This window comes from Physcomitrium patens, chromosome 15 (genome assembly GCF_059467195.1).
Source record: "Physcomitrium patens ecotype Gransden chromosome 15, ASM5946719v1, whole genome shotgun sequence".
Taxonomy (NCBI): domain Eukaryota; kingdom Viridiplantae; phylum Streptophyta; class Bryopsida; order Funariales; family Funariaceae; genus Physcomitrium; species Physcomitrium patens.
The window spans coordinates 10,360,531-10,431,042 of NC_143424.1; the positions used below are offsets into that span (position 1 = coordinate 10,360,531).

General features: G+C 34.9%; 7 protein-coding genes across 25 annotated transcripts; 3 read left to right on the forward strand and 4 right to left on the reverse strand.

Moving 5' to 3' along the window:
- Positions 1-5,830: 5,830 nt before the first annotated feature.
- On the reverse strand, positions 5,831-11,564 carry LOC112292753 (SMR domain-containing protein At5g58720). 9 transcript variants are annotated; one of them, XR_016506715.1, is made up of 13 exons: positions 11,224-11,564; positions 9,926-10,590; positions 9,655-9,680; positions 9,301-9,492; positions 8,828-8,953; positions 8,494-8,582; positions 8,058-8,356; positions 7,647-7,732; positions 7,406-7,462; positions 7,098-7,165; positions 6,622-6,728; positions 6,359-6,450; positions 5,831-6,257 (listed from the first exon to the last, which is right to left on the reverse strand). XR_016506715.1 is itself a non-coding variant. In XM_090256408.1 (13 exons), the coding sequence occupies exons 1-13, from the start codon at positions 11,547-11,549 to the stop codon at positions 6,132-6,134; spliced, it is 2,238 nt and encodes a 745-aa protein (XP_090112534.1). In that variant the 5' UTR covers positions 11,550-11,564; the 3' UTR covers positions 5,831-6,131. The 9 variants fall into 9 exon arrangements, 4 of the variants coding, with proteins under 4 accessions (XP_090112534.1, XP_090112533.1, XP_024397321.1 ...); XR_016506714.1 differs by having other exon boundaries at positions 6,359-6,432; positions 6,617-6,728; XR_016506713.1 differs by having other exon boundaries at positions 6,617-6,728.
- Positions 11,565-16,281: 4,717 nt separating this feature from the next.
- Positions 16,282-20,389, forward strand: LOC112292303 (polygalacturonase). The gene is made up of 9 exons (XM_024540637.3): positions 16,282-16,584; positions 16,790-16,918; positions 17,214-17,378; positions 17,551-17,583; positions 17,852-18,059; positions 18,706-18,787; positions 19,057-19,165; positions 19,369-19,485; positions 19,707-20,389. Exons 1-9 carry the CDS (start codon positions 16,417-16,419, stop codon positions 20,004-20,006), a joined length of 1,311 nt encoding a protein of 436 aa, XP_024396405.1. The 5' UTR covers positions 16,282-16,416; the 3' UTR covers positions 20,007-20,389.
- A 2,276-nt stretch (positions 20,390-22,665) lies between these two features.
- Positions 22,666-23,812, reverse strand: LOC112292161 (uncharacterized). The gene has a single exon (XM_024540356.3). The coding sequence runs from the start codon at positions 23,584-23,586 to the stop codon at positions 23,026-23,028; it is 561 nt and encodes a 186-aa protein (XP_024396124.1). The 5' UTR covers positions 23,587-23,812; the 3' UTR covers positions 22,666-23,025.
- A 1,523-nt stretch (positions 23,813-25,335) lies between these two features.
- LOC112292143 (vacuolar protein sorting-associated protein 24 homolog 1) lies at positions 25,336-28,413 on the forward strand. The gene is made up of 6 exons (XM_024540307.3): positions 25,336-26,055; positions 26,467-26,543; positions 26,838-26,940; positions 27,188-27,309; positions 27,494-27,694; positions 28,051-28,413. Exons 1-6 carry the CDS (start codon positions 25,944-25,946, stop codon positions 28,108-28,110), a joined length of 675 nt encoding a protein of 224 aa, XP_024396075.1. The 5' UTR covers positions 25,336-25,943; the 3' UTR covers positions 28,111-28,413.
- Positions 27,870-35,643, reverse strand: LOC112292142 (protein PUTATIVE RECOMBINATION INITIATION DEFECT 1). Its single transcript, XM_090256409.1, has 9 exons — positions 34,005-35,643; positions 33,422-33,540; positions 33,104-33,261; positions 32,564-32,872; positions 31,274-32,270; positions 30,335-31,004; positions 29,861-30,147; positions 29,072-29,762; positions 27,870-28,944 (listed from the first exon to the last, which is right to left on the reverse strand). Exons 1-9 carry the CDS (start codon positions 34,452-34,454, stop codon positions 28,675-28,677), a joined length of 3,951 nt encoding a protein of 1,316 aa, XP_090112535.1. The 5' UTR covers positions 34,455-35,643; the 3' UTR covers positions 27,870-28,674.
- Positions 35,644-36,536: 893 nt separating this feature from the next.
- On the reverse strand, positions 36,537-41,432 carry LOC112292168 (glycosyltransferase BC10). 7 transcript variants are annotated; one of them, XM_090256414.1, is made up of 12 exons: positions 41,292-41,432; positions 41,023-41,115; positions 39,687-40,054; positions 39,426-39,584; positions 39,173-39,273; positions 39,005-39,076; positions 38,599-38,689; positions 38,399-38,479; positions 38,054-38,113; positions 37,694-37,816; positions 37,449-37,487; positions 36,537-37,287 (listed from the first exon to the last, which is right to left on the reverse strand). In XM_090256414.1, the coding sequence occupies exons 2-12, from the start codon at positions 41,036-41,038 to the stop codon at positions 37,114-37,116; spliced, it is 1,284 nt and encodes a 427-aa protein (XP_090112540.1). In that variant the 5' UTR covers positions 41,039-41,115; positions 41,292-41,432; the 3' UTR covers positions 36,537-37,113. The 7 variants fall into 7 exon arrangements, with proteins under 7 accessions (XP_090112540.1, XP_090112537.1, XP_090112536.1 ...); XM_090256411.1 differs by having other exon boundaries at positions 39,687-40,164; positions 41,292-41,339; XM_090256410.1 differs by lacking the exon at positions 41,292-41,432 and having other exon boundaries at positions 39,687-40,164; positions 41,023-41,183.
- Positions 41,433-44,801: 3,369 nt separating this feature from the next.
- LOC112292299 (uncharacterized) lies at positions 44,802-49,126 on the forward strand. 5 transcript variants are annotated; one of them, XM_073539092.2, is made up of 4 exons: positions 44,802-45,214; positions 47,031-47,117; positions 47,351-47,436; positions 48,219-49,126. In XM_073539092.2, the coding sequence occupies exons 1-3, from the start codon at positions 44,940-44,942 to the stop codon at positions 47,433-47,435; spliced, it is 447 nt and encodes a 148-aa protein (XP_073395193.1). In that variant the 5' UTR covers positions 44,802-44,939; the 3' UTR covers position 47,436; positions 48,219-49,126. The 5 variants fall into 5 exon arrangements, 4 of the variants coding, with proteins under 4 accessions (XP_073395193.1, XP_073395192.1, XP_073395191.1 ...); XM_073539091.2 differs by lacking the exon at positions 48,219-49,126 and adding an exon at positions 47,739-47,918; XM_073539090.2 differs by lacking the exon at positions 48,219-49,126 and adding an exon at positions 47,575-47,918 and having other exon boundaries at positions 44,803-45,214.
- Positions 49,127-70,512: the final 21,386 nt, after the last annotated feature.

The following is a 70,512-nucleotide window of genomic DNA, read 5'->3' on the forward strand; positions in this document are numbered from 1 at the left end:
ACTGGTAATTCCAGACGGTACGCCACTGGATTGATTTGCTTTTGGATGATAAATGGTCCCAATCTTCGATAGTCCAACTTATCACATGGTCGCTTGGTCTTGATATTCCGTCGAAGAAGCCATGCTTTATCTCCAATTTTGAAAGTAGGTGCTTGATTCCGAAATCTATTTGCAGACGCCTTGTAGGATTCTTGAGCGGATTGTAATTGAAGCTTCAACGTATTTTGAAGCTCTGATAGTTGTTTCGCAAATCCTTCAGTTGCTGGATTGTTATTTGTTGATGGACTCAATAAATCAAGCTTTGGATGATACCCATAGTTGGAAAAGAATGGTGTGTATTGAGTCGACGCATGGAGGGTGTTGTTATATGCAAACTCGGCTAGCGGCAGATATGTGGTCCAATCGTCTTGCTGATAGTTGATGCTGCATCGTAAGTATTGTTCCAAGACTTGGTTCATTTGTTCCGTTTGAGAATGAAAAGCCGAAGAAAGCTTGATATCTACCTTCAGTATCTCAAAAAGAGATCTCCAAAACTTTGATACGAACTGGATTCCTCGATCTGATACGATATCATCTGATAGTCCATGATATCGATACACATTATCGAGAAAGAGCCTTGCTGTGACTTCATTGGACAATGTCTTCTTGCAAGGGACAAAGTGTGCCATTTTTGTAAGCCGATCTACCACGACAAAGATACTGTCAAATGAGTTCGATGATGGCAGGTCCGTGATGAAGTCCATGGAAATTAAAGACCATGGTCGACGTGGAATCGGCAATGGCTGTAGGAGTCCATAAGGGCGATGTCGAGGATTCTTGGATCTTGAACAGATGTCGCAGGAGAGGACAAAATCTTTCACATCCTTCCACATTTGGGGCCACCAAAAATCTCGAGAAATAAGCTCCAAGGTCTTGTTGAATCCAAAATGTCCCGCAGCTAAAAAATCGTGGCGAGATTGAAGAACTCGGAGTCGTGCTGGTCCTTTTGGGATATATAACCGCTCTTCAAAGTGTAAAAGATCTCCCTCCACCTGGAACTTGTCGTCATTGGCACGCTGCTTAATATCAATGGCTACTGAATCTTCAATGGTTACGGCACGTACCTGATTCAGGAAGTCAGCATCAATTGGCATAATAGTAGCGCAAAGCTGAAATTGCTTTGGCTTCAACAATGTCGTACATTGTTGATCAAACGCTGCTTCTCCAGCCTTTGGTACAAGATACGATTTCCTCGATAAGGCATCAGATAGTCCTTGCTGCTTTTCAGGTCAATAAGTGATAATAAAATCGAACCTAGATAGCAACATACTCCATCGAGCTTGACGTCGATTTAGAACTCGAGCCGACATGAAATACTCCAAATTCTCGTGATCTGTGTATACGGACACTGGATGTACAGCTCCTTCAAGAAAGTGACGCCATTCTTGGAAAGAATCCACTATAGCAAGAAGTTCCTTATCGTGGATCTCATAATTGATTTCAGCAACAGAGAACTTTCGAGAATAGAATGCAACTGGATGGAGCTTCTTGTCTTCTCCCATTTGTGAAAGTACAGCTCCCAAAGCAAAATCCGAAGCATCAATTTCTAAATAGAAGGCCTTTGTAAAGTCTGGATGTACCAAGATTAGAGCCGTAGTAAATGCGGTCTTCAGGTTTTGAAATGCCTTCTCTGCTAGAGGTCCCCATTCTAGCTTATCCTTACATGTCAACTGAGTGAGAGGAGCAGCAACTTGAGAGTAATTCTTGATAAAGATCCAATAGAAGTTGGCAAAACCAAGAAATCATTGTACGTCTCTAACCGTCTTCGGAATCTCCCAGGACACGATTGCTTCCACCTTCTTGGGGTCCATCTTCAAGCCTTCCGTAGTCGTAACGAACCCCAAAAACTCCATCTCTATTTGGTGAAATAAACACTTCTCCAACTTGGCATATAGTCCTCGCTCGCGAAGTTTCTCCAATACCAAACGAACATGTTTTTCATGCTCTTCCTCATTTTTGGAGAATATCAAAATATCATCCAAATAGATGACAACAAAATTATCAAGGTACTCTCGGAAAATGTCATTCATCATATGTTGAAAGACCGCTGGAGCGTTGGTAAGACCAAAGGGCATGACATTATATTCAAAATGGCCATACCTTGTACGGAACGCTATCTTCCACTCATCTCCTTCCTTGATTCGTACGAGGTTGTAAGCTCCCCTTAGATCAATTTTTGTAAAGATCCTTGCACGTCCAAGTTGTTCTAAGAGACCAAAAATCAAGGGTAACGGGTAACGATTCTTCTTTGTTACCTTGTTGAGGCCTCGATAGTCCACGCACATCCGCAACGAGCCATCTTTCTTCTTCACAAATAAGATGGGTGCTCCAGCTGACGATTTTGAATGACGGATGAAGTTCTTGGCTAGATTCTCGTCGATGTACTTCCGCAACTCCGCCAACTCCATCTACGATAGATTGTAGATTGGGCCAAAATGCGATTGTGCTCCTTCTTGTAAGTCTATGGCGTAATCATATGGTCTGTGTTTCGGTAGCATGTCGGCATTTTTCTTTTGAAACACGTCTTTAAAATCCTTATATTGCTCCGGTATACTTGCTGTCGAGATCTTCTCCCCGGTAGTTGGAGCCGCATAAATGACAAACGGTGTGCCTCCCTTGGACAATCTTATAAATGCTCTTGCTCCAATAAATAAGGATTTCTCTATTCGGGGTTTTCTACTAGGCTTGCTCTTGGGTGGTTTTGTGGGAAGGGTCATCTTCCGCAACTTCCAATCTATGGATGGGTTATGCTTTTCCAACTAGGAAAGACCAAGAATAACAAGATTTGATGGGGTTCTAATAATATTGAAAATAATATGACTACTATGGTCCTTAAACATCACTTCTATAGGTTCTGATTCATGGGTGACACTACGAGACAATAAAGGTCGTCCATCTATGACCTCAACGTGGACAGGTTTGGATTTTTGTACTTAAGGGATCTTATGACGCTTTACAAATTCTTCGTCTAAGAAACAAGAAGATGCTCCTGAATCTAATAATGCTAAGGTTCTCAGTTTCTGAGGGCCAATAAGCAAAGGGATTGTAAAACAAAGGGCAGGTTGAGCTGAAAGAAAGGAACCTGGATGTTGTTGCGATATTTCACTTTCTAGCCGCACGGTTCCTATTGTGGCCGGGCATCCTCGTTTTCCTAAATAAACGCGCCCCTAGTCTTGATAATATGTCGATTTTGCTTCTTGGGGCAGTTTCCAACTTTGTGGCCTTCTTCACCGCAATACAAGCATAGACCTTCTTCCATACGCCGCTCTTTTTCTTCTAGAGTAAGAGATTTGACACGTACCGCATCAATTTGCATGTCTTCTACCTCTGAATGTGAATTCACGCTGCTTGCCGACATAGTTGGGATGTGGCGAACCGTATGTTGTCTTGAACGTTGGTCTTGGCGACGTTGGAATAGGCGATTATCACACTTCACAGCTTGGCTAATAGCTTCGCTGAGCGTTTGCGGATCAGGAAGAGTTAACAGCAAATCCTTCACATCGTCCCTTAAAACCCCAATAGAATTGACTCATCAACGCTTCTTCGTCCCAATTGATGTCGCATGCTAATTGCCTGAAATCCGATGCATAGACTGATGTAGAACGCATCCCTTGTCGTAGTGACCGGATCTTTGTTGTAGCCCATCGAACCTTGTCGTGTTCACCAAATGCTTCCGCAAATGCCTCCAAAAAGGTTTCAAAGTTGTTTAGTATGGAAGATCGTTTCTCGAATAAAGGAGCAAACCATGATAGAGCTTGTCCTGTAAGTAAGGTTCCAACAAGCCCAACATGTGACTCCTCCGTTGGATAGCGTTCGGGCTGTAAAACTGCTATCAACTTGATTTGGTTGACGAATCCTCAAAACTTGGAACGTGTACCATCGAACTTGTCCGGAAGGCTAACTCGGGGTTCGTTATGTTGTAGAACCAGCGGTGCTTGTCGAACCTGAGGTAAAGCTGTTTCTCCAAGTGTAGAAGTTTGAGGCTGGTGCAACCTAGATTGTGCCATCCCAGATGTTCCATCATTATGAAGCCTTGCCATGACTCCTTCAATCTTTGCAATTCTTTGCGATAACGTAGCGAGGGCATTCATGATAGCATCTAACTTGGACTCTGAACTTTCCGTCATATTAATGTCTTGGCCCCCGACCATTCTAAGAGAAGGATAGAAATGACTCTACAAGAAGACAATATTGGTTTAAAGGAGGGTACTCCGCAACCTCTAAAATGCTTTAAGAGCTTCAAGAAAAGGGATAATCTACTCTCTCCAAGAAGAATAAGACTCCAATATTGTAACAAAAGAAGTATCAGTTTAGAGGAGGATAATCCACAACCTCTAAAGTGCTAGTACACTTCCAAGCAGAGAGGTAATCCACACTTTAACAAAGAAGAAACTAGCTCTGATATCTGAGGTGAGTGAAGTCTCGACAAACAGTCACTGACACAGAATACAGACTTGATATCTACCAAGAAGTTCAAGAAGAATTGGCAAGAACTAGATTAATCAGATGAATACAAGAACAACACCAGAGAGGTGAGCTAGAGCTCCAAGAGATATGTTGTCGAGACTGAAGAACTCTTCAGCCTTGATTCCAATATATATTCCTATTTAAGAAGCTTCTCAAGCAACTTCTACCAACTAGGAAGCTTCTAGAAGGTTTCAGAGACTTGCTTCTAGAAGGTTCTAAGAACTATGTCCCTAACATCTTCTACCAACTAAAAAGCTTCTAGAAGATTCCAGAGACTTGCTTCTAGAAGGTTCTAGAAGCTTGTCTCTAAAAGGTTCTAGAAACTTGTCTCTAGAAGGTTCTAAGGACTATGTCTCTAACAGGAGCTTCTAAGAAGCTGCCATAGAAGATATTATAAAATTAATTTACTTTTACTTCTATATACTTCTACCTATTTATATAGATAATTATTGATTTACATGCACATGTCTTTGACACTTTCATGTGAACATTATTTAGAAATGAAAACATTGGTTGCTTCATTTGTACAATCATAAATTCCATGCTCTAAACCTCCAACATGAACTTCACTCAAGGCACTATCAAGAACGATTATATATATTTGATGATATACAAAAAAAGTTAGACTTGCAAAAATTTGTTCATAGAACGTCTTAAGCTGAATTATATTGCCTTTCAAATTCAAAAACTAAAGCATTTTCACAGATTAAGCTAAGAATTTCATTACTATTTTGAGCCATAAGGTAAAGGTAGTGAATGTTTAGAGTATTAGTTGAAAAGGCAGCTTTACAATTTGATTACATGCATATCCGTGATGGTTCCTTCAAACGGTGCTCTACAACTAGCTCCATTATCTGATAGAGGCTCATGGGAAATAGTTGTGGATTTATTTCAGGTTTGATAGAGAGATCGTTTAGGTCGCAGTGGTAATTAACATGGTAGCAAGGAAGAAATGCTTTGCGGGTTAGCGAGAAACAAAACACAAATAATCCACGTAAAAATGATAGCAGAGAAGATGAAAGGCATGATAGTGAGACATTACTTCAGAGAAAACAAAATGACTCTTACCTCACAGTATCCACAAGGGCATTTTCTGAAGCCTTATATCATGGAGATAACAGTATTTCGGCAAGTAGAACCCCAATACCTGACTAAAGAATGCTAATATTCGGGTCCACAAACCCATGAAGTGACTCTAAGATTAGTAAGGATACCTTCTAAAATATTCTCATCAACTTGAAACTCATCATAGTGATGGGTGTAGCCTTGAGTAGAATCATTCTCAAAATAAACAGCGGCAAATAGAATATGTTCCAAGGAAGCATAAAAGAAGAAGGTCACGGCCTATAACTATAGTGTGAAACAGAACAATAATGATCACACAATTTTACATCTGAACAGGCGGATAAGTCCGTTTCAAGTCTATCTCGATTTCCAAAAACTAGATAAAGAGAATCAGGCACTAACCTGGTTAAGAAGATTATGCTGATTATCCTGACCCATTCAGTTTTACTAATATCGATGTCTATCAAAATGATATAAATTTAATAATCCAAAACATTCACTCCAAAGCGCTTTTAAGACAAATATATCTAGTACAGCATTACAAGCAATTGAGGAACCCGTCAATAACACTCACTTGAGCTTTCATCATCTTTAAAAATCTTGCGAGCATGCTTCAACATGATGATAATACAACCAGGATTTGATTCTTTCCAATCTATCCCTTTCCTTGTCAGGAAGCTTACCACCTGGGAATAGAACATAATTGGTCAGAATATGCATTAGTTTAGGGATCAAGAAATCCAAAAAGTGAGAGTGAAGGCCACTAGAATGGCTGAGAAAAACTTACAGCTGATTTGATTCTACCGCGCCCATCGCTACTGTGGAATCCGTATCCAGTGATGACGGTTAGTGTATGCACAGCTGAGACAGCCAAAACCTCTATCCCATCAAAAATAATTCTTTTCAGAGGTTGCTGCACACTGCACATCAGACTTGCAAAAAGAGAAAAGACCACAACAACAGGCAATAAGGAATGAATAGTTGTGATAACCACTAACCATCTAATCAACTAATCGTAAAATAGCTGAAGCATTGTCACCTAAACCTTACACAAGATGGGAGACAGCGATCGAAGGTGAAGCTTCAACACTTGTATGGCCTCAAGCACGTGCTGATTATGGAGATCTATGGTAATGTTGTTTTCAATGTTCCTATTCCTGCAATATAAAATCGAGAAATTCAGGAGTGGAGGAATTCCTCCCATGCACATAAATAATCACGACTGAAATTTTTCTCATACAAGATATAGCCTATTGGAAACCTATGCATAAAAAGTCAGAAGAGGTGATCGTGACTGTTGATGGTAGATTCCATCAGCGACAATGAAGAGAGCATAAGAATCGTTATTTTCATCCAAGGCAGGTGTTAAAAAGGAGAATAGCAGAACTGTCTTCTTGAAAGAATGTGACTTTAGAAGAACTGATATTTGACGAGGATATGCGGAGTTTAAAACATAATCTCATATAAATAATGCCTTCAAATTTCTCATTATTGCATATTCTTTTACATCAAGACTATCAACCCACCTATCGGCAAATATACGCAAGCTGGCACGTTCATCTGCTTCTTGAGCCAGCTTTTTGTGGTACTTCCCCTGGAAACATAGCAAAATAAAGAAACGAATTAGCATACAAGAATGCATAACAAACAAAAATTCTGGTCCGATTTGAAGAACACATTAATTGCAAAGGAAAATCCGTGAAGCACAGTATACCAAGTTCACGGCACACACAAGTAGTTGCTTTTCCCACTTCCTGGGATGAAATACCTAATTGACGACTACCTAACATCAAGGCCAATTTTCGTAGACCATAATGAAGGAATAAGTAAATACCTTTTCAGATAGAACAGAAGCATAACTTCGTTGTCCTCGAGAATATGCAGAAGCAGCCTGTAACCCATAATACACAAGTGAGACGTATCGAAACTGTATTTCCGCCCTTGCAACTACAGTTAGAGCCAGTATGACAGAAGTACACCACGGTAACCTTGATCGGACATGCGACCATAATCAAGTAGAATTACTGTAGGATCTCCAATGAAGAACATATCCTAAGACGGATTAAAAAGCATACCTCTCTGAAATAATTTTGCATTGTGGACCAATTTTCCTTGGCACAATGGCGATGACTATTATAATCATCGGCACCTACGTTGCCTTCTATCAAGTCCAAGCCAATGTCATAAATTAGAAAAGACAGAGAAATATACGAAAGAAATATCCTCTTTTCTGCACAGTAATACTAACCCGCTGAAATTCAAATGCCTAAAACTTATTCACATAGCGTTTACCTGCAACGGATCACCAGAATCCACGATCCTAATTGATTCTGAAGTTAGTAGACAAGACTATGAACAGCTTGAAAAAACGAGAATATGATAATGAGTGAAGATTTTCTTAGTTCCAAAAATCAACAAAATCAGACATATCGATCGCCAGTCCAGAGGAGTGGTCCAATAAGAACGAAGGCCGACACTGTGCTTACCGAAGTTATGAGAATGAATCGCTATGTTCTTCCTGACAGAATCTACTGTGCTTAATGCACCGCCTTCAACTCCAGTAGCTATCAATTTTTTTCTCCCTGGTGTATCAAGTGGTTTTATTTTCACCCACGCACCTTGTAATACACGCGGCTCAGTAGAAATAGTTTGGTTATCACTATCTTTGTGCAAAGTTTTCACAACAGGAGGTAAGACTTTGCGCTGGACCGCTTGAGGGACACTACATTCTGAACGCTCAGATGTCGGAGCAAAACCGGCACTGAAGAGAACTTGATGTGCATCTCTGTCATGAAATTAAACACAGGTGTCAATAAGTCTTGGATATAACACTCATGCGGTTATTCATCCCGTATCAATAAAACGCAGGCAGTTAAGACATCAATCAACGAGTTTATCAAGTAAACGGGAAAAAGTAATTACCTTAAAATAAAATTAGTTGTTTTCAGAACCTCCCACAAGAAGTTACTGTCGACCACTGGGAACAATCGATTCAATTGAGCAAGAATAACCTGTGTAGCACAATACCAACCGGTTGTGGACTCAAAATTAAGCCCAGTTAATGGAAAAACCGGATGAAAGATATTTAATGCTCATAACGATGGTAATTGTCACTTGCAAAGGGGCAAGCTAATAGTAACTAACATTGGTTAGAGGAAGTGTTTCATTGCTGCTCAAGTCCATCAAAGAGGTAACTGTGAATCTAGCAACTACAACAGAATCTCTATTTCAGATTTAACTTACTGTTGGTTCTTACCCTTTTCTCAGAGTGGTCAGAGTCTCCTACTTTGGCAAGTCCTTTCTGGTGGCCAGAATGCTCTGGCACCGCTTGCCCGTCCAAAAGTAAAGCATTGGAGATTTTCTCCAAATCTCCATTATGTTTCTGTTCGTAAAAGGTTGACAGCTGTAAGAATACTTCTTAACATCCACAATCCAATGACCTTGAACGGGTGGTGCCCCACAAAGCGAACAAACAGGACTTTCCAATGCGAATTACAGTCACATTTCATTCAGTATAAAGTGCTGGTGTGATTAGGTTATCGTATCCATGACAGGATGATGGTAAGAAAAATAACTGCGGCAATATCATAAGCGGTTAAGAGGGTGTCAATGACCATGATCCAGGAAAAACGACTGTCGCGACTTCTCTTATAAAATACGAAAAAAAATATCACGATCAAAGAAGAAATAGTTAATGCTTGACTTATAGAGAAAAATATGATCAATCACCTGAAAGGCCATGACCACTAGCGCAGGATCTACATCAGGAAATACTTCCATTAGGGAAAGTAATGAGTTGTCCATGGCGTCCGCCTCGGCATCAGCACTAATTGAAGATTCCTCGACGCTTGACCCTTGCTGGTCGTTACTTGAAACATGTCCTGATGTAGTTGACGCCATATTCAGCAACGTATCCAGGCTCTGCAATCCAACCGGCGCAGTTCAGAAACATGTCATGGAGGAAGAAAATATCGAGGCTATACAACACTCAACAAAAACCCAGAAAGTAAGAATCTAAGACTTTGTCTATGTGGCTCAAGTCACACACCAGAGATAATCGAGAATGTAATCGAGAAAACATACCTTTTGAGTATCACCCTGGAAAAAATCTGGGAAAGAACAAACGTAGAACGTTTAAAAATTGTTCCTTGAGATTATGTAGGACAACAGCATTCATCTTCAACCCAAAAGTTGTTCAAATAACTAGCAATGTCAACGTAACCTCATGCTTGAACTAACTAGTGTGTCGTGAAGGTTTGCTCATGAGCCTGAATGGAAGGTATTCGTCGAAGACATTACTTATCAAGAAGATAGTATGAACAATAGTCAAACATCAGTCCTTACATAGACATACCTAGAACATCCCTCACCACAGCTTGGCCAATGTTGAACTCTTCACCAAGCATGGAGAGCAAAAACTTCTCAACAGCTCGTCGAGCGGCAGCATCTTTTGGTTCTAATTCTTCAAGTTTTGCTCCACCTCTTCGCTTCTTCTGCATCTTCGTCTTCTTTGCCACCATCGTTTCGTCGCCATGATTCTCTCTCACTACCACACTACCAGTCCAGCAGCTTGGGCGATCACTGGTCCCACTAATGAGGTTATCAGGTTCCGTGAGAGCATCTGGACGAGGCATTCTTCTACAGCCATTTCCCTCGACGTTGGCAACCGGACCTTTACGACCTTGAAGACCAGTAGAGTTTACTGCTTCCGATTCCGGCTGGCGCGTGGCTAAAAGCTCTGCCGCAGCATTAACGTCAGCATCTGCCTCTTCAAGCGCTGCAGCTATAGACTGTGGAGAGAAGCCGGGAAATGCAGCTTGAAGCTTTAGCAACATTTCTTGCTTTTCAGCATCCTGAGGCTCTATGAAGGACTTCACCTGGACCTTTGGACTGTAATCGTGCTCATAGGAATGCTCCACGGTCCTCACCCCAGAAGATGTCTTCATTGAAGTCGAGAAAGTCTCTGGTCTCTTGTCCAGCATTCTCAAAGACCAAACGTCAAATTCCGGCAACACCCTACTGCAAATAAACCCAGCGATTAAAATTATAAAAAAAAAAAAAAAAAAAAAAAAAAAAAAAACGTCCCGCTCCTCCTTTCTACAAACCCTAGATAAAGAAAACCACATTCCAAACACTTTGCTCAGCTCCAAAGTGATCAGAGACTCTAGCTCCAACTGCAACTCCAAGTATCATAAAACCCACTCCAACCACAGCAAAAATACACGACTACAGGCTCCCATTCCAAAATAATAAAAATGTTAAGCAATGTGCAACAAACTACAGCCACACCCAGAATTCAAAGCAAAGTACTCCCTCGCTCTTACAAAAACAAAAATACAAAATACAAAATAAATAAATAAATAAATAAAAACACTACGAACGACATCACAAACTAGAACGACATCGACTACCTGTGAAAGAATGCCAAAAACCCCCGCAAGAGTCGCTACACCGTTTCAACTCCCACACACCACGCGGAAATCATAAAAAAAAAACGCAATTCTGCGCCAATTCCGACGCCGAAAGAAAAATAAATAAAACACAAGAGAACAGGAAAAAAACGAAAAAAACTTCAGTGTCCGTAGTAAGGAGACTAGTAAACAGTAGTAGCGAATAGCCCGAGACTAGTCCGGCCGTGGCGTAGTAGTACACCTCCAACAGCGAACAGATTTCCCTGCAATGACACGAGCCACAACACTCCTCCCCTCCTCTCCCCTCCTCAAGCCGTGTTGCGTGGCTTCACTCGAGCAACTGAGACGTGCCAGCAAGACGAAGACGACGACGACGGCGACGACGATTGCTGAAACTCTACAAAACTCCACTCCCACAACTACGCCACTCCTACATACATTCTGCCGAAATCTACAACTCGCGAGGCGGGTTTCGTGGCTGCTCGTGCTTTCGACCACCAGGCAAAAACAATTGGGTGCCTTTCGCAGGAATGTGACATTCGAGATTCGGGAATTTTTCAGCAACATTCGTTTCTAAAATCCATTTCCCATTACCAGCAATGCGTAGATGTTCGCGTTGTTTCGCAGGAATGTGACATTCGAGATTCGGGAATTTTTCAGCAACATTCGTTTCTAAAATCCATTTCCCATTACCAGCAATGCGTAGATGTCCGCGTTGTTTCGCAGGAATGTGACATTCGAGATTCGGGAATTTTTCAGCAACATTCGTTTCTAAAATCCGTTTCCCATTACCAGCAATGCGTAGATGTCCGCGTTGCTGCGGAGTCGGGGCGGGGCGGGGCGGGGGTGCGGGTGTGAGGTGAGCCGAATTTTGTTGGGTCTCCGTGAGTCGCACTCGCCGTGTTAATTGTCACATGGGTATTGTTCAAGTCTTCAGCGACCACGAAACAAATGGTGGGTTATGTTTTATGAGCAGGCAAAGTTGCGAATTTCGACCACGCTGCGGCGTGGCTCGTCGAGGCACCACGCTACAGCCTGCTATAGCTCCGTCTCCATAGCCGGCCATGGGGGGGCTCGCCGGGAACCAAGGGAACCACGATCCTGTTTTAGAGCTGCGCTGGTCCCCATCACGGGAACGGGCATTCTGACACCAAGGAGATACGACTGGGTTTGTTATCAAAACATATACATATTCCAGAATGTGGGTGCACATTATTAATAAATGAAATGGATAAATAGATGAGAATATATTATTTTTTTAGTTATTTATTTATTTATTGTGATGGTGGTGGATTTGTGTGGAGGCCCTTCTGGGACTGGCAATGTATTGTGAGTTTCGTGGTTGATATTATTGAGTTTCGTGGCAATATTTTTGGTTTTTTGTTTAATTGGGTGTTCGACTGATGGGGATGTGTGTTTTGATGGGTGATAGTATTGAATGTGAAATGTTCAAGTGACGTAAGTGGATGATTTGGATGAATTGATTAAAACTATTTAGCTGTAACATTTTTAGGTGCCAAGCTAACTTATAAGTTATTACGTTTTTTTCATTGTCAAAATTCAGATAAAATTTATTAGAAAAACGTGTGGAATAAGATGTCAGTAATAAAGTCCAAATATATTAAGGATTAAATTATTTGTTTCAATCCAAGGACAATAAATATATTTTATTTATTTATTTATTGTTATGTTTTTGTTTTTACACCCTACAAAAATAAATGTTTCAATAATCCAATCAAGCTAATTTTTAATTTGTATCTATATTACACAAGTATAAATGAGGATTTTTGAAGTCAAGTAAAGTTTTATTTTGAAATTTTTATATGTATTCTAAATTGTGAATATATTATGCTTCTATACTCAAATTGTAATTATGGAGTTAAAAAACATTAAATTAAATTAAATGAACACCTAATCCTAACTCAGTTGCAAATTCTCATTGCATTTTTTAATCCTAATTTAGCTCCAATTCAACTTCCATTCTAAATCTCACCAAAACGTAGAAAAAAACAAACAAAATTCAAATACAAATACAAAATTTTCTTCTCAAATGTAATTCTTAGGTCATAGGCAAATCTAACTCCTGTTGATTTCAAATTCAATTCTAACCTTAAAATCATATTCAAAAATATATCATACTATACTTAAATATAAAGCTTAGGATCTAATTTAAATTCCGAATTGTGAGTGTAAATTTAATCTTAATTCAATCCTAATTATAATTAACAATCTTAAATTCCATTGCAACTCCAACTTAATCATAATCTTAACTTCAAATCCTAATTCAAATTCTAAAAAGGACTTATAACTCTGTCTTAACTCAACTCTAATCCTAAATAGTAATATAAAAATTAACTTGATCTAATATCTAGTTACAGATCCTCATTTGAAATTCAAGACTTAAAAATTTAATTCAATCTAGTATATATAACTCAAATTTAATATCAAATGATTTAGAAATTAAAATTAAAATTTTAATCCTTTGTTGAATCACAAATTCTAATTTACAAGTCTTTAAGCCTACTTCATAACTTAAATTCTAATTACAAAAAATACCAATATTAGATTCTGATACCTAAATGCAAACCTAGTTTTGATTTGACCTTGTTTGATTATAATATTAAACTTATAAATTCAAACAACATTTAATTTTAGATTTCAATTCAACTAAGTTATATATTTTAAGGCCTCAAAATTACTAACCTCAACTCAAATCTTAAGTTCTAACTAAAAATCATAATTTCTAACTTACATCTTCAATGTAAATCTAACCTTAACTAAATTCTATTTAATATTTAAACTTTGGATCCTAAAGCATGCCACTATTATTATCATAAATATTTTTGATAAAAAATATAATTAACATAAATATATTTTATAAAATAATGTAATAAATTATACAAAAAACAAATAAATATCAACTATGTGATTAAAAATTCACCCTAATTGGATTGAAAACTTATGATTGAAAATATTTACTAAGAAAACATTGTATCTTTGCATAATTATTTATTTTATTATTCTTCTATACATCAAATTAATTATTTTTTATCATTCTATCAAAAATCTATACACATTGAGCCTACCTTCAATATTATAAAATCAAATTGTTTGACAAGGATTATGCACTATGTAGATAAATATTGTTATTGACATTTTATGATTTTTATTTTTATCTTATCTAATACTTTTTTAAAAGTAGCAGATAATTTGAATACAAATGTTAATTATTTATATGAATAGAATCAACCAAGTTAAGTTTAAAATAACTTAAAGATGTAAAAATAGATTTAATTTTGGATAGATTTAAATTATATCTTATATTTAAATCTTACAAGGAGTTAGTGTTACAATAGTACAACAACTCTTTATAAATGAGAATCTTATAAACTATCAATATGAAGATAAAATTATTAGTTTTTGTCAAACCAAAATACTTGAAATTTAAATTTAAATTACATACTATAATTTTATTAAAATACAAGATTTTTAATGATTTAATATGTTTTAATAATATAAAAAATCATGCTAAGAAAATACTATATTTAAAAAACACAAAAAAGACTTAATCACACATAAAAATATTTACCAATCTATCAAAATATAAAAAATTAATAATATTAAAATTTTATAATATTTAGATGATATGTTATTTAAAAATTATTTTTTATTTTTTATTTTTTAAAAATAAGGATAAGAAATAAATAAAAAAATATTAAAGAGTTTTATTAGATCTTAAGAAAATTTTCAGATTTTAAATCAAGAGAATATTTTGTACAAGTAACATTCTGAAAAGATTTTTATATCTAGTATTTTTAATTTTATTTTTAATTTTAAAATAAATAAATGAAAATATAAAAATGAAAAAAATCTTGGATATATTACGTAATTTGGTTTAGAATGAATATATATATATATATATATATATATATATACTCATTTAAAATATTGGCTCCAGATTGTTTTATTTTTTTATCTTTAAAAAAATGTTATGTACATAATTTTAAAACGTTTGGGACTAACTTTTTCTACTGTAACTTAAAATAATTTCGAGACATATTTGTTTTTTGATTTACAACATAAATATTAAAATTTTAATACACAACACTTATATTGATTTAAATAATTTTTGATATTATTAATGATATAAGTTTTATATATGCATAAAAATATTAATTGAAATAAATTATGTTAAAAAATTTAGAAGATAAATCGTTAGTTTATTTCAATTCAAGATATTGAATATGTAATATAAATAATAAATTATGCTTTCTCTCATTTGTAAGAGTTTAAGAAGAAAATATATAATTTGTTTTAAAACTTTCTACTTGTAACTGAAACATTTTCATGTTGCCATTTCAACCACTATGTAAATTTCCTTAATACAAAATAAAATATGAGTTTTTTTTTATATTAAATATATATATATATATATATATATATATATATATCATGGATAAATGTTATCACTAACAAGTATTTTTCAGTATTTAACATCACAATGTTATTGTATTTCTTTTAATGATTTTAAAATCAATAAGTCATTCTAATGTTGCTACAACACAATAATGGATACTTCATATCTTCTTCACATAATTAAAAATCACTAAGTTACGTGTACTCATCCAACAATTTCTCAATAAAAAAAAACAATACCAACCTCTCCAAAATTCCTTGCAATAGTAAAATCCAACTCTAAATCAGCAATCCAATCAACCCAAGACAATAGTGCACCATGAATGGAGTTGAAAGCCATGTCATAGGGGTGCCAAAGGAAATGACAACAAAGAACAAGAAAATTAAAAAAAAATAAAAAATAAAAACAAACAAACAAACAAACAAACAAACAAACAAACAAACAAACAACCAAAATAAAATAGACAAAATATAATAAAAGGAAAAAGAAAAAAAAGAAGTAACAGCTGTAGTGTTGTAACAGCAGTCCTTTCTTCCAAACCACAGCTTTCAATTTTAACTGCAGCCCCTTTCTTCATGCACAATGCAGTTTTAAATTTGGCAATGGCATTGTAACAGCATCCCTGCTCTTGGCCTCACAAAGCCTGGCTGGCCATTTCCATATCCATTTCCCATGAAGCAAAACACACACACACACACCCAAAAAAAACAAAAAAAACAAAAACTGACATGAATCCATTTCCATGGATGAATGGTGATGGCAGTTGATCAACTGATCACCTGCATTTGCAAAGGAGGGAGAAAGGGCAACTTTCAAAATTGTAACAGACAATACCCACAAGTGGATGGGTCCCCATTTTCATCTCTCCCTCTTTCTTATAAAGTAGGAGCTCTAGTTACAAATCGAAATTGTGCTCATAGTGATGCATTTTGCTGTGAAGAAGAAGAAGAAGAAGAAGAAGAAGCAGTTTAGTGAGAAGTTTAGGGATCAAGGGAGGTAGAGATTGATTAGGGGAAGATGGGTTACATGCTTGTTTTCTGTATGTTGAGCACCTTCTTCAGCATGAGAGCTTCAGGAGGGGCTCTGAGTAGTAGTAGTAGTAGTAATAATGTTCATGGTATTGGAGAAGTGTTCAATGTCATGATGGAGGGTGCTGTTGGTGATGGCAGGACAGATGATGGAGAGGTAGACTTGATTTTTTGACTTGGCAATTTATAGTTGCTTATGTACAAATTGATGGAAACTGGCAGTAGTGCAATTTTGATTTTGAAGTAGACTAGGGATGTTGTTGTTGTTGTTGTTGTTTGTGGAGACGTGATTTGAATTGCGAAAAAGGAGGATTAAGAAAATGGGTACTGATGTGAAAGTGTGTGTGTGTGTGTTTGTGTAGGCATTTCAAAGAGCATGGCTGCACGCGTGCCGAATTCCATCAGCTGTGGTTTTAGTGCCAGCAGGAAGGAAGTTTTCGTTGAGGCCCATTGTCTTTGCGGGCCCCTGTGCATCTAAACTCCAACTCAAGGTACATAGTGGGGCAGTGTTGACATTGTCTGCATCTTAGCCTTGAGACTTTGAATTGGTAGCGAATTTGCTGGTGAAAACAGTCTTGGAGATGTCAGTCGCAATTCTGAATCGGTGCTCCTGGCGGGTGTCCCTAGTTTGTGTCGTTGTCTGTGCAAATGTACGTCGTTGCAAAGGTCATTCAGAAAATCTTGATCCATTTATTTGAGTTGTCTCGTATTTTTCGCTAGAAATTAGATGGAGAGTAAAGAAGGCTTAATGAAGCACATGAGTATGCTGGAAGTTGTTTGAATCAGGTGGAGGGTACAATCGTGGCCATGGAAGGACCGGGATCCGGGACTGGGGATCATAAGGCCTGGCTGGAATTCAAGAACCTTCGAGACTTCGCATTAGTGGGGAATGGAGTGATCAACGGTAAGGGCCGTCGGTGGTGGAGCCAAGTTTGCAGACCCACCATGAAGGTGCGCTTTCTGAGAAGCCTTTTTGACAGTTGGCTTTGTCGGAAGGTCAGTGGGAAAACCTGGTGTCGGAATCGTAAGGAGTTTTATGTCAATCTGAAAGACTAGACTAGTTTCATGTTCCATGGCTCTTGTCCAACCTAATCACAGGCCAGTTGAATTCTCGTACGTGCAGAGATGCAATCCAGGATCCAAAGAGCCCCCCAACGTGAGTGCCCTGTTTTATCTTGAAGTTGGCAAGCTCAGTTATAGTTTTGCGGAGGACAATTGATTACTGAAACTCGTGGCTCAATTAGGTTGAAATGACCAGGAATGTGGTACAGATTCATTGTGTTCTTTTTAACCGTAAGTGGCACTCTATCAGACATAAATACCCACTGAAAGTCTAGAATGAGTTTAATCACTATGAAAATGGATGAGTAAACTAGTGTCAAACGTTGCTGAACGATAAAATCTGTTGAAATTTGCAACTACAGGGGTTAGTTTTTCAGAACTGTGTGAATGTTCGTGTTAGCAATTTAAGGATCCGAGACAGTCCGAAGTTTCATCTTACATTCACGAACTGCGACGGCGTACGCGCCACAGGATTGCTAATCACGGCCCCCAGAAACAGTCCCAACACTGATGGGATCCACCTCAAAGACTGCCAGAATGTCTTTATCTTGAACTGCAGGATCCGCACAGGTACACCATCTTAGAACCAACCACAGTCACTATGAACACGTTTCCAGCCCCGCATTTTTTTGATGTTCAGCAGTATTAACCTGTGATGTCCACACGGGTGCAACAAACTGCGGATCTAGTCTTTTGTCTCCACAACGATAAAGACCCACTTCAATCAAAAGTAATCCATGATATTCATAATAAGTGAGAACTATTCCTCTCTGTTCGGATCGTTTAATTCATTTCCAATTTTTTCCGTTGTGGTTATCACAAAAACTTTCAATAATTCCTCCACAAACATCGGCTTGGTGCATTAGCTCCCAAGAATTTAGAAGACGTTACATATCGAACGAGCCAAAGTAGATATAAAGTCTAGAGAGAGACTTGACCAGAGAGATTTGCACACATCGTTATCTGGAATTCTTCCACGAAGCGAGGTCCTTGTGGGAATGATAAATTGCAATTAATTTTTTTTCATGTGAATCTTCGCCTTCAGTGATCACTTAGCCTTCTCTATACGTTTCTGAACGAATTAACCTCTGGAAAAGGTGCTTTGTGCAAAAGTGGTTGCAATAAGAAAACGAAGTATAGACAGTTCGGTAGAGGCTTTCTACATACATTCGCTCCAGTTACAAAAGATACAATTTATAAGCACATGAGCTTGCAGGTGATGATTGCGTCTCCATCCAGACTGGATCGTCCCTGGTGCTAATCGAGGACATTGAGTGCGGGCCTGGTCACGGTATCAGGTACGCTAGGCAAGACATCCAAAAATTGTGAGTTTTAGAGTTCTCTACTTTCGGAGAGCGTTTGAATCACCAAACTTATTGAATATGAAGATCCAGATTTAACTCGACAAGCTTAAATTGTACTGCTGGAAACCCATGACGTGAAACTTCAAGACACACAATAGAAAGGGTACCAAGCATGTGAGGACACCTTTTTCGGTCGAGACTCGCAAACATATAAATTTAGAGAAAATGATCGTGCTAAGTAGTTAATGTGCCTCTGAGTGCAGTGTTGGGAGCTTAGGAAAATCGAGGTCGAAGGCCTGTGTTTGGGGTATCAAGGTCGACCGAGCAACGTTTGACCGCACCACCAACGGCTTTCGAATAAAGTCATGGCAGGTACTTTCGTTGTCTATTCAGCGGTATTGTTTCAAGTGTACACCAAGATTTTGTTCCCTCCGGATCTTAGTTATCCCTGAAATTTTAATGACTCAGAGATGAAGAGTGTGTTAATAGACTCTGCACTTGAAAGCTATTTTCGGTAGTCAACCTTTATCCCAACTAAATGATTGGACGTTTCCCTTTGTTTCTTGGTGACTCAGGGGGGTTCAGGTCACGCCCATGGTATAATGTTCCTGAATGCTAAAATGAACAAAGTCGAGAAGCCGGTGGTTATCGATCAATACTACTGTGATTCTGCCACTCCTTGTGCAAACGAGGTGCTGACAGTTAAACCACCTTTATATATGAAATTGTTTGAGGTTCTTTTAAAGTATTAATCAACCAGACTCATGAAGGAACCTGACGTAAAATAAGAATCTAAGATTTCTTGAAACTTCTGCGTAATGTAGTACAAGGGATCGCTTCATGAACCGGTTATGGCAACAGATGCAATGACCTTCCTAAGCACCTCATGTCAACTCATGGGAATTTTCTGCAGACGTCTGCTGTTGCTATCTCAGAAATTATTATTGCCAACATCACGGGGAGATCATCTTCGATGATGGCTGTGGACATCAAGTGTAGTGAGCATGTGCCATGCAGAAATGTAGTTCTCCAGAACATTACAGTAACGACCGAGTCCAATAAAGATAAAAGCACAGCTGACATCAGCTGCTGGAACGCGTATGGGTTCATCACCAACATAACCAGCCCCATGAGCTGCAGTTTGAAACCCGAACCAGCCGGCACTGGGCTGTTCGACCCGTACAGGAATCCAACGAGACCTCTTGGCTGCTGAAAGTAAGCATCCATGCAACTAGACACCACGTTCTTCCTGAACAAGAGCAAAGACCAACGATTTACTCGATATTTCACAAACCTCATAGAACTTTCCTTGTGCAAAAACATGTTCAACCCGAAGGGTTCAGTAAATCAAGCCGACAATGAATTGGAATATAGAGTAAAATTTCCAGTAAATAATTCGACACAGAAATCTCACCTAGACTATGCAGATGTACAATGTTCATGTACGTCACTAATTTGACGCTCAAATTCTCCTGGAAGCGCATGCTTTGACATGGCTGAAGTTGGCATCCGAGAGTAACATTATGTAGAGCTTTGCGAGGAAATAAAACCTTGAAAGGAGTCATTGATGTGGCTTCAATTGCAATTGCTCAGCAACTTTGAATCTACTACGTTCTCATCGTCATGCCTGCATGTTACAACCAAAAACCAGTATAAGTGCAAAAGAAGTGACATTGGGCTGAATGCTGAGCAAGTATATCCTGCAAATAACAAAAGAAACAATAGTTGTCACAAACCAAACTATCTGTTGACGAATTCATGTCAAAATTGCTATCTTCAAACCACTTAATTTGCAATCTGGATTTGTAGCAATAAATGCACTAAAAGATTCTTTATTATTTCCTTTTGTAGCCATGTTTGCATCTCATTTTCACTGGCCACCAAAAATCAATCTCTAAATTATATATTAGAGAAGATAAATAAATGAAAATAATGCTTAATCAAATTATGTGCAATCCATTTATTATTATTATTATTTTAGTGTACTAGCTAAATGAAATGATCTATATTAAATGGTCCATAGTTCAAAGGTGATGAGGTTTGCCAAAAGAAAGGTAGTACAAGAGTGATAGTGGTCTATATAAAAACCATAAATTAAAAAACAATACAATAGAATAACAAGATCATTGCATGGAATCAATAGTAGCAAATACAATCATCCAAATCTAAACTTGGAACTTCTTAGGTAAGGAGCACTTCTTCAATTATAGAAAGAACATCTCTAATTCATGTTTTAGATAAAACAATAGAAATATTTATTTTAGAAAGAATTTTGTCTTTTGTTTTTTATTTGCCTATTGTCCATAAGCTAAAGGGTAGCATACACATAATAGATAAAGAGAAAAATTCTTTGTTTTAGACTCAACCCATTCAAATAATAATTTACTAGCAATATTTATGCAAGTTGGATTTAGAGGTGTAATTGCAAAACCTTACCTTGAACACCCAATCTAATTAGGATATGGTTTTATTATATTTTTTTATTTTAGAAAATAAAAAAGAAAAAAAAAGAAAAAAAAAGAAAAAACTACATTTAGTTATAATACAATACTAAAAAAGTTATGAACAAAAAATTTCATGATGTTTTTATTTATTTTCTTATTTCTTAAAAATTAAAATAATTAAAACTAAAAACAAAGTTTTTACTAATTATAATAAGAGACTTAAATTAATAGATAATACTAAAATAAGATGGTAGATAATAAATTTAAAATTCTATAATTAAAAAAGGTCTTTAGATGTTGCATTATTAAGAATATTATAAAAAATCTCAATAAAAAAGAGATTAGTTTGGTGATACAATCTTTAGAAAATTTATTTATGTTTAAATGCAAAACACAAAATTGCTTGGCCAATGTCTAAATTGTATTCATCTTTTAATTAAAATATTTAAATTTATAATTAATTATAATCAATAATTATTATAAATGGCAAAATAGTATATTTAAGAAGATTGTTAATCAAAGATTGTTTTCTTTATTACCAATGCATTTGGTAGTGAATTTTGTTAAGATTAAAGCTAATAACAATAGTAAGAATATACATAAAGACCATCTAATATAAGCAAATTTTCAAAAAAATGATAAATTATCTATTGAAGATTTTTGTTTTGTTTTGTTTTTTAAACAGAGGATGTACAATTAGACTTATGACTTTTATTTAGAAGAAGTTTATGATTCAAATATTACTTTTAAAATATAAAATAAAATAAAATAAACTTTAAAGAAAGACATTCCAAAATCAACAAACAATGATATCCATTTATTACTTTGATTTGAAAAGATAATATAAGAATTTATATATATATATATATATATAAGATTCATAAAAATTAGGATAAACTAAAATATGCTAGAAAATTGCATGTTACAATAGTATAATATGTTTTTGAATTGGTAAAAAGATAAATATATTGTTTAATATTCTAAGTAATTATTCATTGATGTAAAACATAAATAAATACATAAATAATATGTACATTCATTTAAGTTTAATTGTGCAATTAATAGGCTTGAAAACTCAATAAAAAGATGAACTGTACTAATGAGGAAGTTTAAAAGGCATTCTATTATCCTCGGAGTGTGAATTTTGAAGCTGTAAGGAGAAAGTTTGGATTTAATATGTTATTGGAGACAACACTTCAATTCAGAAACTGCACATCAAATTGTGCCTCGAAGATTTTGTAGCTAACCAGGTTCTAATGGCACCAGGTTGTTGAAAGGAATTTGCTACATTGTCAGTCTATCACCAACAGATGCTCAGAAACACATCGTGGATGGGCTCCAGCAATGGGCTTAGTTTCTAAATAATGGGTGTGTACGTGTTGATGGAACATTGTAGTAGAAGTTCATGACACCAATAGAGCATGCATGGATCCCAAATAACAATGGTTACGCGTACTTGTATTGCACAAAATAATTGCTAAACAGAAGACCTAAAAGAGGGCAGTCGTTCATCACAACGCTGTTGGCACTATTTGAGAATCTGAGGGCAAGTCTCTTTTGCTATTGCTTAAGTTTTACAACAATCGCATTCTGCGTATGATCAATTCTCAACCAGGTAGATTCCAAAGCCGAAGAATTCATATCATGCCCATGACTGCTAAGAACTAATTCCACAGAAGAAAAATGTGACATAGCTTCTCTAGTTGAACCTGATCCCCCAAGGTTATGGCTACCTATTGGTGTTCAGCATACAAACGCTGTTTTCTGCCTCTTCGATTACGAAGCAACCTACAGCTCATCCTCCATGCGCAAATACTCCCCTAGGTCAGCTTGATGCAAAGCGACAATATCATTCGGATCCAACTTCCTGCAATCCTGGGTAGACTTCGCCGCTACTCCAAAACCTAGCGGTACGTCAGACATAGAATAAATTACAACTCCTTGATACTGTTGAGTATTATCTGTAATCCTCCCCAAACCGCTCTTGAGTACGTGATTTCCATACAAAAATGACATTTCCGCAGATGGTTTGAGCCATATCTTATGCTTCGCATGTGCGGCGATAAGATCCAAGCACGTCACTGTGAGACGGAACTTGCCGCTTTTGGTGAATTTGCCCAAGCACGTACCCAGCCCAAACAGCTTATCCCGCCCTACATTTGTGGCCCGCCGCACTAGTGCATCGCTTACGTAGTAACACCTCTGCTTGTGTAAACGAAAGACGTACCCTCCTTTCCCATCCGGCCCTTCGTGCGACGGCCTCTCCAACACATGCTTGAGATTACTTCCTACAAATTTATGCAACTTTTCCAACACTTGCGTCATCTCAGGTTCATCCAAAGGACGCATTTTCACAGATTATGCTACTACCCAGAACTCCGCAACTAGAGTCCTCCAACAACCGCAGAATACAAACTACTGTACGAAACACCTACCAGCACAAACTCCACCAAAACCAAAGAACTCAGACCAGCTTGAAGTTTAACCTCCAAAAGTTTGAAGATTTAGGGTTTAAGAAATTTAGGGTTTATGCTCGCCGGGAACCCTTGCCCCTGGAAGAATGACAAATTCTGCGTGAAACTGTCTTCCTCTCATGTTTGCGCTCACACCAGCTTTACCATAAAACGGAGAATTCGTGTATTTGGGTTTGTGGCTCACCAATGATTTTAACTGTTTTTTTGCTCAAATATTCCTCAACCTTAGAAACATCCACAGGTTTAAATTTCAAGGTGATATATCTGGATGAATTTAAAACATTAACTGAAAAATAACCTAAGCAAAAAAACAATGTTGTATTGTTAATTAAATTATATGTCTGCATATATCTGTGTGTTGTGTGTGAGTATGTATATATATATATATATATATTTCTTCAAATGAAATATTTGAGCATGTATATTTCATCTATTATTTTTTTGATGTCCGTGTTAAATTAAAAAATAAAAAAAATTTGAATATCGATCCAGTTTTCAAAGACTATGTTGTATTATCCATATTGATGTTAATTTATGTGTTCAAAATAATCTTTTTGCTAAAGAGTGTAAAATTCATGTGAATGTTTGTATGTGTATACATATATATATATATATATTTATATATATACACACACACATTCAATACCAATATTATGGTGTTAGTTCGGTTTAATATCAACATAACCAAAATCATCAATGTGGACTTAAAGTTTATTCTATTGTTTATTATTGTGTCATATTAAATCAATAGATACAAAGCTAAAGAGTATGTACTAGAGAGTCTATAATTTAACTTTCATTGCATGATTTAAAGGCGGACACTTTTTACAAAAGACTATCTTGAAAAAAATTATCTCATTTTTAGTTATAAACAAATTCTCTACTATGATGATTTATTTATTGCAAAGATCATTGTCCCTAAATCACAAACACTAGTTGCAAACTTATACCTTTTGCCTTGTAATGAAGATTAAGTGCTTCAAAATTGTTGTCAAGTGTCACTCAAGAACCTTTTGATACTCCTACCAATCTATAATCACAAACTCAAATTTATTAAGAAAAGAAAAGAAAACTATGTCAATACTTTTGTATGTATATACATATATATATATATATATAGCAACCCAAGAATACATATTTTTAAATTCTTCTTAATGACTTTTCAAACATCACATGATGTCACAAAAATGGACACAAATTCCTTTTTCTTTTATGGACAACCTGTGATTTTAAAAAAAAGATGTATTGTTGTTAATTATTAATTTAACCTAACAATATATGTTTTTTTAAATCACATTTTGCATCATATTTGGTTAATTGCTTATCTGAAATATAGATATCTATTTTTTGTTTTAAAAGTTAGGATGTAACCTTGTCGATGTGCATTTTAAAATATAGCAACACATTTTATAAACTATTTCTCCAACAGTTCTGCAAAAACCACCATACAATTATGTCATTATATAAATAACATGCCGACCGACAGATGGCAAGAAATTCAAAAATATCTCCAGTTACTGGGCAACTCGCCTTCATCAAAAGCGCGGGATCGAACGTCACGATCACGGACACGCGTCATCTTTCTACTAGATTTCATTTAGTTACGTTCACACAAACAGACGAAGGGGGACATTCATACTGCAGTGGAACAGTCATGGAGGGACGGGGGCAGACAATTTGCTTGCTTGGAGCAGTTGAGATCACTTGTAATAGAGATTTCGATTCTATTGCTCGGCACTGTGTTGCTCAGATCGAACGTTGTGCGCCGTGAATTAGATCCTGTCAAGCGTCACTTATTTTGTGCTGGAGAGAGAGGTTTGTTTGGAGATTGGTAATTGGAAAAAAAAAAAAAAAAAAAAAAAGAAAAAAGGACGCTCTCCACTGCAACGCGGATTAATTTATCTAAGTTGCTGTAAGGATTGGAAACGTTTTAGTTGAGGTGAATTCTTACTTTGTGGGAGCGTCGCGTTGTAGATTGCCTGTCTGTTTATCAGATTATAGGATGTGAAGAAGATTAGTAGGAAAAGCACAGTTGAAGAGGTAGGGCTTGTCGAAGTCTGTAGTTTTGTTCGTCAATCTGTGAGCTGCTTTAGATAAAGTGGCTTCGATTTGTTTATTTATTTTTCTTTCGGTTCGGAAGAGGGCATGTGATTGAAGTCTACTGCGAGGTTAGTGTGAGATAAGTCAACGTTCGTGGAGGCGGAGGATTGGGATTCTGCTTTTTTGGTCGAGATGGAGAAGGTGTTAGGCGCTTTCAAATCAAAGGCTACCCCGCAAGAACAATTGCGAGAATGGCAGCGCACTCTGCGGCAGCAATCTCGTGGTATTGACCGCCAGGTCCGTGGTGAGTGTGGTCCTACTTTTGATGTATGTTCAGCAATTATGTTGTAATACATCAACTCTTTTTTTCAGATTAAGCCGTGTATGCTCTAGGTCTAAAGGCTCTTAATTTGACGGCACTCGAGGCACCACAGCAATCTCCTCTTGGAGACAGGTTTCCTGTTGATGCATAATGGTCGTTGCAGCCTCTCATAGTTGAAAATCGCATTTGTGAGGATTTTGTGCATGTTGTGAGAATATGCGAGCTTTTGTAGTGATAGTGATGAACCACGATCTATCACTGGTAGGCTACTATCATATTTTAAACTTGTCGATGGTGGTATTAATGTCTTACTGAATTTTAAATCGAAGACATTAATCTGAAAGTTCCATTTTGCTGACAACCGTGAGGCGATGTGACGACCTTGTGGTGCAGCAATACAACGCGAAGAAAAAAATGTACAGAAGTCCATAAAGGAGGCTGCCAAACGTAATGATATGAAGTCTGCTAAGGTTCCCCTTGATTCTGGCTACAACTGCTTTGAAATCATTGGGAACTCATTTATACATGAAGTGATGCAAAGAAATTAGCTTAATTTCATAAAAGTTTCCTGACTGGCGTGAGATTATCACTTTTAGGCGTTGTTTTTGGAACTTCACAGTTTGCATGCGGTATAGGTTGCTAAAGGGATATGGAAGAGAGATGAAGATTATGCTTATCAAGAACCACGTTGCCTTGTCCTTGCATGGCTTGCTATATACAAACAATTTTCAGAAAAGTAATAAAGTTGGTGTTTGTGAACTCAGTCATTGGCGAGGGAGCTTGTACACTCTAGAAAAGCGGTGGGACGACTTCATGAGAATCGAGCGCAACTCAATTCCATTTCCATGCATTTGGGGGAGAGCGTTGGTAATGTGTACTCATCACCTCTGATGTCTTCTGAATGCTTGGAAGTAGTACTAATTTCTGTTGGATATCTAGTTGGACATCAATTCTATATATGAAATACGATTCGTGAACTCGTTTAATATCAGTCGAATAAACGATGATGAGGAACCAATTGTTAATGGGTTGTCAACAGATTGGCATCTGATGTTCGATGCAGGATAGTGACTGTAATGGTTTTCTGACTGATTGTTGTGTATTCGACTTGCAGCCACGGCGAGGGCGGTAGGGCAACTGCAGAAAAGCACTGAAGTTATGAAACTTGTAAACAACCTCATGAAAGCTCCTGAAGTGGCAGCCACCATGCAAGAACTATCTAAAGAGATGATGAAGGTATCTTTTCCAGATGTGCAATTTGTATATAGAGTGGCTTCAATCCTGGTTCGTCCGCTTTGGTCACGAGTTTTCTCCGCAAAAAATATTTTCTTCTCATCTCAAGCTTTGCGAGTCACTTTTAATCATCACAGTTAAATCATGTGGGGGTTCTGAGATTGCTGTGCATGGACATTTGCAACAGGCTGGTGTAATTGAAGAGATGGTTAATGACGGGTTGGATTCCGCCCTTGATAATGAAGACATGGAGGAGGAGACGGAGGAGGAGGTCAATACGGTGTTAGAGGAGCTTGCTGTCGAGACTTTGACACAATTACCAGCCACTGGAACACGAAGAGAACGGATTAGACAACCTGTGCAATCTGAGCGCGTGCTTGCAAAAAAGGTTCATTACATGTTTCTCTTTTCCCTTCTCTTAGAAATGCAACTTGTTTTTCTGATCCTCGATGTAGTAGTGTTGTCGAAGTTTATTTCCAAATATGTGTATGATGTTTTATACAGATACAATGTGAACATTCTTTGTCTTGTTTAGAAAGAAAGTTTTGCGTGGAATAATTGTCGCTGGAGTAGGGTTTTTCTTGGCACAATGCCTCCAAAAGACGCCCCGACTTGATGAACATCTAATTTTGGTTGCCGACATGCAGTCTAGATGCTGTAGTAGTAACTTGCTGAATGTTACAGGATTGATTCACTGGTCGGAACCGACACAACTGACAATGTGAATTTTTGCTATGAATACAGCGACAAGCAGTTGTAGGAGGGGATGATGACGCAGATCTTGATGTCTTACGGGCTCGATGAAGCAACGTTCGGCATTGAGCTATAGGCACTGTTGTAGAGAATCCGGAGGCACACGTCACTGGACAGCGTAAGGATCGGTACTCATTGTAATTGTTTTCAAGTCCGGCATGTCACAACTCATCTTACGAATAGTTCAAATATATTTTTGTATGTTGTAGCAACAGAATAGAAAATGTGTATTTATATAGAATTTAGCAAAGAACGATAAATTGAATGTGTACTATGAAGAGGAGGATGTCAAAGAAGTACCACTTCCAAGTACAATCTCGTTACGGAGGAGATGATTTTGTGTTTGATATGATACATTCGACTACACATTGTCACGAGTCAGTGCTCTCCCTTAAGAACTTGAATTTGAAGATAGATCATGAAGTGTACGATAGTTCTAGTACATTATCCGTTTAATGAATTAATTTGCTTTATTTCAATAGATTGTTAAGCGTTTGCGTCATTATTCCTTCCCGCGAAGGTTCTGAACATTCATATGGATTTTGCACGTATATCTTTCTACTCTCAACCTACAAGATGGCAAGCATCCAGGGATGGCATCTCATCATCCTCGATTCACTCCATGTCTCTGTCACTCCTCTGCAAAAACTCATCAATCTGAACTAGTAAACGGGATTCATTATCTAGTTTAGAAATCTCAGCATCTTGATGTTGCTTTACAAAATGGTCTCCAGTGTCGCGGAGAGCCAAGTGCATCATGAAAGCACCAGGATCCATCTTTTCTACAGTCTCCTGGGGATTTGGAGCGAAAGATTCTTTGTCCGTTGCTGTGGGTGAGGCACCATTCATCACCGATCGTTCTCTGTAATACTTTCTCCGCACACCCTGCCACGTACATGAATTTTTCTTCAGTAGTAACCCTAATGAAAAGAAAACATATTCGAACCACGGAATGATCTTTAAGCACAACATCAACATTGCCAAGTAGTAGATGTGAGATGGAGGATCTTGCCAGGTACAAGGCGCGTAGTGTTTCAACTTGCTCATGCTCCAAGAAGCCTCTTTTCAACAACTCTAGGAAGAGTTCAACTGTCTCAACAGTAATATATTGAGTGTTCTTAAAGTTCTGAATAACTGCTCCGAGAACCTTCGAACTGAACACTGATGGTAACCATTTGTTTGGGGGGGAAACACACAGTATCGTCGTTAGGATTGGAGGAGAATAATAGATCTCTTCTGTTTTTACTACGTCCACCTGTCCGTTGGCAAGAGGAAGTAGAAGTTCTTGTGCAACAACTTTGTACCATGGGCTCCTTCGAACAGCTTTTTGTTTCATATTGAGGCTGGTCATTTCCAGAAGTCTCATCAAACATATGCACGCATTCTTCCTCAGCAAACCGTCGCCTCCTGATGCTGTTCCTTGCAGTATCAATGTAACACTCCTAAGATGGTTCAAAGAGCATTCAGCTAGATCCCCATGCATTTTGCCATTGTTAGCTCTTGCATATGATAGAAGTTCAACCAGGCAAGATGATGTCAAAATCTGCAAGGGGGTTGTGCAGAAGCAGAGAAGCTGGCAGAGCTGTTGACACGAAATCCTGGGGGAAGAACCAATTCTCTTTCCATTGATACTCTTCGAAGAAGTGCGCTCATTTCTGTCGTTCATTCCCTCATGTAACATATTAGCAGTGCCGTTGGAGACACTGCACAGCATGCGCTACTATTAGTAAATTAGGCAATTCATGATTTTGAGAAAAATGTACGGTCCAAAAGATATTCACTAGAGATTCTTGTTGTTTACCCTCTGAGCCACAGGACACAAAATAAGAGGGAGGCGCTTAAAGTCACCCCTTCGTCAGAGTTGATATCCATGGTGGTCAGCACGGAGCCTTTCTGGGAAGCATTAGCAATATGTTGTTCAAAAGTCTCTCGAAGCTCACTACTCGTGTAAACCTTGCTAGCTGCTTCCTTTAATGCAAGGATCTTAGTGGATTTATGCATGATCAGAGTAATAAGGTTAACTAGCGATACACTACAAGTTCGAACGATTTTCCCCTTGTCCAATTGCGATACCAGGAGCTTCTCTGCCTGCAACACAAGTATTCCGGTAGAGTGCATCTTCATACTCGTTAGTCGTGTGCTTGAGGCATTTGTGCAGAGTGTTAAAACCTTCAAAAGTTGGTTGTATTGTTTGATATCTCATGTGTTAGTATTGGGATGAATAACATGAATTAATAAGACTGATTTGGGCTGAATCTGTAACGACGTCAATTACCTGACTTGCAATGTCTAGCCAGGCGCCCTCGTCCATCGCAACCATCGTTTCATCAAGGAAGACAAGCTGTTGGAAGAGCAAATCCACACAAGACGTAACTGTAGATTCAGATGCCTTCATGCCTTGCAAAAGAATGAACCGCCTCAGGATGCTCACAACCCCGTGCCTGTGAATCTTCTTTGTCAAATTCAAATCTCCTTTGGAAATGCTAGCAAGACCTGTTGCAACCATCCCAATTTCATCCTCAAGATGCCTCTCAACTACGTCAAGGAACAGGGACATAAGAATCTCTGTCACGCGATCGTCCTCCTTGGTCAGCTGTGCTATTATTGCCTGGTCTTCCGAACCAGCATACAGATTCCTCAATAGTAAGTCTTTACTGATTGGAAAAAGGATCTCTTTCTTCATGATCCACTTAAGTGCATGCATTGGCAGCTCGTAGTCGCGAAAACTACTAATGTACTCTGTTTGTAGAATGTCAACCATATTATTTTCAGCCTTCCTACTGCGGAAGCGGCCTTGTGATGACACATCTTCATGTCCATGAATAAACAAAAGGAAAAAATGTCTAAGGGCTGCAGAAGATGGCGATGCAAGCATTGAAGAGGAAGCGTTTACAAGAAGATGTTGCTCCAAGGAGCTCATGAGCTTATCACTTCCCACAAACCTGCTGAAATTTGAATCAAGTCATCAAATCCTCATTAGTCCGTGGCCAGATACGGAAACCCCTTTACATCATCGAAGGTTGGAATCAACTTTGAAATCAAGTTTGAGGATTTCTTGGTTTCAGACTGAACAGCTTGGAAAAAAGAGAAAAGGGCTTGTTGGTACACGTCTTGATACGCACATCATCAAAATCCTGCCGTCATATCCACTGTAACTCAATGCTAAAGACGCTTTAGTACCCTTAAATACTGGAAGGATGGTAACAAATGTTACCTGTCTCCGTGTTCAACGGCAGTGAACAGAATAGCAATAATCGCCTGATGCGCTGCAATAAGATGCAAGTCCCCATCGTTTCTCTGTTCAAGTAATAAAAGCAAACCTTCTACGTCAGTGGGTAAATGTAACATGACGTCTTGAACAGCCTCCTCGGACGAGGAAAGTCTATCAATCATTTTGCTTATTGTACTGTAAGCAATTTGTTTAAAATCTCCGGTGGGGAATCTCGACATGGTTTCGTACGCCATACTGATCCAGTTCTTCGACACAAGAATCCTTGCAAATGTCCTGGTCTTGATAGCATCTCCAGTTTGTAAAATGTTTCTGACTAAATCGAAGAAAGCATTTGCAGTTATTTCGTCTGAGATATTATTCCAGTTAGTAGTAAAAATCGAGAGCATGTGAAAGTGGAAATGAGTCATCAAAAAGTCTGTCAAAGCGGTAAACTGCTCAGAAGGAATTGTTTGCTTAATGGAGAAGATATAAGCCTCCTGAAACAGATAAGCAGCAGACATGAGTCCTTTGTGGTGTGTTGCATATATAGGGTCTGCGCTGATGCAATCAGTCAGAGCGCAGATGCATTCTTGTAGCGTTAAGCAAATTGAAGGGGTTCTAGAGCACGAGGGTGCTCTCAACAAAGTTCCAAGAGTATTGCAAGTAGCATTCAAACCCTCTGGCGAGAGACCAAAACCAAGAGTATCAGATACTGCGTGATCTTTCATCACGCTTCTATATAGTTGAAAAGATTTCTTCAGGAGCTCCACAAGATATTCTGCGCGAGAGGCACCCACTACATCAGGGCGATGAGCTATTCCAGAACATATTACGTTCAAAGTGTCTTTCTGTAAAGTTCCAAAAGCTGAAGCGAACGAGTGATTAAGTACACGCAAAAGTGGTTCGAGTCCGAGACTGAAATGCTGGGAGAACGATTGGAAGGCTAGCGAAAGTGTCTCTAGCGCTTGAATCGCACTAGTAGCAATAGCATCTAAATTGCCTGCAATCCGAGAGTCAGTTGGTGTTAGTACCTGTGAATGAACATCAGGCTGTTACAACGGTCAAATTATATATTCCCTTGCGAGGAAATCAGAAAAATTCCAAACCTTATCCTATGTCATTCCTGTCGAGAGCCCATCTACATCTAAGTTGGCTAGTGATACATGAAGTCTCGTCCACAGTTGGGGCCATAGTTCAAAACAAATTACAGAATATCCAATGTCATCGTAGTTTGGCTGGTTGCATATGATATCAGATGAAGACCAGAAAATGGATACAAAAAAATCCACTTACCTGATATTCTTAGGACCTCGAAGATGTAGTCGGTTAGCCCTTCATTGACGAGAGATTGAATCTCCTCACTGGTCTCCAGGCTCATGGAGCATACCAAATTAATCAGTTCTAAGGATTTCACTTGGACCTGTGTATCTGAGGATAAGAGTGACGCTTTCATAGCTTCTGCGAACTGCTCCACACTGGAAGAGCCAGTTTGGCAAATGGACGCTGTAGATTCCTGATCGCCGTCATCACATTCCCTCTGAGAGAAAGATGTAGACTGGCTTATGTTGAATGCCGATGCTTGAGCCAGCGCAATCAACAAGTCTGCAAACACGATGAAGGACTCCATTCATTACAAGAATGTTTTTACAGACAGCTTTGAAATAGACGTGTTGTTGCAATGCTTTAAACTGTCTCATTCTAAGACGCTCCAGTCTCATAGAATTGGTTCAAAATGGAGAAATAAAGAAAGAAATGCCAAAAGGATCCCGTTTCTGCAAGTCACTCTGGTTCTCAACGCGGCTGTAATTATGCTAATATGCTTGGAATTTTTACCCAAGCTTTTAGTTCTCAATTCATCATTTTGTGATCTCTCCAAAGCTTTTATTGCTAGGTGCACCATCACGGGGCAATATTTAGCCAAAAAGTTGATGCCATCTTCCAAATTGGCCAATGAGGAAAAAATAAAGAAAACGTCAATTCCTACTTCATCACTGCAAGCAGAAACATAGTGTTACATAGCTGAAACCCCTACAATATTCTGCTAAAAAAGAGAAATCGCTGTTAGTCAGTGTTCACACCGGAAGACGAAAAATTTCAAAGCACTTCATACTCTGGGAAGAGGAGACAGATGACATGCTTCATCAAACTCACGTGGGAAATGAAAGAGCTTTAATTAAATATTGTACGCAACCAGGTTGAGATTTAATCGCATGAGGAATGTGATTGTCATGTTGACAATGCAGCTCAAGCAGAAGGGTCAAACCACGCACCTGCGTGGAGAAAGAGACTTGCCGTCAGATTCACATACAGTCCCAACAGCAATGAGGTTCAACAGCCTCAAGTGATGAAAGACCAATTCTATCATGGAGTACAAAATTTTCGTTTCAGCACTCCTAGCAATTATCTCGTGGGGATACAAGTATGCGTGACCATGGTTATTCAGGATCCATGCAGGCTCAATCAGAGTTACGAACTTCTTCTTTAATAGTTCACCAACAGAAACATTATTTAGAAACAAAGCCATTGCTGAAGCCCGTCTACGATACAATTCTGGGCATCTATGGGTGATGGGCTGACAACTCAACAATTACTTTCTACAATGTTGTGCCAGCGGAACCTTGTAAGCCGCCTAGGTTTCATGGCACAAGCAGATACATGTGAATCTAACGCTTGTCTACCTCATATGCTGTTTTCACAAGAACCATAAAACTGCACAGCTGCTGATATAACTTACACTGAAAAGACAACCTTGCTTCCAAAGTGTAGCTTCGGACGTCGAAAAGAGCAAACAAACCTGCAGCATCATATCTTGAAGTATCGTATCGTCATTCTTTAAATCCAGTTTGCAAGTGGTAACCATCACATCTATAATTGCACTTACGAGATCCGCGTCGTTAGAGAAGAAAATTGCTTTTGCCAAAGGCGCGGCAAGGAATGCAGGGCGCTTCTGAATCAAAGCGGCACAAAACTCTGTATCTGTCAGCGCTTCGGCAAATTCACTAATAGCTTTTGCTTTGTGCACGACGAGAGACGAAGGCGCAGCAATGAGTTCTGTAAAGCACTCCAGGCAGAATGCTCCTCCAAATCCTATACTAACCAGCATAAACGATCCATGTTCTCGTGTACACGCCATATAAAATGGTCTGCCATCACTTGGCTCATCGCCATCCCACCTTTGAGCCATTGTAATCAACTATGTGACTATAAAACCAGAGCACAATACCCTACCTCTTACTTCATGCAGCGAAATGAGAACAGCGAAGCGGGTGCGGAAATCAGTTTCTACTCGCTGGAAAGATATCCATACTTCGACAACTCCGTGGTTAGGCTGTTCACAGTATGCTACTGTCCAATTCACTGGACTGCTCAGCTTCACGCTTAGTAGCAGACATTCCAAACGAGTCGTCGAAAATCAGCGCATTACGAGAGCTCTACTCCCACGGCAACGTGATTGCTCTTGATGCGTGATCTACTAACCTATCCAATTTACCAAAGTCCAGAACCCCGAAGTCTGAGGACGGCAATCCTGAAGACGACTACATGACACAGATTTCTTCAGCTCTATTCATTAAATTGTTAATGAGAAAACCTCATGCTCTGCGCTCACGCCCATGGTGCAGATCACCTCTAAGCCATGAGAAGATTTATATTCCTTTCAATCCAGCATTCTAAGCTGAACAATATACACGACACTCTCACAGGGTATACGGGATACGCCCGTCAGAATTCCTCCACTGGACTCCAACACATATTGTCTTAGCAATTGAACTCCAATTACCAAAACATCACAGAGACACACCCCCAAACCCCTGATAAAATTACATCAATCTTTAATCCACGGACCACCTGTAAACATTACAATCGCGGTCTCCAAAATTCGTCAAGAATCCTTCAAACCCCGAATTATTCACAGGCTCAAAACCCGCTCACCTCCTTCAAAGAACTTGACAACCGCTCAAAAACAAACAACACATACAGAACCAAGCAAGGTACCGCGTCACTGCAATTCTACCACGTTGGATACCCGATTCGACAACAACAATCTGGCATTACGCCCGAGAAGCTCAAAAACAGTCACGGTAGCGCGCAGTCGCATCATTTCATGCAGGCGCCATCGAAAAAAGGTGACAATGAAAAGCCCGTATGATGGAGATTGTGAGGAAGGATTTGGTGTGATCGCGCCACAGCAAGGTGGCCATCAAATCGGGTGGCGATGGTGCCGAATTCAAACCTCAAGTGGCGCGTATCCGATATTTTACGACTGCAGAGTTGATTCTCGTGCAACGCTTGAATCGAAACACTGCTGCTTGAACGCTCTTGAACCAGTCTCCCCGGCGCTTCTCCACGAAAGTTAATTTATTAACTTTCATTAAGACTGTGTGTGTGTTTATATATATATATATATATATATGTGTGTGTGTGTGTGTGTGTGTGTGTGTAATTACGCTCCTTTTGATCAAAAAATCGTTTAAGAAGAAGTGGAAATGGAACATAAAGTGTGACTTGGTTTTACAATATTAGAAGACTAGAGACTTATGTTTATATTCACCTGTATTGTAGTGAAACAATAAGGATCTCTTGTTAAGGATGAAGTGCATTGTGACAAATTAGATGATTTCTTTTATAAGCTAGAATAATTACTACATTTAGAATATTATTGATAACTAATTTTTACATTTCTTTAATGAAATAACACTAATTGAAAATTAATATTAGATTTTTGAGTGGAACTTTATATTTATTTTGTTTGAGAGGGGAAGAAATTATGACATTGATATAAAGACATGTTTGTATCCTGAATAATTAATGTTTAATAACAAAACATATATAAAGGCTAATGTTAATATATATTTCTTCATTGTGTGCAACCTTCACCTTCCTTAAATTCAGTTAACATTTAGGAAATTTAGGAATTACTTTACACTGTTATTAAATGCATGTTTAATAGAGTTTTAACTGTACCTATTATATTATGGGCTGTGTGAAATTTATCCTCTTTGTAACTTTCTCTAGCTACACATTTGAATCATATTCACTTGATAACAATCATTTTATATTTTTTTAAATATCATCACAAGTTTTTGCAACATAATTTAATCTATTTCTCCCTGAAATTTTGAAACGAAAATAAATATAAATAATTGACATCAGGTAATTATAACCATCCCACTAAAGGTAACTTGTACATAATCTTTGGGATACATACATTTAAAGTTAAAACTATTCCAAAATAAATATTAAAACATAAAAATATAAAAAAAGAATGTGTCAACACAATGCAACTTTCACTCTTTTATTGAGAAGAGAGAATGTTTGTGTACGAGGTTCTGTACAATAAATAAACTCTTTATCTACGATATCGAAATAGAGGGATTTCATCCATCACGAATGATGCGGAGGATGAACAGATCGAGGGTTTCGGACAACGGAAGTGACTAGGAAGCTACTCAGAGGCATCTTCTTCAAATGGGTCGCATCGTTCATGGCCACGTTTGAAAATGCCCCAAAAACGACCTCGTTTGTCGCAGCCTCATGGACGAAGCCTTGCAGTGTCGCGGGAAGATTAACCCTGGGCACTTTGTGTTGCAAAAAGCTCAATTGTGACGGAATGATAGTGAGTAATCCAATTTTGCATCAGCGAAGCATAGAATCCGATTCTGCTCTCTGTTGAGCGAAAGATGTGCAAAGACCCATAATTTTTGTGTTGGGCGAGGATGAATTCTGGAGTTCAGATGATGCTTCCTTTGTACTGTGTTGTGGTAGGATGTACCATAAATGGCTGCGATCTATCTGATGTTCTTAATGATGTAGCATACAAAACAGTCGACTCCATCCCCATGTATTCAGAATCTGAAAGTCGCGGATGATCGTTCCTGTTGATGTCGACTAAGTGGCCATGTAACATTAGAGAGGAGCTGCAACAGATCGCCAGCGGTGTCTGGCAAGAATTTGCGTGCGAATAGAAAGCAAGGCCGCTGTTGTCCGCCCCACAGACATGGCTTCACTGTTCTAATACCCTGCAATAGCATGGATTTAAGGTCCACAGCAAAACCCACGGACCGCAGATGTAATAACTCAAGACTCACGTAGTATACGCAGCATGTGAACTGAATTATACTAAGCTCAACCTCACCGCAACTGCACAATAAAAGCGACTCGGACTCATGGGTTCACTTACCAGGCTATCACTAGTCTCGTGCACGTGTTCCTTGATGTTCTGTAGAAGCACAAGTTATTGGTCAGCAATGTAGAGGGTCAAGACGTTTCTTCACGAGGTGTCATATCAGATCTTAAAGACTCTTCAGTACGGGGGAAAAGCGCAAAGCATAATATGCTGCTTCAGCTTGCGTGAGACGAATACGATGATGCAGAGAAGGGGAAAACATCTCGGTGACGGAACATGCTTCAAAACTCAAATGTTACCTGTATAAGCTGTAATCTTTCAAATGTAATATCATTTTTTGTATAGGTCTTTGGATGCCACCTCCTTTCAGACCAGTCCACATAAGTCACAGTCCAATTTGCCAGGTTTGCTGGATTCATTATCTGCAAGCAATCATTCAGTTGTTCTTCTGCAGATAACGCGGCAAATGCAAAAATATCTTCTCCCTCAAACTTTCACCTTCATCATATTTTTGAACCATGAACATACCATTAGAACAAGTACAATATCTTACATCTGATATCGCTCAGGTACATAGGAATCTTCACACAAATATCACCATGAGTGAATACCGATTACAATGCAACTATTTCGAAGACGGCAAAGAGGGAAGCACGTACATGTAGAAACGTTGAGATGTAATGTTCATCGGGATAACAATTTCGATTCTCTGGGCCAGGCTACAGAAAAGTAACACGAAGCTGTCAGCTGTTGCACACATCAGGGCCTTGAAATCTTTACTTCAATTCCTATACTTGTGAGGGCCGTAGATTCGCGCATCACAGGATCATACTACAATTCCGATAGCAAAAGGAAACGATTTTTTAAAACTAGGAGCATATTTCCACCCAAACAAATGGGATCAAGTGTAAGATACTTCAGATTTTGTCTGTACAGTGATTAGTTTGAAACTTGCACCCAAATGTGACTTCAACGAGAAAGTATACAAGCATTGTGAGTTTTACCTTGCAGTTCAACTTGAACTTGCTGTAATATAGGTGATCAGCCACTATCATCAAAGCATGATACCGGGTCACAGCAAACCACTGCAATGTAACAACAAAAATCAGCTCCTAAGAAGCTAAAAAAATCACGATCCCCCCGAAGCTAAAAAAATCATTCTGCACTTGCATACACCACGAAAGGATTTCCCTACAATCATCACCTGTGCTCCTTTCCTCCAGTCACTCCTCCTAACTTCTGGCATCATCTGATCCATGTAGCGCCCTTGCCCATGGGGTCCCGGATCTTCAAAACTGGCAGAAACTCGAGGAATTAGAGCCGTCTTCCTTGCCTAGAATGGTTGAAAGCACACTTCTTCATAATTTGGGACCCAAGGTCATAAAAGATGGAGAAATGTAAAATATACATTGATCTTGAAAGTATCAAAGCATTTGTCCAGTTCAGAGAGCCAGGTATAATATCGACATGCACTAGCATTTGGAACTTAGTTTTCTAAACAAGAACTAACCAAACGTGTAAAGTAAGCATAGAGGAGATTGAAAAAACAGAGAAACACCATATTGATTAGTCATCAATGCTATTAAATTTTTTTCATCCTCATCACTTACCAATCCACGTAGCTCATGTTTCCACCCAGAAGATACTCATACACGTAGTCAAAGGGATAAAGAGGAATACACCTGCCAATTGTACAACCCTAACAACGTCAGTCTCTTACCTGGACCTGGACAAATACCGAAAAGTTAAGCATTTAAAGAGAAAGTGAAGTAATTTACGAGTCTGATAATAAGGCGAAGTATTGATTGTCCAGATCCAAAAGAGCATTGGCAAGCAGTCGCCTCTCAGCATCCACCATTTCGATTCGACCCCAAAATACCTACGAATTCCAGACAAGTCATTCAATCAAGATATCCAGGTCACTTCGCAGTTCACACGGAAATAAATCGGGTTTCTCTATGACAGTAGGTTAGTATGTCCCGCCCTCGAGTGACTTCTAAACTAACTCTTTCAATTGGCCATGGAACTCACTCTTGCTGCAGGTTTAGAATGAAAGAGGTAAGGAACAACTCGTTCACAGAAAAACACCTTCTGGGGTCGTATGTCTCGCCCTTGAAACATGCTGGTATTTCGAGCAGGTTGTTCTCGAGAAGAATGTACGTAAATCAAGTATTTTCCTTCATGGCCCTGCTAAAAAGTAAAATCAGCTTTTAACACTGCGTTGGCAACTAGAAAGGTTCACACCACATCGTTACATTACAATGACTAGTCACGATATTCGTAAGTACTAACCTTAAAAAATTCTTCCCAGATCTTCTCAAATGGCAAAGGTCCCCCTGTCAAGAACATGAATGCTACTTTGGCATTTCCAACGGGATCCTTCGCTCGGGATAGTATATCTTTCGCCAGCACAAACGTTGAGAGCTCTGCATCAGTGTAGTTTCGAATGGGCGGGAGAATCGGAATAGGAACATGATTCGGGAACGAGGTGTTCTGTTTGGAGGGGGGAGCAGAGTGAGACGAGTAGCCTTTAGGATGCGGGGAAGGGCTGGGAAGCATTTGGCACAAGTCCCCCTTCAAGTAATCATTGTAGACACGGTCCCCCAAATTCGCTATTGTTGCCCAACTCAGAAAAAATAGAAACAAGAGCGACATAATGCCTGCGGCCCATAAAGACCTCCTTTTAGACATCTTTCCTCGCCAAACTCCCATTGTGCTAGAATGATGGCTCTTTCCTTCCACAGAAGACGACCATAACTTCACCATTCTCCTAATACATGATCAAGAAACAAGGATAAGGACTTGCGCGCAGGAGATTCATCGACTCACGGTGGCAAGAAATTCCATGGAACAGGTCAATAGGTATTCGTTGAAGAAGGGTGACCGCTTCCACTTAAACGCAACCAGAGGTGGAGCTTCGTATAAGCATGTCCTTAACAATTTCAGATCTAAGCACAACGACTGCGCCGCATCGATCTTTTGGAAGGCACAGGCATCGAAAGGCTGTGAAATTGAATGGCGACACTCGGGGGAGGACAGTTTTTGAGTGAAGGGCCTTCAACTCAGAAGCTGGTTGATACCCGCAGTTTATAACACTATCGTATGGATAATTTCGGAATAGCAAACTTTTTCTTCTGAAGTTGACGGATGAAAACGAATTGAAGTGCTTCGGACAATCAACTTAAATCTAAAAGAGCTGCGATTATGGAAGATTACCGACAAATCCATCGTTAATCTTCAATTTTCCACTTCCAAGGAGTGCAAGGTTGAGATGGAGTCCTCTACTTTGTAAAAGGTTGTGATACAGAGCGTAAGTCATTCATGTTCAAGTTGACCCTGAAAGAGATCGTTGAAGAGAGTAGTGTGGTCTTTATTTCTTTCCTCGTCAACTCTTACGTAACATATCTTTAGAAATGGCTGACGTATGAACCCTCTCGCTTTGCAATACGACGGCGAAACCTCTGAGAACGCGCAAACTATTAAACAAAACGGAAAAGAGATGCATTTTCTAAAACTAGAAGCAGGTGAACAACTTGCAATGTGGTGGGAGATTTTCTGGCATCTCGATTAGGACGACTTCGACTGTTCACAACCACTCGGACTAATCTCTTAGGGCCACAGAAATTACCTGCGGAAGTGAGCATTTGAATTATGATGCCTACGGCGTTTTGGCAACGACCATCCGGGCTTACGGAGAGCTTAGAAAGCGTTCATATTTCCCCTGGTCCAACACACAGACACCAGCAAATGACTTCCTTCTTTCGGTAAAGAAACGCAGAGCCTCATCGGGAATCTGTCGTTGCGTTAACTTCGATTAAGATGCCAGCGTAGTTCAGGACACATGAAGTGTAGCGACTTCAATCAGAAATTGAAACATATCAGCACACTACTTCGCACCTAGAAGACGTTGCAGCCAGAATAGCACCAGGTCAGCTGGTTACCAATGATCTCTCAGGCCTCTCCTCACCCACATGCATTCTCAAAGCTCTCTGCAGCTCTGCTTTCAAGTGTACAAACTACTGCCCTCACAAACCTACAGTTGCAGCCGAGCCCTTCGTCCTCACCACCCCATCTTTACGTCACTGGACAGCCGGCGGTAAAATCTGCTTTCAACCCCACACAATCTCCAGGAATTGTCTACCACGACAAAATATCCATTTCCCAACACAATTCTCCACGATTGCGGAACCCCAAAAGTGGCCGTCCCCAGGTCAGACTTCCCTCCAGCTCAAACTCCAACGCTGTTGGACATCAACCGATTCCGCAGTTCCCCCCAAATATCCAAACCGAAACCACCTCGCCCGACCCTTCAGAAAGCACTGCGTCCCATGCCAGGCTCAGTGATGGGTGGAGCGCGAAGCGTGTAGTTCATGAACCAAGGCCGCCTTCACATGGCGGAAAAGGACCGCACCTATGAGAGTGTGTTACTCAAGAATCACCAGGGCATCCAATCATACGATACGTTACAGGACCTCACACCATCCATCACTGCTGCAAGGGAGGGACGGCCATGTGGAAGCAGCGAGAGGTACAACTTCGAAACAATCTAGCAAGCATGAAGTATTTTTTCTAAAATTATGAAGAAAAAAAGCGCATGGAAAATCACAGAGGGAGTTAGACCCAGCAAATTCCCCATAGAGTGAAGACGAACCCACTGGAAAGAGCTCGCGAGTTCCTGCGCAACTGGCAATCGTACACTCACTCCCAGCCCCCCACACACTCTCACACACACGCAACAATCGCCACCACTTCCGCCGCCGCTGCTCAGAGCACGACAGCAACACACGGATCGACAGCAGTTTCACTGCGGCACCCACACACACTCGCACAGAGAAAGAGAGATCCTTCTAATTCCTCTTCGTCTTCGTTGCTCCTCTCGTTCGTCCACCTCCTCCTCTCTCGCCCCCGCCACTTTTTGGCCAAGAGTGACGTCGCCGTGAACACGTGACTCCGCCTCCGCGCTTTATCACTTGTCCCCACCTGCCGCCACCTGACGCTGCCTGTCGCGATCTACCGCCTTTGACGCTGTTTAACGCCCGCTTAACGGTTTCATGCCACGACGTGACCCCCCCCCCCAACTTGTCAGTTTGCATGATGCTGCTCTACATTCCATTGTTTTGTTCATGCCCTACTTTTTGGACCAAAACATCAAAAATTGATTGTTAGATTATTAAAACTTGCTATTCTAGTTAATGTCACCCCTCATAAAATAACGCTCAGGTAATTGGATGTAAATTTTATACTCATATTGTATTCCTTTTTACTATTTACATGGGAATTGTTAAATTGACCCAAGTATTTAATTGATGATAGTTAGGATGGATGGGTCAACTTAGCAATTAAATGGTACATAGGGAATTGCTAAATTGACCCACCCATCCTAATCATCATCAAAAAGTTCTCCATTGTTAGAACTACATTGCTAGATCCACATTGGTTGAAAACTAATGAAAAAAATGATTGAATCCTCAACCAATGATGATGGATGGGTCAATTTATTAAATGTGTGGGTCAATTTAACAATTCCATGTATATATATATATATATATATATATATACATATATATACATACATAAATTAAGCTGTGCAAAACAAAAAAATATAATTTAATTTTAAAATGAGGACTTGGAAAACTCATGATTTCATTTATGTCTAATGTTCATGTAAAAGCATGATATGAAAGTCAAACAAACATATAAAAATAAAAATAAAGTCATTACAAATAAACTTTGTTATTCTTCAATTATGACTTCATTTAAAGTCAAATAGACGTTATTTTATAAATGAAAATCAAACAGACATAACATTTCAAATAAAATCTAGTATTTGTTACATGAGCTTCTAAAAGACATTATTCTAGAGTCTATGTAATTTTAATCTAAATGTTGTTATTTGTTGATTTTTAAGTATTCTATTATTGTTTTATTGCAATATTTAGAGAAATAGCAAACAATAAGAAATTTATTCATCTATAAGTTCACAAGCAAATTGCAGTAGTAGCAAAATTCAACTATATTATATTACAGCAAGAAGATCACATACACATGCTAAGATATATAAAAACTTGCTAGACTAAAGACGTACAAGAGTTGAATAAGACTTGAGAGGAATAAAACTGACTTCTCCCTTCTTTAGTTAGTTTACTTATAAATTTGTATCCTTGTTATTAAATTTTGATACTTTTCACATGAAGTACCAAATAATAATAATAATAATAATAATAATAATTTATTACAAAATAAATTATCTAAAATTATATACATTATTAGCAAAAAATCTTGAAATGTTTTAAAATTTGCTTCATATTTCTTAAAACGTTTGCAATATAGAAGAATGGTGTAGAATTTAAATTTATATAACAAAAATAGTAGTATATCATTAAATATATTTAAGTACAGAATGTTTTTATTTAATCAAATAAGTTGCATGATAACATCAAACTAATATGAGAACCTAATATATAATTATAATTTTGAGTTGATACAAATTCATTTGTAATTTTTATGTGATATTGTATTCTATTTTATTATATTTTAAAACCTAAAATATTATACAAGTGTATATTAAAAATTATTTTGTATTAAATACTTTTAAAAAGTATCTATAATTCTATAATCTGAATAACATAAAATTGATCCAGTATTTAAAATTCTTACTGTTTATAATATTATTACTTTTAGTTTATGTTACCAAAATTGTTTCTCATGGTTTTATAATTTTAGTATAGTTCTCTGATTTTCTCTCAGAAATGGTAACACAATTTTTGTTAGTACTGAAATAAGTTTAACTTGCTACACTTTATACCGTTTATTTTTTTTTTCATGTTCAATTTTTTTTCAAAAAATAAATATAAAAAATCTATTATATGCGGTAAAAAATTGTCTCATTCGTGATCTTTTTTAGTTTATGAAAAACACGCATATTAAAAAAATAAGCTTAAATTTGTGTCGTTTTTATTATTAAAAAATATTTTAAGATTAATATTGAAAAAAAATGATAAAAATTATTATTTTTTTTGTTTTCTTTTTTGTTTTCTTTTCTTCTCTCATCTTTTTGCAAAGTAAATGAATGTTAAAAGAAAATACTTTATTCATTCTTCTTCTTTCTTGCTAAATACAAGAATATTAATTACAATTCTCTTTTCGTTTTTCTTGTAACGTCTTGAAAATTCCCACTTCAAAATGCCGTTCGAATAAAATCAAGCAATGATGAGCAAAGATCTCAAACCATTCAAACGACTGATGATTCTGTTATAAACGAAGCACAAATAGTACTGGCCATTAATTTCCCACTCTCACTTTCGCAATCATTGAAACGTTACTTTCAAAACCTTTTCAAAAATAAATACTAAAAAACAAAAGTAAAAAAAAAAATTAAAAAAAAAAACAGAACAAACTTATCATCATCTTCTCCTTCCCCAGTAAATAACTAGCTTGTTCGTCTTCATGTTTGTTTGATTGTGTTTGTTGGGTTTGTCGGTAGATTTGTTGTTGGCTTCGTAGTCCGTTTGCTCTGGTCCTATAGCCAGAGATGGACAAGCAGCCATGAAATATCTTCAGCTTGAACCCACTCACCCACCTCGCAAAGCTCATTCTGAGCGTGGAAGAATTTTTGTTTCATTTGGTGCCCAGCTCGATGTTAAGGCGAGGTTTTGTTATGCTCTTGTCGTGAATTTGTTGGGTTTGAAGGTGAATTGCACTGTGGTTTCCTGTGGCAGTGTGGTTCCTGAACTGGATCTGGGCTTTGGGTTGTCGCACGCCATGCGCTTGGTTGTGCGGATGGGTTTTTTGTTGCCTGTTCTTCTGATGTTGATGAATAGGTAATTTTCCTTTGTATGTTGGTTTATTTGTTTGGTAAAATATTATTGGGTTTGATCTTACAGTAGGCGAGATTCGATTTATATATCGTAACGTGAAAGTAAGTTGGGTTTTTGTACATGTGCCTTGCCTTAGAAGCAAGTTAATTCGCTGTCATTCTGCTGCTTTCTTCCCCACAGCGTACCTATTCCCCTTGACATATGATTAAACATTCTGCTGCGACAAATGCATATTTCGAATATTTATCTTCATCTCATTGAACATAGGGAAACGTAACTTGGTTTTCTCACGAGCCCAGCATTCTTAAATTGTGCGTCTCACCGTTAGAAAGTATTGGGGTATTTCTGACAGCCAGTGCCAGCCCAAGCTTAGACCTACTGTTGATTCTATTTTTTGTGGGTTTGTCGAAGCACTTTTTCGGGTGCCCGTTTTACTGTGTGTGTGTGTCGCCTGTCATCCGCTAGCGCCTCAAATTTGGCATTCTTGGAATTTGTGTAAGTGGACCAAGTTGTTGGTGGCATTGCAGTGGCATCTTCCCAACAATAAGAAGAAAAAGAAATTCATGCGAGTGGGACTATAAGAGAGAATAAGAGTACTTCATTGGTTCACAGTATTGGTCTAAGAAGTTAGTAATGAACAACGATGATGTGGTGTCTAAGTGGATAACTTCTAAGAGTGATGAACCTCGAATGGGTTAGATAGCTATGCCAATTTCTGGTAATGGTTTGTAGAAAGTTTACTAATTTCCTGTTGAGTGAGGTATTTATGGGATCCAATGTCAAACAAGCCCTGCAGTTAGTGTTGTTGTTGTGTTTTTCTTTTTTTTCTTATTTTCCTCTACCATCGTGGAACGGTTTTGGTTCCTTTCAAATGTATTACTTACCTTCTTCTGGCTGGGTGTAAGAATGAATTATTACGAAAGATCCGAGTGTAACACTTGCCGTCTTTTTCCTAGATTGGCGACCTTGAAAGAGATTAGAAATCTTAATCTCTCTGGAATCCATTTCAATGAACATTGTACCATAAACTGGTTTCGTAGACATACACTCGCATCTCAAGTTTAACTGTCACGAACTTGAGTTTATCACAGTATAAAGGAGATAAATTTTGCCTGCTGATGTCATATATTCGACGTAAGCTAACGATGCTTCGTGGTTGCCTTCGTAGGTCTCCAACAGAACATACTTAAAAGATTGCTGCATTATTGAACATGAGATGTTCACGATCCATTATCCTCTCTGGGGCACTGTCAGCTATCAAAATTTTGACCATGAGAACTCAGTGCTCTGTAGCTTAGAATGTCACTGTTATATTAGTGTCAGCGTTGGGAAGAATTTCGGGTTCAACGAGGCTTGTTCAAGATGAAATTCAGGAGAGGTTCAAGCAGTCAGACTTTTCTGAAGTGTCAGATGAAGCGCCTAAATTACAAAATCTTAAAAATCTGACAATGCTTTCAAGGACCGCAGGTTGAGTGCTATAATTGATGTCACGATGTCGTTAGCAGAAATTGAAAGACACGCACGTTTTATCAACTGCACTTGGCTTAATTATTCTCAATAAGATAAACAAAAATGGTGTCAACTGACTCGCAATCGTGTTTTCCTCGCTTGGACGATTTTCATCTTCACACTAAATGTAATGTACTGAAGGTTTCATGTTTGTTGGACAGCATCGTATTAGAAGTCTCGTTCTGAAGCAGAGTTGACTGGTTCAGTATTATTTTATTTTTTATTTTATTTCGTTTGTTTGCTTGTTTTGTTTTTTTTGTGTGTACCGTGTTTTGCTGTGATTATTGTTATTTGGTGATGGTGATAACAGGACACTGCAACTTTTTTTGAACTCCAGCTTCTATGCATTGCATATTCAGCTGATCCTGGTCTTATTCCCCAAAAGGAGCCTTCAGGGGTGAGTTGATCGAGTTATCCAAGCTTTGTGTCCTTGCTCGAATTGATTATTTTTATTTTACTACATTGACAACTTGTTTCTGCTTCAAAGTAAGTTGTAGTACTTAGGTTTGGAGTTCAAAGTGTGAGCTGATAGAAGAACATGTCACCACTTGAGGCATGTCAAGGCAAAGGAAAGCTGGGAGCATATTTCTCCTTGTTAATCACAAGTTCTGGTTGTTTCATGGAACACAGGTGCAGGTTGAGGATTACATACTTCCGCAGAAGAAGAATTCAGTTCGCCGCCTTGTTCCAGATCCTGTACCCCCTTATACCTTGAGGTGTTTTTCACTACACCTGAATTGTAAACATGGAAGTTGATAAACTAGGGGCTTTGCGCATATCTAACTACAACTAAAATAGCAAAGAACTTTGGCTGTTTCAGTTGAATGTATCTCTTTTTCTGTGGACTTGTGCAGTCATTCAGATAGACCTTCTTGGCAAAATGGTGGACAACTGCAAGTATTGTAGAAATTTTCATTCCACCGTCCACGAATTTAATTGTATTTGTTCGGCAGTTTCCATTGAGTTGTGCTTTTGTATGCTTTTCAAGTGAGGCAAAAGGTTTTTATATATTTTACAGCTCGGAGCACGCAAACACCCTCATGGGTGGGCGGTCGGTGCCATTTGTGGGACTCTCAGTATGTACCCCCGTTGCAGTAATAGAACTTCAGCTTCTGGTATTGAGAGTAACACGTTCTGTTGCGACTGTTGAAGGTTTTATTTTTAAATGTTAAATAACAACAACAATATTTGTAGTGAACTCTCACTTGTACTCTTCATTGTAATCTAGAAGTTTTCTATTGCGTTAGAGTATATCCTTCTCAAGACATTTACATAGATACTCAACAGAGTCCCTGCAAGTATTCCATGAATCGGTGCAGAATGCTTGTGATATACACCTCTGTATACCTAGCAAGGGACAGACACAGGGAAGACTATTTTCATTATCACCTGCACAGTTGAGTTGTTTCGGTTTTTTTCTGTGTGCAAGTTACGTAACTACACCAATTGCCAGTGGTTGTCAGCTCTAAGTGAGAGTTTGTTGATTACCATTTTGCAGGTATCAAACTCCAGTCAAACTTCCAATCAAGTTCATAAAGTTTTTTAAATTTCTATTCTTTTCTTCTAATCCTTTCCATATTGCAATTTAAACCATTTAAAAAGAAGCTATGATTGATGTAAATCATTTCTGTTTGCTAAAGCAATGCATGTTAAGACATGAAATATTTAAAATTATGTTACATCTAATACTATATTTATTATATTTATCTTGGTTTTAGAATATTAATTAGAAATATTTCTAAGTTTTTTGGATATATTGTAATTGAATTAGAATTATTTGATTACTTATTAGATATCTTCTTAAAACATCCATTGTTCAAATAATATTTAAGGTTGTCTATCATTTATTATTCAATTGTTAGTTTTAAAACAATGATGTGTTGTTATAAGTTCAAGTCCAACATATCTTTGAAACCTTTTCGAATGATACTAAAAAGTCATATTTTCTTATATAACACCATCTTTTTATGATGGCAAAGGAATCAAATATTAATTTTTGATCTAAATATTTGATTGATTGCCATGTGTACTCTTAGACTATAAGATTGGCTTATAGCAATATCCTAGAAGTTTGATTGAGGCTAATAATTGACTTTAATGAAATAGTGTCAAATTCTAGTACCATATTTGTGTTGTTAAAGAATTTAGTTGTGTAATTTTTTAATGTTAAAAGTACTACAAAAGGTGAGTATTGCTATCAAAGAAATACCATGTTAATCAATAGATTCTTTCTATAGATTTGCAAGAATATTATAACAATAAAGAGAGTATATGGTACCGAGGGATCTAATTGAGAATTTGGATTCTTTAAGTAGTTTTACAATAAAATCCAAAGTTTATTATTTATTAAGTAGAAATGCCATAATTTATTATATTTTAGAGTTTTGATAGATTACCCTTTGGAGACATGAAGTGTTATAAGATCTTTTGATAAAGGATAATTAAAAGATGTGCAAATACCTATAGTCAATGGATGTAGAATATTTCAAAGATTTGAATTCATGTTATATTATCAACTATACTTTTTAAACAAACATTAACTTCAAGAATATATAAATAACAAAGGACTTCAATTTTTAGAAGAATAGCATTATTAAATAGATGTAAAAATTGAACAAATTTTTATTAAAGATATGAATTTCAAAGAACTAAAAGATCAATAAATTCTTATATGACTCAAATAAACTAAAAAATCACTGAAAGATGATATAATATTAAACTAGAATAGCTATTGTTAAAGATAGAAGACTAAAAAGTCTCAAAATAAGAATAAAGACTAAAAATATATTGATAAGAATAAAGAAGGCTTTACTCTTATCTCTATATATATTATTTAACTACAAGCTATATGACAATGTTCTATAAGACTTCTAATAAGTGTTCAATTTACGAGACATGTGACTTAACTTGTAAGAGAAGTTTTCTATATATATACCACCTTGTTAACTTATACTACAAGCTATATGACAATGTTCTATAAGACTTCTAATAAGTGTTCAATTTACGAGACATGTGACTTAACTTGTAAGAGAAGTTTTCTATATATATACCACCTTGTTAACTTATACTACAAGCTATCCACATATATGACATATGGCTAACTTGATGACCAAGTTTTTAACCTACCAATCAATTAAAAATATGTATAAAGTCAAATATGTATTTTTAAAACTTTTAAGAAGCTTTGCCATAAGATAATATAAAATCTATATGTATTTAATTTCTATCTAATATTTCTCATCTAGATAAATATGCATGTTTATTATATTGTCATTTTTTCTAAAAATAAATTATATAAAGAGTAGTCATAATATGTTGAAGAAGTTTAAGATGCAGCAAGTTTTGTTAGCTATATACTTTGATCTTTGTTCTCTCAAATCTTTGAAGGTATTTGACGACCTATCAAATCTTTACAAATCTTAATCTTAATCACTAAGCTTTAGCAAGCTGTATCTCTTAATCTAACTATTCGTTTAGAATAATTTTTTTTTATAAAAATGCCACTATAAATCTTCTATATCTTCAAAAATAATTCACTCCAATCCAACTTATAAATCATAAAAAAACGCCCAAAAATCACATTGATGTTATTTGGCTGCCAACTTAAAAGTTGATGCAAATGTTCTAGTAGTGATTTCTTCTTTTCCAATCATTAACTTCAATTCAAAATTGGTATGTAGATTGATCTTCAAGTCTTCTAATACCATGTTAACTTTCACATCAACCCAATTAGTAGATCTTTAGATATCATAGAAATCCTACTCAGCCCCAAACTACCAACTTCCAATACCTTCTTGTACCAAAATCCAAATATCTTCCAACTTCATTGTTAGGTTATTATAAATTTTTACATACACTTAGCACAGCCAATTAACCAAGTACTACCATATTTTGAATCATAGATGTGACACTAATTTCATGAACTAGCTGAGAGTGCTAGTCCTAATTGTATTGCATAAATTTGAAGTTGCCAATACAAACTTTGATTTTGAACAACAATTGCAAAGTCAAATCTAACCTTACAAAAATAATCCTTATGTCATTAAAAGAAGCTCTAAGCTACCTCTGCAATCCTAATTATTGATCTTTGGATGCCTCCCTATTTTTTCCTAGGTGATTATTTTAATAGCTAGAGGTCTAATTTCAATCCTATCTCACAAACGGTCGACCCCTTGGTATCAATCTAATCTATCATAGGAATTTTTTAGTCCAACTCCACCTTCAATTTAATCTTAATATCAACCATACTACTTATTTACTTCTTTTAGTTTGATTTTACTAATTTATGGTCTTTCAAAGCAAAAAAATAGTCTCTATAGTCTAGAAGGTAAAATTACTAATCAACCTTTAATCTACTAACTATTAAGACAAGAAAATAAACTAAGAGATTTTTTATAAAAGCTCTGTTTAAAAATCTTAAATTATTTATTAAACCAAAATAATTAGATATTAATTAAAAATTTATTTTTGATTATATTTTCATCATATTATTGTATTACATTACAACATCCACCCTCTCTAAACTTATGCATCTTTTGATATGCACCAAATGAAATATATGTCATAATTGACATTACACCATCTCTTCATTTTTTGCATGAAATCTTTCATTACTATTTTCACCATCCATTTCAAAATAATTATCTACTTTAAAAATATTGATATCTTTAACATGATCTTGTACATTGATTTCTCGATCTTGTCTTTTGAAAATCTTCACTTACTTCTCAGCAACAAGTATCTTTAACCTTATACCATCTAACTCTTTTAATAACTATGAGGCATTATCATATACCATTACTACCACATATGGTCCAAACCAATGTTTTAAAAACTTCTGCAAAGCACTATGTTGGTTATTCAAACTGTTGTCATAAATAAGTACTCAATCACCTTCTTCAATTTCTCTAGGCCTCGATTGGTGTTACTTATTAACTCAAGTCTTATTCTGTAACCTTGCTTATTGTAACTTTTTTTGATGGTAGTTTGACATCTTCTAATCTTTGTTCAAGTTGCCAAATTCTAATAGCCAACAATTCTTCTTTTCTCAACCTATCTTCTCATGGTAGTATATTTCAAGTTGACTTATGTTCTTCAATTGGCATAATTGATATTTGACTTGTCATATATCTTGTCACTAATCTTTGTATTATTCAATCAGCCTATAATGCACAAGACAGAAGTCAAGGCCATTCTCTCACTCTTCCATTGCAAGCTTTAACCATGGCTTTTACAATTTGTGGATGTCCATGTTTACTCTTTGTATTTATTTTTGGATTATAAGCAATAGTCAATGATAATTTAATTCCACATCTCTTAAAAGAATTCATGAACTTTATGTGCATCCAATTCTCCATGATCTGCATTGATCTTTCCTACACATCTGTAGCAACAAATAACATCCTCAAGTAAAAACCTACAAATTTTTTCTATGGACTTTGTTCTTAGCGCCCTGCCTTCTATTTTTTTTGATAAATCTTCATGAGTCAAAACTAAATATTTTATTTACCATAGTCTTATCAATATAATAATAAAATCTATAATCCATTTAAAATGAATAGCCAAGTGATATGTCAAATGTGAACCATCTCAATGTTGTATATTTGAATACATCTGACAAGTTACACAAGATTCTACAAATAAAGCTACATCTTGATATATATTCTTTTACCAATATTATTCCTTTAATTTAACAAAAGTAGTCCAAGTTCTTCTATACTCCACCCATAGACTATCATGAAATTTCTTAAATAGTCTTTGTTGATCTTTTTTGATATCTACTACTTATCGTAGCATTCTAATATTTGATTTTGGCCTCTTCTATAGAAATCCTCTTTGTAATATGAACCTATATATTTTTTTTGATTTTTTTAAAATTTTCAATTAATCAATTAACATGCTTGTTAATGTGCTCAAATAATATCTAATATCTATTAACTCTTCTTTATAATTTTCATTATGAAATGACTTATCTTTCTTGTTCAATTGTACAATCGAATAAAATTTTGTATCAACATCATCAATATCCTCAATCATCTCATCTTTTCTATCATATATTGCTTGAGATAACATATATTGCTTGAAATAACATATATTGGATTGTCTTTTCTTACAACATGCCTAAATTCTAGTTTTAATGACTTGATATAAATAATCCATCTTAACATTGCAATATTTGGTGGTATACAATTAATAATCATTTCAAATAAAGACAAACAATCTGTTTCAATTACCACCATTGTTGCAATCAAATAATTTTTTTCAGCTTTCATAGTTAAAACAACTCCTCATAATTTCCTATTGATTTATAAATATGGATATTAGCAAGTACTTAAAATCTTAGTTCTACATCGCATTGCAAAATTATATCCATTCAAATCATCTTGACCTACAATCCATCCAATGGTAATTCGATTAGTATCCATTATAAGATTCACTAATCTGTTGCACTTATAATCAATTTTTCTTAACATTGGAGGTGATGTCAATAATTTTTTTTAATCTTTGTATTACTTTAATATGCTTTTATTCTCATTTAAATCAATATCCCTTGCATAATAGTTCATACAATAGATTTGTTATGTAAGCATAGTGAGGAATCTAAATATGATAAAATACCTATGTACATAAAAATCCACAAATTTCTGTTAAAAAACTGTAATTTTCTTTTATTCTCTCAATTTCATCAACTTTGGTTGGATTTGATTTTCTTCCATATAATCCATATAAATATCTAATAATTAAAATATCTTGTATTCGAAATATAGATTTTATATCTAATAATGTAAGATGAACTTCTTTAAGCCAAGACAATATATTTTTATAATCTTATATATAATCAATAATATACTTGCGACACCCTCTCTTATCTAAAGTTTCATCCTTGTTGTCTTTTTTGCATGTCTTAATAGAAACATCATCAAAAAAAGACATAGTCTTCTTAGGAATAAAATCCTTTAATACCTTATTTATCTCATTTATCATATGCGCAATTGAATTAGTTGAGCTTTGAAGAAGAATATACATTCTAACTAGCCCAAGTGGTATTTTCATTATTATCATGTCTCTACTCCATTCTACAAGTTGAAATTGATCATAGCTTAAATACAAATCACCTATTGAATAGATTGTCTTTTTTGCAAATGCTTCAGCAAATTCATCCACTATTGATCCAATTCTTATATTCTTGATAATCACCGCATTTACTGGTAACATATTTTGAATAAATTATAATGATTCATTATTCTTAGGCATTGTAAACCATCAACTAGAATATCATGCAAAAGAGGGCTTTAAAATCTTCACCTTCATCTTTTCTTTTAATAATTCTATTAAGCTTAATAAATATGCCTTTGATACTAGAATTGGTCTTAAATTCCAAGGTACATGTAGTATAGTGAAAATAACCATAAGCATTACAATATTTGGATTTATATATCTAATTTTGTGAGATTCAAAGGCAAATGATCTACTTTTGTTTTGCTAACATGTCTTTGAAGTTAACAATTTTTTCTAACAACAAAGAACCATCAAAAAATAATCTTCAATTTCTCAAAAATCACTTTAATAAACTTGTACCTAATATTTCTTGGATCTCTTTTAAGTGCAAATTTATTGCAGATCTTAAGATATTGCCAAAATTCTAACATTAGCTTCAAACCCTAGTTTTTATATACCTATATGTAATTTTCTTCATATCGCACAAATTAAGTATTTAAATGCCACAAAATTTATATATATAGCTTTTGAATACATTAATCTACTTTTTGCAAAAGGTTTGAGCCAAAAATTCATCTGAAAACTCAAAATATGGCTCCAATCATTACTATGAATAAAATCACTCACTTACTGCTTTTGATTTGGATGCACTGACTTCAACTTTCTATAAATTATTCATTCAAATTCCAAATATAACAATTCTTTCATAAAAGATGTAAGTGATAAAATTGCTATTCCACCTGCATCTTTTGATTTCTAAAAACTACCGTAAAACTCTTCACATGTTTAAAAGAGCAATAATATATCTTAAAATAATACCTTAACTTCAAATGGCTATAATTTCTTAACCCTAATTCCAAATTCACTAATTTTAATGTTCAAATTGTAATTCAAACTCTAAACTTTATAAATCTAGATTTCAATTCTCAAATACACCTTTTGAAGTCACCAAAACTCTTATTATGGGTACCGACAGCTTGCTAAATGCCCATTGGGCATGGCCTTTGATCAATAGGAATAAAGAACTTTACCTTTTGCTTTCATCTGACCATGCCTTGACTTCATTCCTCCCCATAAGCCTCCTAATAGTTTAGATTTTTATCCTTAGGCTTCTACCTTTTCTTAAAGCTCTATACTAAACATCTAAATCTTATATAATTTAAGTATTATAATAAAAATAGATAAAATTTAAAATAAAATTTCTTATATCTACTCTCTTTAAATTAATTATTAACTATTTTAATAAACATCAAGACTTATAAATATAAAATATGTTTTAACTAATTTATTCGAAGATAAATCTACACATTCTTTCTTTGGTTTTGGTCTTCAAAGCTCTCCCTTCAACAAAGTTTAAGAATTCTTCTCTTGTCAAAACAAAATACTTTATGTTCCATAATCTTAATGGCATAGCCACCAAGACAATCACCTACTGAAAATACATAGCAAGTAGATAGATAGGATGTAATTCATCTCTGAATCTAACTTTGGACAGCAATTTGTATTCAATACAAGAAGCTATAAATTCCTCCACATCTTTGTGGAGGCTCTTCGACCAATATCGCTCTTTGATCTTATGATAGGTAGCTAAAACTCCTCTATGGCTCATCCAAAGTATGTCATGAAATTCTTTGAGAACCTGATTCTTAATTTTTGCATCATCTACCACTCTCAATGGTATTCCATCCATCCTCTTTGGCCTCTTCCATAAGAAACTATCTCTCAAAATATATTCATAAGATTGACGTCAGATATCTTTGAAAGCCTTGTCTGATCAATCTTCTTGCCTCCTCATAATACTCAAATAAATATTAATATTTCTTAACTTGCTTCTATAAATTTCTTCTCTAAAAGCCACATCTTCATTACTTGTGCTTATTCCATTAGTGGCTAGCACATAGCCATAGTCCTTATCTTCATCATCTTCACCAATCTCTTGTGTTTCCATCTCTTTTTTACAAATATATCTGGCTCTAGATAATATATCTGCCACAAAATTTTTCTTGCCAAAAATATGTACCAACACATGATTGAGTGATCTAATGTAGGCTATCCATGTCAACATAGCAATATCAAAAATAGAACAATTTGCAATCATACTCAGTAACCATAAGTAATCAGTTTCTAGCACCATATTGGTTCCAATTAAGTAATTTTTATCTGCATTCATAGCTGTAAGTGCTCCTAAAAGCTCTCTCTTTACTTGTAGATATGCTCTTTATTTATTTATGAAAATTCTTGTTTTAAACTTGATGTCAAACCTCCTACCTTCTGCATCATCTTGACTAATAGTCCATTCAATAGCAATAGGACTTGTATCAATAGTAACAACAACTGGTCTTCCACAATCATAGTCAACTTGCCTTAAGACTCGTGGTCACTTCAAAATCTCGTTTAGACCATCCATAGCAAGCCCTTGTTTTTTTTTTTTCTATTTGGACTTATTTCTTTTTTTAAGAGATTATATAATGGCTTAGCTATGTGAGCAAATGAAGAATCTAAATCTGATAGAAGATACAAGCTCCTAAAAATCTCCTTACTTCAATGATGATATTATATGCTTTCATCCTAGTAATAACATCAACTTTTTTAGGATTAGATTTTTTTTCATATCTTCCACATAAATATCCAACTATCACAATCTCATCAACTCTAAACTTGGACTTGTCAATGGACAAGGTTAAATCTACTTCTTCAAGTCTCTTCAAAATCTTTTCTATATCTTCAATATAATCCTTTACAAACCTTCTGCATCCATCAATATCCAATGTCAAGTCTCTAGCCTCCTCTTTGTAGCTCTTGTTAGGTATATCATCCACAAAGAGGATAGTCTTTTTAGGCACAAAATTCCTCAAGATTTGGTTCATATCATTTTGCATATGAGCTATTGAGTTAGTAGCACCTTGTAATAAAGTACACATTCTCATAAGTTCCAATAGAGTCTTCATGGTTTTCAAATCTCTATTTTTTAATACAATCTAAAATTTATCGTAACTAGAATAAAGATCTTTAATAAAATAGATGACATGTCTTGCAAAAGCCTCAACAATTTCATCCAAAATTAGTGTCGATCTTTTATTTTTGATTGTCACCTTATTGGTTGGCTGCATGTCTTGAATGAATCTCAAAGCTCTAGACTTCTTTGATATTGTGAACGATTGATTAGAGTATGGAGTGATAGATGATTCAAGTATTCCTATTTTCATCTTTTCTTTCAATAGATTTATCAACTTAGGTAGTAAAATCTTTTGGTAGAGGAATTAGTTTTAAATTCTAAAGATTATGTGGAATAATAAAAATAACCATTGGTACAACAACCTTTAGAGTAACACATCTAATCTCATTTGATAAAGAAGCAAAAGCCTTACCATGCTTCGAGATCATTTCTCAAAACTTTTTCTTTCTCATATTTTTTCAAGAACTCACTCTCTCCAATCTTTAGCTTAGTCAATATCTCTTCTGTGAAATTGTGCCCAATCTTTCTTATCTCCATTAGTCTAAGCTCTTTTTCAGCCTTTTTGATATGATCTTCAGAGTTTAGTGGCACTTGTGTTGCCACTGGCCTCACTTTCTTTGCCATAGTCTTATACTTGATATTCACCATTGTCTCAATCTCTAAGCCATAACTCTCAATTAAATTTGCATCGATAGCTATTTTCAATATTTCTTCATATAGTCCTCTTAAATGAATCTCCACCATCATATTAGTAAATGCAATATCTTCTTCTTGCAAAGTTTCTAAAACTTATAAAACATCATTTGAAAATCTTTCTTCTTCAATAATTTTAGAAATAGACACATAATTCAAAATTACACCATTATTTAAAAAAAATTTCTTCTATCTTTTTAATTAATCTTCTATATTTAAAATCCAAATCTTTAATTTTTTGAAAACTCATACATTTATCTTCTGTGAAACTCAAAATCTTACAATGACTTCTTTATACATTGGAATATGCTATAATAGATAATTTTTTTGTACTCGTGGCTCTCCATGCTCTACATGTGCAATTTAAAAATCTAAAAAATTATCATACTAATGATTCATGGAAGTTTTTCTAAGTTGATCTCTATGCTTCTCATAATCTAGCCTTACTGTGAGATTTTGGATTGACCTTTTGCCATCATGGCTATAAATCTTAGCATAGTATGAGCCATCATCCAACATCTTTGTCTCCATCTTTATTGCAATGATATATGGCTGCTCCAAAATGATTGGATAACTTCCTTGATTTTGCACAAAGAAGTGTTGTTCCACTTTCACATCACCAATTTTGATGCCCATTGCTAGACATGCTCCATAAAAGCTACTTCTTTCATCATTAGTAGCTGTCAACATCCTTCTATGGTTGGTGATAATTGGATATTTATTTTTTTTATAAATCTTTCTAGACAAGATATTGATCTTAGAACTATGATCCATCAATGCTAAGATTAGCTCTTTAAGGCCTTCAATCTTTGCTTCTGTTTCTGTAATAGCTCATGCCAAAAATAATTGAATATAAGCTGTTAGAGCTTTACTATCATTCTTTCATAGCTTATTAACCTTACATTGAGATACCTTGGCTTCTATTGTAATCCTTTCTTCTTGATTCTTATTATTGTTGACTTTCACCTTCATTTTAGCTACTTCATCACATAAAAATATTTGTAGCACTTCATCTTTTATCTCACCACACTAATCTTCTTTGATAATTTCAACTTTTGTTTTTATTATTGTATTATAAATAACTCCATATCTTTTGTTTTGATCACTAACATCCATATTATCACATTTCAAGGCAAAAACTTGTTCAATCTCGTCTTCTTCTTTCTTGGTCATCAGACTATCCAATATTCTTGCCATCAATGTTTCATCTATCATTTACTTCTTTCTCTTAATAACATCAATGATGAGCTCATGAAATTTTTTTTTGGAAATATCAAGACCTTTTTTCTAGGTAAACTCAATCTTGGCATTCAAAATCCCCTCTTCTAAGATATCTTTCATGTCAACTGAGGATTCAATCTCAGATTGAAGTTTATAGGCTGGTATCTTATTCTTTTGTTTAGTGTTGTCTTCTTTCTCTTTGCCCTTATTTCTATCCATTCTCTCTTCTCACTTTTCCTTTGAAAGTAGAATATCAACTCCTAGATGTGAAGTAAAAGGCCTTACTTCTTGCTTTTGCCTTATATTGTTTGGTGATTCTTCTTCTGGAGCAGTACTTCTACTTCTTAGAATCTTTTTCTTATTTTTTGGCTCTCCGAACTCTTCTTTTTCACGAGCTCTCCATCTCTTGATCTCTATTGATGCATCATAGGATTCTTTTTTTCCATGCTCACTCACCAAATAGGTCCTTCTGGTGGTTGCATTAATTGAATCATCTCATCTAGTTAATCTTCTAATGGCTTGAGCTTCCCTCTCTATTACTTCTTTAGATATATGTATAGAAGTTTCCATCTTGATATATTCAGCCTCAATTATTTAAGTCTCTGCTTTCTTATCAAATGAAGAGTTGTTCCTCTCCAATCTATCTTCTATCAATTTTTTCATGCCTCCTCTTTCAAAGTTAGTCTCTAGAGGCTCATTTGTTGTAGCATCTCTAATTTTATCTTCTTTGAAGGTAAAAATGCCATTCTTTATGGTATTTGTATATAATCTATAATGAATAAATTTGTAATTTGGATCATAACACCAAATGCACCTCATCACAAATTCCTTTGATCCTTCAGTTAGTCATGAAAAGGTTAATCTTGTATCTTTCTTTAAAGCAATCATTTCTACCTTCAATTTTTTCATGCTCTTCATTAACTCATCAAGGATTTCTTCATCTACATTCTTATTTCTCAAAGAGCTTGATAGAGTAAGAGAAGACAAAATTATTGTTGGAGCTTTCATACTTTCTATCAATGTAGCTTCCATCCTTGCCCCAAACCCTCTAGACTTCACACAGTATTCCTTAGCATTGAGGGTCATTGCCTCCTTCAACCTTCTCCAATCAGTAGTAAAATCACTTTCTATTGTTCTATCTTCTAATACCTCATTTACAGCTTGTAAGAATAACTTTGATTTTCTCACCTCTAGAAGACACTTCTCAGATAATAGAAGTTGTCCAAATTTCTTTTCAAACTCTTTTAGCAACTCATTTGGTCTCATATGTTTACTTAGTTGTTGCTCCATCCAATGGAAGAAACTTCTCCTAATCATCCTTTCATTATCTTCATCAAAGTATTCATCTCTCAATCTCTCCTCAAATATTGCCTATGTTTTTATATCAATACTTCCATATAGTTGCTTCATCATTTATCTGATCTTTGGGACAACTATTGAATCAAAGGTCTCAATCATCTTATCTTTTGAAACTTGATAGAGTTTTATTTCATAGATGTAGATCTTCAAAAATTTAATGATATTCTTCCCATCAAACCTCCCTACTTTGCCAATAATATCCTTCAATGCTTTGGTAGTCCCTTGCAAAGTTGCATTAGCAACTTGTTGGTCCATGAACATTTGCATGGCATTTAAAAATTTACTTACAAGATTTTGACTACCTCCATCATTTGACCCTCCTTATTTTGTATCCTCCATCTTGACTTTTTGAGAAATTTAGTCCTTAAAAACTCTATCAATGAAAGCACTAATATGTCCTGATAGAAAGAATTTACCTTAAGAAAGTACTCAGGTCTTAGCTGTCATTAATTGCTCAATCAAGTCTTGAAATAAGAAAGACCAAGTTTACATATATATATATATATATATATATATATATATATATATATGTTTTTTTTAGAAGTAATTACATCAAACATATAAGTCTTAAGTTTCCAAAAATATCCTTAATATGATTAAAAAACTCTAAATCCTTATATATCCTTATGAGATATCATTCTTGAACTTCAACAACTCATATCTCCCAATTGGACTGTTCAAATGCATTCAAATTTTATATGAAATATTGATGTACTTCTAACAATTTCCACAACAAATTTGAACTATAGATTTGTTGCAAATCTTAAGATATTGCCAAAATCCTAACATTAGCTTCAAACCCTAGTTTTTATATACCTATATGTAATTTTCTTCATATCTCATAAATTAAGTACTTAAATGCCACAAAATTTATATATATAGCTTTTGAATACATTAATCTACTTTTTGCAAAAGGTTTGAGCCAAAAATTCATCTGAAAACTCAAAATATGGCTCCAATCATTACTATGAATAAAATCACTCACTTATTGCCTTTGATTTGCATGCACTGACTTCAACTCTCCATAAATTCTTCATTCAAATTCCAAATATAATTTTTTTTTCATAAAAGATGTAAGTGATAAAATTGCTATTCCAGCCACATCTTTTGATCTCCAAAAACTACCGTAAAACTCTTCACATGCTCAAAAGAGCAATAATATATCTTAAAATAATATCTTAACTTCAAATGGCTATAATTTCTTCACCCTAATTCCAAATTTATTAATTTTTATATTCAAATTGTAATCCAAACTCTAAACTTTATAAATTTAGATTCCAATTTTCAAATATATCTTTTGAAGTCACCAAAACTCTTATTATGGATACTAACAGCTTGCTAAATGCCCATTGGGTATGACCTTTGACAAATAGGAATAAAGAACTTTACTTTTTGCCTTCATCTGACCATGCCTTGATTTCATTCTTCCTCATAAGCCTCCTAATAGTTTAGATTTTTATCCTTAGGCTTCTACCTTTTCTTAAAGCTCTATACTAAACATCTAAATCTTATATAATTTAAGTATTATAATAAAAATAGATAAAATTTAAAATAAAGTTTCTTATATCTACTCTCTTTAAATTAATTATTAACCATTTTAACTCACATTAAGTCTTTTGAATATAAAATATTTTTTAACTAATTTTTACATATTATAAGCATTTATTGTATGATAACGCTTCTTTCATTTGTTCTTTAGAATCTTTTAGCAAAGGTCCAGCAATTGGTTTCATCTTCTTATCTATTCTCTTATATTTTGTCTCAATCATAATTTCTAGTATATGAAAAGATTCAATCATATCATAAATTTTTCTTAAACAAATTTTTATAATTTTATCATCTTCATCTAATCTAATAGATGCAATCAATTTCAAAATATCTTTGAATCTATTTTTTCATAAATATCAATAATCTTTTTATTATCTTTTAATATTTTTAATCTACACAATTCTTTTTTAATAGCACAAAATTTCTTTCTTTCTTTTCTTTTTAAGTCTTCAATTCTCTTATATATAATACTCTTATTCCTAAAAATTATGAATAAATCTTGTATCAAAGGCACTTATATCTTGTGATAGTATTCCTCCTTCTATACCTCTATAATCTTACTTTATAGTAGTATCTTCAAAGAAACCTTGAATTCTTCAACAATCCTTGGTAATGGATTTTCTCTCAATCTATCTTAATTTTATTTTTGATTTGGAGGCATAGTCAAAAATTGTATTGTCCTCCTCCCATCCTCACTACAAATTCATGCATAAGCTGAACCATCATCAAGTATCTTTGTTTCCATTTGAATTGCAATAATATGTGATTGCTCCAAAATAAGAAGATAAGATGTTGCATCTTGAAGAAAGAAATTTTGCTCCATTGTAATGTCACTAATTCAAATTTTTAAATTTGGGCAAGTACTATATAACTCATCTTATGTATTATTAGCTACCTGAATTGTCCATCCATTTTTTATATCGATTAGCTGCCTTTGCCAAAAAGATTGTTAGATATAAGCTTTATCTTTGAGCCATTGTCAATCAAAGCAACAATTGATTCATTCATATCTCCTACCTTCACTAATGCCTCTATTGTTACTCTAATTCAATGTTTCCAAGTATAATGACTTGAAATCTCTTTATTTTTATTACTTTGATCATCAAAACATACTCTTTGATTACAACTTCTCTCCTCACTTGTTAATTGTTTGCAACAATTACTAAAATTATCTTCTTCATTCTCATATCTGTGTGCATCAATAGCATGACTCAATCCAACTTCTTCCATTAATTGCTTCTTTTATTTAATACTATCAATAATAACATCATAGAATTCTTTTTTATTAATTCTCAAAATCTCCTTTAATGTAAACTCAACTTTAGCATTGAACACACATTCTTTAAACATTCTTGTTGCCACTTCAATATCAAAGAGTAGTTTATAAGTTATCAATTTACTTTTAACTTTTGTCTCCTTTTCTTTTTCTTCTAATATTGTTGAAATATTCTTTGTAAACAATTCCTGGGAAGCTGCTTCATGAGTCTTATCTCCTTGAATTTGCTTCTTGGAAGAATTTCCTTCATCAAAATTTCTTCTCTACTTTTCTTCTATTAAAGATTTATATTAGCTTTAAGTAATATATGCATATACTGGTAAAGCTTCTATAGGATCCTCCTAGCCTAAAGGACCTTGAATTATTGCAATAGTTTTCAATATAGATTCGTATAACATCTTTTTATTTTGCATTATAAAAATGGCAGAAGATCAATGTCGTTTTGGTTGAATATTTCCAATAAAATTTTATTTTCCATTATTATCCATCCTAATTCCATAATTAGCAGCTTCATTTACTGCAATTCCATGTGTTACTAAATAATATTTAATCAATGCTTTTATACGTCTTTTACCAAAGTTGATTTGGAAAATATCACAAGTATCCTTTAATATTACTTTTCCATCTTTCTAATAAACAATGACTTGTTACACCATTTCATTGAATTCACCACAATCTTTTTGAAAATAAAAATTATCATCATACCAAATACATCTTTGCACATATTCTTATTTAAAAGTAGTCTTTGAACTTGTTGTAGAAGTTTTTTCTTTAAGCCTTGCAAGTTTAATTTGAAGATCTTGCATCTACATAAATCTCCTCAAGTTTTATATATTCTTTCTTTTGTGTAGTTAATGGAGGTTGAACAATAGGCATAGTGAATTATGTAGTAGGAATTGAGATCTTTAGTACTTATACCACTCTTCAAGCATTGATCATTTTTTTTTTTTTTTTTTTTTTTTTTTTTTTTTTTGGTAAGCAATTCAATAGCATCTTTAATAGCCCTCCACCTTATTTTCAATCCTTCATCTTCTTCTATGTCTTCAAGAAGAACTTCTAACTTGTCTTGTAACTTTTCATGAGCAACTTGAAGAAACAATTCAACCTTGTTCAATTCCAATGTTAACCTTTCTATTTTCAATAATCAAAAAATTTTCTTTTTAAATTTTTTTAAAATAATTCTATAGCTTGTAAATTCTTATTAGATCGTTTAATCTATTCTAAGAATGATTTCTTGGTAATTTGATATGTATGCTCCAAAAAATACTCAGCCTTCAAAGCATGTAAAAATAATTCTTATGAACTTCCAAATTCTTTCATAATAGACATAATATGCTTCTTTATCTCTTGTACCATAGCCAACTCAAATAATTAAATCATCTCCTTCTTAATAACATAATTCAATTCTATTTTCCATACATAATATCTTAAATATTTAAAAATATATCTTCCATCAAATTGATCAATCTTGTTAATCATTGCTTGCAATGCTTTGGTTTCCAAAGCCTCTTTGCAATCATGACCTATTGTTGTTGCATAAATAATATAAATGCTTGAAATATTTTTGTAGTATTTTGATCAAAATAAATATCTTGTTCACTAATAAAAAATCTATTTGAAGCTCTGCTTGAAGATCCACTTGAAGCTCCATCTAAAGTTCCATTAAAAACTCTAAATTCAAACTTCTTAACTTTTTGTGCCATCAATTCTTAATAACCACAAGTACAATCCAATATCTTCTACTTCAAACTTTCATGCCAAGTTAACTACTTATATCATATTATATATCGTCATATTTGAAAATACATCGAGTATTTGATTATAGAAGGTGGGATTGTGTTTTATAAGTATCCAAAAAATCCTAATATGTTTCATCTTTAAAAAAAATATATAATTTGAATTTTAATTCAAAAGTACTTAAATCGAATACAAAGTGCTCAAAAACACTCTTCTTAGTAATCTCAACTATACATAAACTCCAATTGGATAATTTTAAATTTTCTTTGCAAACCTTAATCATAATTAATAAGCTTTATCAAGTTGTAGCTCGTAATCTAACTATTTACTTAGAGAATTTTTTTTACAAAAATGCCATGATAAATCTTCTATATCTTCAAAAAGAATTTACTCCAATTCAACTTATAAATCATGAAAAAACGCCCAAAAATTACATTGATGTTATTTGGCCGCCAACTTAAAAGTTGATGCAAATGTTCTAGTAGTGATTTCTTCTTTTCCAATTATTAACTTCAATTCAAAATTGGTATGTAGATTGATCTTCAAGTCTTCTAATACCATACTAAATTTTACCTCAATTTAATTAATAAATATTTAGATATCATAGAAACCCTACTTAATTCCAAACTGCCTACTTCCGATATCTTCTTGTATCAAAATCCAAATATCTTCCAACTTCATTGTTAGGTTATTATAAATTTTTACATATACTTAGCACAACCAATTAACCAAGCTTTATCATATTTTGAATCATAGATGTGACTTCAATTTCATGAACTAGCTGAGAGTGCTAATCCTAATTGTATTGCATAAATTTCAAGTTGCTAATACAAAATTTGATTTTGAATAACAATTGTAAAGTCAAATAAAATCTTATAAAAATAATCCTTATGTCTTTAAAAGAATCTCTAAGCTAGCTCTGCAATCCTAGTTACTGATCTTTGGATGCCTCCTTATTTTATCTTAGGTGGTTGTTTTAGTGGCTAGAGATTTGATTTCAATCCTATCTCACAAACGGTCGACCCCCTGGTATCAATCTAATCTATCTTAGGAGTTTTTTAGTCCAACTCTACCCTCAATTTAATCCTAGTATCAACCATACTAATTACTTTCTTCTTTTAGTTTGATTTTACTAATTTATGGTCTTTCTAAGGCAATAAAAGAGTTTCTATAGCCTAAAAGGTAAATCTACTGACCAACCTTTAATCTACTAACTATTAAGACAAGAAAATAAACTAAGAGGCTTTTATAAAAATCATGTTTAAAAATATTGAATTATTTATTAAACCAAAATAATTAGACATTAATTAAAAATTTGTTTTTGATTATATTTTCACTATATAGTCGTATTATAACATGACAATGTGTCGTATCTCACCATCTATTCAAAGAAGAACATATTGTTCTTGAAAATATTTATTTGTATTATGTCATTTAGGAGGCTATAAAAATTGCAATGTCTTGTTTGCTAAGTTAGCAAATAAAAGTTCTTTAATTGAATCTACTAGTTATTGGTTTTCTATTTTCTTAGCACTACAAATAATTAAAAACTACAAACATAGATAAAAGGTAGAATGATATTTTTTTGACATCTTATCTCTTTCATAGAAAATATATGTTATTATAAGTAGACAAATGCCACCTCTTCATGTAATTTATGTCATGACAAAATTGCATTCCAAATAAAAATAATATGGTTTTTTTTTAATGCCATTTAATACATGCTTTATGAAGTAAAAGTACCAAAACTATATTAAGATAGGTTATTACTTATGCCACCTACTTCCAAAATTAATGTCCTATAAAAGCCATTTCTTTAGATATAATGTTTGATAATAAGAATCTAAAACTTTTTATTTTTAAAAGATATTTTAAGATTCATGCAACAAAATTGGATAAGCATATAAAATTTTAGAACAAATTTTATCATATTCTAAAGTTTTTAATTTTTTAGAAGAATTGGTCTTTATAAATCATTGAATTGACTTACTTACATATTTAGTACAAAAATTACAATTATCATGCTATAAATCATAGATTTTATGAATTAATAATAATTTTTTCTAGAAAAAAATTAAAAATAGATTGCTAATAATTGATATGCAACTTAAGATAGAATTCATTAAGAAAAATTTTAATAATAAATATGTTCTTTTTTATCTAACATTAGATGATGGTTCATTGAAAGTAGCCCTCATTGTAAAAAGATTTTTTTAAAATTTTATTAATAGTTTTTAAAATATATATATAATTAAGAAACAAAAAATAAAAAGATCAAAAGAATAGAAAGAAGAATAGAGAAGAAAAAAAGAGAAAAAAAAAAAAAAAACAAACGAAACAAAAAAACAAAAAGGAGAAGGAAAAAAAAAATGATTACAAGGAGAAGAGGCTGCCCTTGATTTGTAGTAGCTTCTTTATCGATAGGAATCTGGTTGCTTCAAATCCCATCCTTCTTATTTTGGTTTATTTATTTATTTATTTATTTTTTAATAATGAGGTTTCCGAGCTTTGTAGATCATGGAGTGTGCACTGGCCATTTCTTCAGTGTTTTTGTTGGAGGTCTGTTGTGGCCGAATGGTGTGCAGTAAGGAGCAGCATTGGTGTTGTAGTTGCTCTTGTGTACTGCTTCTATTTCTTCTTTGGTTGCCGTTCTGGTGGACATTGAGGTGCTCTTTTTGTATTGATCGAGTTATCATCGATAATAGTTGATATTCATTGAAGTGCAATTCTAGATGGTTCTAGCAGCTTGCTTTATTGTCCCTGTTTTTGTACTTGTATATAGTGACAAGCTGCTGTGAAAGAGATGTGATTAGGTTGTTGTGTTTTTTTTTTTTTTTTTTTTTTTTTTTTTCCCCCTATACACGGTTAAAAAGCATTGTGTGTTGTCGTGCAATTGTGATCTTCTTCTTGGTATTTTTTTGCTTGGTAGGTAGCATAGTGTGTTGTATTAGTTGACATCAGTAAGATCTTTGACCAATATTTTTATGTTTTTTTATGTTTTGCCTCTTGTTCTTAGAGTTGAAAGCTTTGAAGAATTTGGAGTTTGGAGTTTCTTTTTTTTTTTTTTTTTTTTTTGTTTTTTTTTTTTCTTTTCTTCTCTCTCTCTTGAGTTGAAGCAGCGTTGTCGTGTAGTAACACAACCATTTGATAAAAAATAAAAATAAAAATATATTATTATGAAAGAACCGAATAGAAAGATGTAATAAAAAATATTAATAAATTATAAAAAGATAATAAAAAGTTTAATCTTAATGCTACTTTTTATAGAAGAGATTTTTATTTACTTTATAGAGGCATAAAAGAGATAAATAAAAATAAATGAGATAAAAATTCATATTTGCATGTTTAAAAGAGAGTAAAAAATAGATTAAAGTAAAATTTGCTTCAAATCATCAAAAATTTATACCAAAAAGAATTAGTTGTCAACTTGGATCAAACTCAAACCTTGAGGTACAAAACTATATATTTATGGCAATTCCAAGGTTCTTTTACAAATAAAAGAGTGGAATTTGAGAAAAGACTTTATAGGATTTCTTTAAAAATTAATTTTTACAAAGTCAAAGTTGTTTTTGGTGAATCTAGTTTTGTAAAATAAAAAAATAATTTATATTTGAAAGATTTTTGTAAGGTTGTTAATAGATCTATAGGTAAAAATTTGAGAGTTTGTATTTATAATTTTTTTTATTGTGTATTGTAAATTTGAATATGATTAAATGGTTAGATTAAATTTTTTTAAAGTTTAAGTAGATTAACATCTTAAGACTGGGGTTTTGAGGGTCAATGAAGATTTCTACAATTTTTGGGAATTTTTTAGTTGAATTGAGGTTAAATTTGTATATATGAGTAATAAACTTGATTTTTAACATGTTTATGAATTTTAAGAGATATTTAAAAATAGAATTAAGAATTTTTATCTTTAAAAGATTGGCATCAAGATTGAAGAAGGAGGCCAACCAACATCTAAGAAAATTTTAAGGTTTATCATCTATTTGATAAATGTAATTTTCTTCAAATTTTTTTTACTTGCTATTAACTTAGTCATCACAAGGTATTCAAAGTTTGAGTCAAAATTAACAAGTCTATCATTTTTTATTGAATTTTTTATCTATTATAGGATTATTAATAGTTTTATTTAAGATTTAGGATTTGATTAAAGATTAATTAGGATTGGTTTAGGATCTAAGATTTCATTAGGATTTAATTAGGATTTAAAATTTGTCTAGGATTGAATTAAGATTTAAAATTTTATTTATATTTGAATAAGATTTACTTAGGATTTACTTAAAATTTGACTAGAAATTTGATTAAGAGTTATTTAGGATTTGTCTAGGATTTGATTAGGATTTATTAGAATTGGTTTAGAATTCAAAAATTTAATAGTATTTTATTAGGGTTTGACTTAAGTTTTGATTAAGATTCAATTAAGATTTTAATTAGGATTTGATCTTAGATTTGGTTAAAATTTATAAAGATTTCAATTAAGACTTGATCTTAGATTTGGTTCAAATTTATTAAGATTTTAATTAAAGTTAAATTGAGATTTGATTAGGATTTATTAAGATTGGTTTAGAATTTAGAAATTTATTAGGATTTCATTAGAGTTTGATCTAAGATTTGATTAAGATTCAATTAAGGTTTCAATTAGGATTTAATCTTAGATTTGGTTAAAATTTACTAAGATTTTAATTAAAATTAAATCAAGATTTGATTAGGATTTATTTAGGATTTATTTAGAATCTCTATTTTTATTATTTATTTAGGATTTTTTTTTTTTAATTTTTTTTAGTATTTCTTTAAGCTTATTATTTCTTTAAAGGTTTAGTTTTATAATTTTTAAAGATTTCTTGTTATTTTTCTTTGAGATTAATTTAAGACTTCTTTGTATTTTTTTTATAATTTTTTTAAATTTATTTTAAATTTATTAAAATTTTATTGGAATTATTAAGATTTACTTAAATTTTATTTAAAATTTTAATATACTTGATAGAATTGTTTTTTTATTTCTATCTACCTTCTATAGTTAGATGTCTAGTACAAGAATACATATAATACAACAACATAGCTAAAGGTGACTGAGTATTATCGTCCATAGCATTGTTTGTAAATTCTATTGTTATGGATGTTTGGAAATCAAGAATTTTCTATACTATGCATAAATATGGCAATGTTGCCTCAACTTATTGATCTCGTTGGCAATGGTTCTAAATTGATTAGTACAAAAAAGTTGCTATTTCTTGACTCTCTTTGATTCATGTCAATAGATCCACAAGGGTGTAGGTAGTTATAATTATCTTGTCTTATATTTTTCCTTCTATTATATTAGATGGAAGCCATGGGGTTGTTATTATAGCATTGATACCATGATCTATTATATTACTTGCAAGCATTGAGACTCTTTCATGTCCAGGTTTTTTTTAACTACGTCTTTTAACTTGGCTCATTTTAGTCATTGCTTTTGTTTGGAAATCAATAATTGTATTGATGGACGAATAATTAGAAGTTCTAGTATGTATGACTAATGTTAGTGGTGGCGTTGATGATTGGATATTATATATAGTAGCCACTATGATTATTAATAACTTTTTGTTTGTTCTTCCTTCTCTTAGCTTTGATCTAAAAAGCCTATATGGGTGTAAGAAAGTAATGTTGTATTGATTTTTAATATCAACATGTATTGTTTTTTGGATATGTTGAGAGGTGCTGGTTGCAAGAGTTGATATTTAAAGAAGTTACTTCAATATTGGCTGATAATGGTAGTAGTTCTTGGATTACCTTCAAGTAGCA

Coding starts and splice junctions, on each gene's coding strand:
- LOC112292161 (XM_024540356.3), bottom strand. CDS start 23,586: ATGCGTCCTTTGGATGAACCTGAGATGACGCAAGTGTTGGAAAAGTTG.
- LOC112292142 (XM_090256409.1), bottom strand. CDS start 34,454: ATGGCTCAAAGGTGGGATGGCGATGAGCCAAGTGATGGCAGACCATTT. Junction 32,873..33,103: donor ATTGAGAACTAAAAGCTTGG/GTAAAAATTCCA, acceptor TCGTGTTTGCAG/ACTTGTTGATTGCGCTGGCT. Junction 29,763..29,860: donor TGTGTCCTGTGGCTCAGAGG/GTAAACAACAAG, acceptor CATGCTGTGCAG/TGTCTCCAACGGCACTGCTA.
- LOC112292753 (XM_090256407.1), bottom strand. CDS start 11,549: ATGTTGCTGAAAAATTCCCGAATCTCGAATGTCACATTCCTGCGAAAG. Junction 7,463..7,646: donor TGCAAAATTATTTCAGAGAG/GTATGCTTTTTA, acceptor TATGGGTTACAG/GCTGCTTCTGCATATTCTCG. Junction 7,166..7,405: donor CTTCTGTTCTATCTGAAAAG/GTATTTACTTAT, acceptor CTATGTTTCCAG/GGGAAGTACCACAAAAAGCT.
- LOC112292143 (XM_024540307.3), top strand. CDS start 25,944: ATGGAGAAGGTGTTAGGCGCTTTCAAATCAAAGGCTACCCCGCAAGAA. Junction 26,056..26,466: donor TATTGACCGCCAGGTCCGTG/GTGAGTGTGGTC, acceptor CTTGTGGTGCAG/CAATACAACGCGAAGAAAAA. Junction 27,695..28,050: donor AGCGCGTGCTTGCAAAAAAG/GTTCATTACATG, acceptor CTATGAATACAG/CGACAAGCAGTTGTAGGAGG.
- LOC112292303 (XM_024540637.3), top strand. CDS start 16,417: ATGGGTTACATGCTTGTTTTCTGTATGTTGAGCACCTTCTTCAGCATG. Junction 16,585..16,789: donor GCAGGACAGATGATGGAGAG/GTAGACTTGATT, acceptor GTGTTTGTGTAG/GCATTTCAAAGAGCATGGCT. Junction 19,486..19,706: donor CCACTCCTTGTGCAAACGAG/GTGCTGACAGTT, acceptor AATTTTCTGCAG/ACGTCTGCTGTTGCTATCTC.
- LOC112292168 (XM_090256411.1), bottom strand. CDS start 40,160: ATGGTGAAGTTATGGTCGTCTTCTGTGGAAGGAAAGAGCCATCATTCT. Junction 38,114..38,398: donor AGTTCAAGTTGAACTGCAAG/GTAAAACTCACA, acceptor ACTTTTCTGTAG/CCTGGCCCAGAGAATCGAAA. Junction 37,817..38,053: donor ACATCTCAACGTTTCTACAT/GTACGTGCTTCC, acceptor GATTGCTTGCAG/ATAATGAATCCAGCAAACCT.
- LOC112292299 (XM_073539092.2), top strand. CDS start 44,940: ATGAAATATCTTCAGCTTGAACCCACTCACCCACCTCGCAAAGCTCAT. Junction 45,215..47,030: donor CTTCTGATGTTGATGAATAG/GTAATTTTCCTT, acceptor TGGTGATAACAG/GACACTGCAACTTTTTTTGA. Junction 47,118..47,350: donor CCCAAAAGGAGCCTTCAGGG/GTGAGTTGATCG, acceptor CATGGAACACAG/GTGCAGGTTGAGGATTACAT.